The 65715-nt window shown below is 33.5% G+C and overlaps 9 protein-coding genes and 2 non-coding genes across 11 annotated transcripts; 6 read left to right on the top strand and 5 right to left on the bottom strand.

Moving 5' to 3' along the window:
• The first annotated feature begins 3238 nt into the window (after nucleotides 1-3238).
• Nucleotides 3239-4590, top strand: LOC7495192 (short-chain dehydrogenase reductase 3b). The gene is made up of 2 exons (XM_024585049.2): nucleotides 3239-3406; nucleotides 3590-4590. The coding sequence occupies exons 1-2, from the start codon at nucleotides 3393-3395 to the stop codon at nucleotides 4362-4364; spliced, it is 789 nt and encodes a 262-aa protein (XP_024440817.1). The 5' UTR covers nucleotides 3239-3392; the 3' UTR covers nucleotides 4365-4590.
• A 2930-nt stretch (nucleotides 4591-7520) lies between these two features.
• On the top strand, nucleotides 7521-13795 carry LOC7495190 (uncharacterized). Its single transcript, XM_024585048.2, has 8 exons — nucleotides 7521-8133; nucleotides 10803-10836; nucleotides 11128-11367; nucleotides 11714-11803; nucleotides 12043-12108; nucleotides 13151-13242; nucleotides 13362-13409; nucleotides 13501-13795. The coding sequence occupies exons 1-8, from the start codon at nucleotides 7784-7786 to the stop codon at nucleotides 13616-13618; spliced, it is 1038 nt and encodes a 345-aa protein (XP_024440816.1). The 5' UTR covers nucleotides 7521-7783; the 3' UTR covers nucleotides 13619-13795.
• A 1267-nt stretch (nucleotides 13796-15062) lies between these two features.
• Nucleotides 15063-15795, top strand: LOC7455401 (ubiquitin-40S ribosomal protein S27a). The gene has a single exon (XM_002320914.4). The coding sequence runs from the start codon at nucleotides 15194-15196 to the stop codon at nucleotides 15662-15664; it is 471 nt and encodes a 156-aa protein (XP_002320950.1). The 5' UTR covers nucleotides 15063-15193; the 3' UTR covers nucleotides 15665-15795.
• A 2439-nt stretch (nucleotides 15796-18234) lies between these two features.
• Nucleotides 18235-19850, bottom strand: LOC7455400 (probable xyloglucan endotransglucosylase/hydrolase protein 33). Its single transcript, XM_002320232.4, has 4 exons — nucleotides 19394-19850; nucleotides 19188-19288; nucleotides 18825-19033; nucleotides 18235-18724 (listed from the first exon to the last, which is right to left on the bottom strand). The coding sequence occupies exons 1-4, from the start codon at nucleotides 19623-19625 to the stop codon at nucleotides 18328-18330; spliced, it is 939 nt and encodes a 312-aa protein (XP_002320268.3). The 5' UTR covers nucleotides 19626-19850; the 3' UTR covers nucleotides 18235-18327.
• Nucleotides 19851-24244: 4394 nt separating this feature from the next.
• Nucleotides 24245-24317, bottom strand: TRNAA-UGC (transfer RNA alanine (anticodon UGC)). Its single transcript has one exon. It is a non-coding gene; the product is annotated as a tRNA-Ala (tRNA).
• A 2022-nt stretch (nucleotides 24318-26339) lies between these two features.
• On the bottom strand, nucleotides 26340-31281 carry LOC7455399 (uncharacterized). The gene is made up of 7 exons (XM_002320231.4): nucleotides 30841-31281; nucleotides 29579-29875; nucleotides 29067-29275; nucleotides 28928-28976; nucleotides 28712-28801; nucleotides 28469-28531; nucleotides 26340-28195 (listed from the first exon to the last, which is right to left on the bottom strand). The coding sequence occupies exons 1-7, from the start codon at nucleotides 31006-31008 to the stop codon at nucleotides 26633-26635; spliced, it is 2439 nt and encodes an 812-aa protein (XP_002320267.3). The 5' UTR covers nucleotides 31009-31281; the 3' UTR covers nucleotides 26340-26632.
• Nucleotides 31282-35056: 3775 nt separating this feature from the next.
• On the top strand, nucleotides 35057-35129 carry TRNAF-GAA (transfer RNA phenylalanine (anticodon GAA)). The gene has a single exon. It is a non-coding gene; the product is annotated as a tRNA-Phe (tRNA).
• An 11004-nt stretch (nucleotides 35130-46133) lies between these two features.
• Nucleotides 46134-48969, top strand: LOC7495188 (S-adenosylmethionine synthase 1-like). The gene is made up of 2 exons (XM_002320913.4): nucleotides 46134-46322; nucleotides 47411-48969. Exon 2 carries the CDS (start codon nucleotides 47420-47422, stop codon nucleotides 48596-48598), a length of 1179 nt encoding a protein of 392 aa, XP_002320949.1. The 5' UTR covers nucleotides 46134-46322; nucleotides 47411-47419; the 3' UTR covers nucleotides 48599-48969.
• Nucleotides 48970-50502: 1533 nt separating this feature from the next.
• LOC7495187 (major pollen allergen Ole e 10) lies at nucleotides 50503-52190 on the bottom strand. The gene is made up of 4 exons (XM_002320229.4): nucleotides 51338-52190; nucleotides 51200-51243; nucleotides 50825-51080; nucleotides 50503-50706 (listed from the first exon to the last, which is right to left on the bottom strand). Exons 1-4 carry the CDS (start codon nucleotides 51411-51413, stop codon nucleotides 50678-50680), a joined length of 405 nt encoding a protein of 134 aa, XP_002320265.1. The 5' UTR covers nucleotides 51414-52190; the 3' UTR covers nucleotides 50503-50677.
• A 2920-nt stretch (nucleotides 52191-55110) lies between these two features.
• Nucleotides 55111-57547, top strand: LOC7455397 (aspartic proteinase CDR1). Its single transcript, XM_002320911.3, has one exon. The coding sequence runs from the start codon at nucleotides 55729-55731 to the stop codon at nucleotides 57049-57051; it is 1323 nt and encodes a 440-aa protein (XP_002320947.1). The 5' UTR covers nucleotides 55111-55728; the 3' UTR covers nucleotides 57052-57547.
• Nucleotides 57548-57553: 6 nt separating this feature from the next.
• LOC7455396 (squamosa promoter-binding-like protein 1) lies at nucleotides 57554-63678 on the bottom strand. The gene is made up of 10 exons (XM_002320228.4): nucleotides 62371-63678; nucleotides 62017-62198; nucleotides 61234-61811; nucleotides 60880-60954; nucleotides 60686-60793; nucleotides 60479-60596; nucleotides 60238-60379; nucleotides 59948-60098; nucleotides 58868-59491; nucleotides 57554-58172 (listed from the first exon to the last, which is right to left on the bottom strand). Exons 1-10 carry the CDS (start codon nucleotides 62958-62960, stop codon nucleotides 57726-57728), a joined length of 3015 nt encoding a protein of 1004 aa, XP_002320264.3. The 5' UTR covers nucleotides 62961-63678; the 3' UTR covers nucleotides 57554-57725.
• Nucleotides 63679-65715: the final 2037 nt, after the last annotated feature.

The raw sequence follows: 65715 nt of genomic DNA, 5'->3' as shown, positions 1-65715 counted from the left end.
GAGACACAAATTAAATTAATAAAATAAAATAAAAGGAGAAAAAAATAATACAAGGCTGCACATATTAGAAATATTATCTGAAAAATATTTTTTTTATTTTCAAAAATTAAGTTCATCTATAAAAAAAAATTAAAAAAAATATAAATGAATTAGAAAAACTCTTCAAATTTAAATGTATAACTAAAAAAATAATTATTATTTAAAAAAGATTCTCCAAGCAAAATGAAAGAAAAAAAAGATACTAATTTAAATATAAATTAAAAAATAGAGAAAAAAACTATAAAAAATCATTAATTTAAAAATATAATTAGAAAAAAACTTTGAAAAAAAATGAAGCATGGGCCAGGTGTTGCTTGGCCTGACAAGCCAGACTAGCCCCCCTGGATAATTTTGTTAGGGTAGATGATGTTTGCCCTAATTTTTTTGAAAAAATCAGATGACATGTTGTTTGATTTGTCTAGATTACAACTATTGTGGTGGTTGGAAAATCAGGGCTTAAGTTTTTTATCCAAAAAACTGTTTTTTAACCAATTTTGACCCAAAAACACATAAAACACCGTTGGAATCGTGATAAATTTATTTATGGCCTAAAAAAACACAAAAAACCTCCACAAAAATCGAAATCAACCAAAATCCAAAAATCAACCCGAGTCCAAATATGTTTTTTCACGAACTTTAAAAGTAAAAAAACATCTAATACGAACTCCCCTCTTCATTAAAATGGAACCATTTGACAAAAATATCATCTGTTTTGGTGGTCTAAATCGGTGTCAACTACACTTTTCTCTTTCTACCGCTAGAATCCAGTAACCTTTCTCTCTCATCTCTCAAGTCTCAACCAGTGACAAAAAAATAACAAAAATAAATTTTTGTATCAAAATTGAATTGAAAAAATATTAAGATACTAAAATTGTATAATTTGAGTGATTTTTAAAGTTTAAGAACCAAAGTGTATTTTTTGCAAAACTTATAACATGTCACCTATATTTGATACTTTTTTTCATTTTGATCTTTTTTTTTTAATTTTATCTTTTTATAAAAAATAAAATTAATTAGTCTTTATAAAATTTAGTATTAAATTACGTAATAATGAGTCAATTTTTGAAAAATAATTCTCATTAGTATTAAATGATAATATGCTATTTTAAGGCTATATAACATGTGAAGTCATCTAACACTCTCCATTCAACTTAGAGGACTTAAAAGATTATCAAGCTTTCAATTATCTAGAATTTACAAGTATAATATTTTTATATAGCATACTTGCATTCATTGTAACTCCCAATCTACAACTCCAGTTTAGGCAAATAAGTCAAAGAACTCATGGTATACGGATTGTTTTAGAACCCGGACTAAAACTTGGCTACTTCAAGGCTTGAACCAGCTATCATATGATTTTTTCACAATAATTTATTAAGCACTACTATATTATTATTATATTAATGAGAAATAAATATTTTTTTGGGCATCTTGGTATTGTTGTTAGTTTATTTTTTGTTATTTTTAGGTTTGTTAAAGAATAGTTTTTTAATTTAAAAAATATAAATATTATTTAAAAAAAGTTGATGACACGTGCATTACGGGTTTCAACATGTGGGCGGCCCCATGCTTTTTGGATAGTATGTGCAGGGATGTCCAGTGACCAAACATTGCTTTCTATGGCTGCGTTTGAAACATTTCAGTGTTTTCTATGTGATGAGACGGCATGTGTGCTTGTTTGGTTTGGCTTTGACGATTTTTTTTTCATTTTCTATTCAATTCTCTCTCCTTGATTTCTATGCATGTCCCTTTAAAATTTCAAAGCAACCTTTTAATTTGTTATTCTTTCATATTTAGTTTTTGTTCTTTTTATTACTATTTATCTTATTTAGAATAATTTATAAACTTGGAATTCTTTCTCAATTTCATCCTTATTTAATTTTTTCATCTTTTAAATTTAATTCTTATTCTTTTGATTGCTATTTGTTTTATTTGAGATAATTTTTAAAACATTTTTTTTTTTTGCAGTTTCATCATCTTTAAGTTTTTTTCCTATCAAATTTGATCTTTATTATTTTGATTGCTATTTTTTTTCTATTTGGTATTTTTTAAAAAAATTAATTTTTTTATTTAATCATTTAACATTAAATTAGTTAGAAATTAAGCTTTTTAATTAAGCTCGGGTTTAGGATTTCAGAAGTTGCGAGTTTTAAAGATTAACATGGGTGTAGGAGGTTTGCCCGAATTTGCCTAATTGTTCTTATTCTTTTTTTAAGCTCATGTTTGTTTTAGTTTCTCCCTTCAACATTTATTAAATTGAAGATTAAGCTCAGCTAACTTTTATATTTGTTTTTTATAGGATTTTCATTGTTTTTGAAAATAACATGGGCTGTTTTGGATCCTTTTTTTTTTAAATTTAACTTTTTAAAAAGATATTTTGTTTTTTAATTTAATTAAATTAATTGATTAGATATAAGAATCCAATGCTCATTTCATGATATTTTGTTACCTCATATTTTTAGATTTTATCTTTCAACATTTATTTAATTGGAGATTGTACCGTGTTAATGTTTTTTTATTTGCTTCTTATAGTATTCTTCAATATTGATTTTGATTGTTCTTAATTAAATTTAGTTTTTTTTAAGAATATTTTATTTTTAACTAAATTAAATTAATTAATTAAATATAGACATGGAATGTGTACTTCATATTTACTTTTAACTTTAGTCATAAATATTTCACAATAACTTTTTTTTTCTTGTCTGGCTTTCACAACTTGCATGTACTGTGCATTGGTTTCAATTATCAGATCCACAAAACTTGCAGTGGAATTACAAATGGATCAATGGATGGATTATATGGAGTCCTTTTCGCTCGACATGCATGAATAGGATAGCTTTGACTTTCGTAGAACTAATTCATCGATCTGATGTGTGTGTATATATATATATATATATATATATATATATAAAACTATATTTGTTTAACATATATGTGATGGAGTATATATCTTCAAATTAATATATACGAAAGAGGTATATTCTACTCATTAAAAAAAAAAAGGTAAATCATGACTTAATTATGTGATCCCATTTTAGAAGAAGAATTTGAGAATTCTCAGGAACAGTTGACTTTAATATTTTGACAAATTTTATTTTGGTTACCATATTGTCATAATAAATGATTGATTTCAAAAATAAAAATAAAGAATAAAAATAATAATTCATCATAGTCAATATATACCTATTATATTTATAACCCGAAGCACGGCACTTGTGCATTTTCTACGAGTCATTGTCTCGAGCTCTGCAGCTTAATAAACCTAAAACCATTATAAACAGCAGATCCAAGAGTCTTATTATTTAGAAGTTTGAGCAAAGTCGTTTATCAAGAGGAACAAGAGACTTTCACCAATGTCTAAGCCAAGGTAAGCCCTTTTCTTTCTTAATTTAACCCTCGTAGATCTGCCAGAGAGCACATCATGAACATTTTTATTTATTTCCATCTCTTGTAAGGCTTACGAGTAAGCATTTACAGATACATAAATGCCCATTTGTTACTTACAAGTGGTTATATACACATGTATTCAATTGTGCATTTGATCTTTCAGGTTGGAAGGCAAGGTTGCACTGATTACTGGTGCAGCTAGCGGGATCGGCGAGGAGGCAGTGAAGTTATTTGTTGAGAATGGAGGTTTTGTTGTTGCTGCAGATGTCCAGGATGATTTAGGGCATCAAGTAGTAGCATCGATAGGGGCTGATAGAGCTACTTACCGCCACTGCGATGTAAGAGATGAGAAGCAAGTTGAGGAAACAGTGAAATACATCATGGATAAATATGGGAAGCTTGATGTTTTATTCAGCAATGCTGGCATCATTGGCCCATTAACAGGGATCCTAGAACTTGACATTGAAGGTTTTGACAACACCATGGCTACAAATGTACGGGGTGTTGCAGCAACAATTAAGCACGCAGCCCGTGCCATGGTGTCTAAAAACATTCGGGGATCTATTATATGCACGACTAGCGTTGCGTCCTCGCTTGCTGGAACAGGACCCCATGCTTATACCACTTCGAAGCACGCTCTGGTTGGTCTAGTCAGGGCGGCTTGCAGTGAGCTAGGGGCTTATGGGATTAGAGTCAATTGCATTTCTCCTTATGGGGTTGCGACACCACTTTCTTGTAGAGCTTATAATTTGCAACCTAGTGAAGTTGAAGCTAATAGCTGTGCCTTGGCCAACTTGAAGGGTATTGTATTGAAGGCTAGGCATATAGCCGAAGCTGCTTTGTTTCTCGCTTCCGATGAATCAGCTTACATAAGTGGACACAACTTGGCCGTTGACGGAGGATTCACGGTTGTTAATCACAGTTTTTCAGCCATCTGAAAATGTGGGATAGCTTGTCACTTTTTCTTTGTTTTTTTTTCCCCATCAAAGAGAGCTAGCCAACATTTTTACGCGTGATTGCTTGGCTTTTTTTCCTTTTCTTTTTCTCTTCTATGTAAAATTGAATATTACATTTCCTATTTAAGTCAAACCTTGTTACTAGCACTTCCCATGTGCTTTTCCTTGTAATCTGCGAGATATGTTCTTTATTTATTTCTTTTCTCGATCCCACTCTCCACATTTCCTTCGGTCTTGTCTGCCCATTTTGAAGACCTCTTGATTAAAGGTTCAAGACATTTCTGTAGAAACGGCGAATTCATAAAAACAATCTGGGTATTTGATCGGGGTAGGCATCGACAAAAGAAAACACAAGGGATAATCATGCACACTGTTAGTTATAGCTAGGTAATAAATTATCTTTATCAATTCACCCTTTCTACAGAAATATCTTGCACCTTTAATTAATTAATTAATATATATATATATGTCTTCAAAACGGGCAGGCAAAACCGAAGGGGATTTGGAGAGTTGGATTTTTTTTTAAAAGTGTTTTTAAAATTATTTTATTTAAAAAAATATTAAATTAATATTTTTTTGTTATAATGTACTCGTATAAAAATCAAATAATTTTTTTTTAAAAAAAATTAAAAAATACTTTTAAAAAACATCATGAACTATATTACTAAACATAAAATAAATAACATATCTAGCTAGCCTATTACAAGAAATTAAACTCAAAGGAAAATCCTCGACTCACTCAAGTAATTTAAATACCCTGATCAACCTTTGGGTTAATTTTCTTTTGTTAATGATCAGGGTATTTGATCATAAATTAATCTCTGTTAATTAAAACTTAAAACTGAAAAATAGAAAATCTTATTATTTTTTTTTATTATAGTAAATGAAGCAAATGCAGGGGTATGAATACAATCAATATTTGAACCAAAATGCAAAAAGGCCTAAATTTCTCCTAAAAATTTAATATATTTTTATAGAAACAGAATTTACTTTAAATGCTGACAAGGCAAGGTAGCTCAATATCTACTACACATCTACAAGCTAACGTCCCCAAGGGCCTTAAAAGAAGATTCCAAGAGTCTACGTCTAGTGGGCCCTTTCTGGCCGAAAAAAGATTGGCACTTAAAAAGGATATTGTTTGACCTAATATTTGTTTTTTTCGTTAAGTTAGTTGGATGACACGTTCTTCACCTAATTTTTTTTTTTTTTAATATCACACAGCGCATTACTTCTGGTTCAAATTCTTGGATAAAATAATTCATATCAACTATCTTTTATTATCTAAAAATACTTAAAAAATACTATAGAAATCTTGATCATTCATGATCTTAAATTAGTCAAAAACTGGTTTCAAAATAAATAAAAATTAAATTAAAAAAAAGTTATGAGTTTCGATTTATTTTTCCAAGTAAGATAAAAGCCAAAAAACATCTTAATTAAACTTTTTTTTTATTGGAAGAAGCCTATTACTATAAATATTGGCTATTTTCTCATCAAAATTGGGCAAACCAACAGCTCTCTCCTTCTCTTGTTTTCATGTAATTTTCGCTTTCATATCTTGAATTCATGGTTTAAAAAAATAAACAAAACAAGATTTTAGATGAATTTTAAAAACTAAGGAGATTGCAAAGGAATTAAAAAAAAAATAGTTGAATTAAAGATGATTGTTTCATGCCAATTTGTAATTGGCCACTAGATTTCCCTTGTGTTTTAGTATGGTTTTTTATTTATTTATCTTTTTATAATAAATTAGAAGAAATTTGCCATCAATTTGATCACAAAATTAAAGATGTAATTATTAAAAAGAATAAAATAATAATAATAATAAAATATGAGAGGGTGAGTGGTGCATGCATGTACAATTTATTATTTTTTTACAATTATAATTATAATAATTATTTAATGCAGTCGGAGTTAAAGGGAGCAGCCCGTACGTACGTCTACTGATCAATAATTATTTGTTATAGCTGGGTAAAGAGGAACATTTAAGAAGAAAATAAATAAAATTCCATATTTATTTGTAGCTACTTGTTCTGCCTTTAATCAGGAAAGGTTTAATTTACTCGTACAAATTACTTACTGCACAGTTTAACAACTTCATAGTTTCTTGTACTAATATACCAAATATTGGTTGTTTATGTGAATTCACGCTATGATTCGCAAGTATGTCATCTTTAGTGTAACAATATATATGTTATAATTATACTAAGAATATTGAAATTTAACCTTGAGGGGTGTAGACGTGTAATTTAACTGGTCATGCTCTAAATTTGTTCTCTAGAGATCACCAGTTCGAGTCTCACAAACCTCAGAGCCACTGTAGGCTTACATGGTTGTTACTTCAGGGTCCGTAAGATTAGTCGAGATGCACACAAGCTGGGCCGAACATCCACGTTAATAATAAAAAAAAAATATGAAAATTGAAGATGTAACCGGAATTTATGCGTCTAATGTTTTTCCTTATAGATATTTTTAGAACCTTGAAGATGTAACCGGAATTTATGTTAGGTGGGTAACAATTTGGTGGTGGTAGAATTGCAAACAATTTGTCATTTTGAGCTGATGTAAAATCAATCACATAATTAAGGGACTCATTTGTAGATAACAGTTTCTGTATGTTTCGTGTATCTCCACACTGGATTGACACTCACAGTGATGGTGTCGTGGCGGGGATTTGCTGGCCGTTGATTTATTGAGGAGTCAACCTCTTTTGGAAAGGGTTTGTAATTACCGAGCCTCATCTTAGGCAACCGACAAAGGACGACACCGTTTCGATTGCTTTCCGCATTGTGGAGTTGGCATTGCCTTATTGGGCGATGTTATTTATGTACGTGGACCCATCCAAAAATTTCCCTCTCTTGTCGTCGTCGTCGTCGTCGGTGTGGAATGAAAAAATATATTTTACTTGTTGTTGAAACTCGGATTTAAAAAAAAAAATAAAATTGTTATCAAAGATTTAACTCTTAATTTTCCCTTGAGACTTGATTGTCGGTAAATAATATTCTTGTAAACAGTCTCACATAATTCCAAAAATTTTACTTCTAAATCGCATATCCTTTCAAACTTTGCGAATCAAACAAACTGATCACTTGATTTTCTCTCTATATATGACAGATTTAAGAACATGTAGCTCTAGAAATAAAAAGCAAGTGGAAAACGACTATAAAGGACTCCACAAGAATGCAAAAACTGTATTACAAAAACATGTCGGTACAGAATTTTCCAACCAAACAGTCAAACCTAACATTCTCTTATCAAAACCTTCCAGCTTAATTTAGATCTCCTCCAGTTAAACAAGTTCTTAACTAGATGCAGTCAATGGTGCTGAGATTATTCAGTTCTTACCTCGAACATTTCGATCTCCAAGTTCTAAATTGTGGGAACAGTGGGTGTGGCTATAAATGGCACTAGTGGTATACTGGTATGATTTCGTTTGCTTTGGCATTGTTGCTGCGGCTCTTCTTGTGTCCTTATGGATGCTATGGAGGAGGGAACTTGCCTCGACAAGTGAAGATAATATCATGTATCAGAGCCTCCTCGTGGCTCGGCCGGATACTTATGATCGGACCGTGCAAGCAATTGCAATACCAAGAAACCATGTTGGTTCTGCGCAACTATGGACCAGTTGTTGGAAAGGGGTGCACCCCGGGTGGCTCCTAGCTACTCGTTTCATCTCCTTCCTGGTCATGGCTGGATTCTTGTTGGCGGATTTCTTGAAATGGGATGCCACCATATTTGTTTACTACACCGAGTAAGTTGTTCTTGATTATAAATTTCATTAATTTCTCGCTAATATGGATTTTTATTACTCCATATATACATCTTAATTAGTTGATTTCATTGATCATATAAGTTCATATATAACAAGGCTTGGTAAGTAAGCGTTTTACTCATTGCTTAGTGGTTCATTTGGTTTTTGCTACCCAGATAACTAGGTTAATTAGATGAAATTCGTCACACAGTGGGCTAAAAGGCACGTTCATGGCAAGAAATTCAAAAGGAAAAGAAGAACTGTTAACCCCTGTATAAAGGGAATCCTCGATACATAAGAAATTATAATTTTATAATTTTGAAAAATATCTCTTTCTCTTATTATCTTTAAAGAGAACCTAACAACAACTCAAGTTTAAATTATTATTACATATTCAGGGTTTAGAGTTACACATCTAGAAAAGATCATAGTTATTCTAACATGTTTTTTTTTTAGAATGAGAAATTGTCTTGTTATTGTTGGGGTTTTGGCAAATTATGTGTTAAATTTTAAAGATAATTTTGATAGATATTTTTGGAATAATATTTTTTTATTTAGAATTATCGTTGCAAATTAGATGGGTTTTTTTTATTTTTTATGATTTGAATTCTATTTGAAATTCAAATTAATATTTTTAAAAAAATTTTGAACATGAAAATTAATTTAATTTTTAAAATTATAAATAATTGAAATTTTTTTAAGAAGGAAACGTTTGGACTGAAGTTATTATCAAAAGCCCAAACTCCATGTAGAAATGACATAGAGATTTTAATTTTAAGTGTTTGATAGTGTGAATAAAATAATATTTATTTAAAATTGAATTTTTTTTAATTAAAATTAATATTTTTAGTGTTTTTATATCGTTTTAATATACTAATGTTAAAAATAAATTTTAAAAAATAAAATAATATTATTTTAATATATTTCTAAAAAAAATACTTTAAAATAAATCTTCATTAAATATTCTAACAGGTCATAAATCAATGTGTATACACCAATATTAATAATAAAATAAGCTAGGATCATATCTCAATTTTTAACCAAGTCTACTAAAATGTGTTTGTGGCACTAGCATAATAATAATAATAATAATAAATAAATGATGTAAGAAAATAAATAAAAATAATGTTAATAATAGCAAAAATAATAGATCATGAAAAGTCATGTCATTGGAACAAAGTTGATATCAGATGCTAAACATAGACACCTAGATCGATATAACGACTGTTAATCATATAATTATTTAATTTGTAAGCAAATCAAGCATGTAAATATCATAGATCACATAAACATGATTATATATGAAAACTAAAATAGTCAATGGAAGCTCCCCATGGTCCTTAGCATGCATATAATTATTAGCATGTTTTAATTTCATACACAAAAAGTGGGCTAGTCTATTAATTGTTAGATTTATGTTGACCAATTATCTGTATTTGGTTAGTTTTCTATAATAAAATAGAGAAATATAGAAGAGAGATAAATATATTTAATTAAAAAGATAAATATGTAAATTTATGTGAGATGATTTTGAAGTTAATTTTATGCTTTCAAAAGAAGAAGTATAAGAAGACATGTTCATTTTATCTTTGTTGTTTTTATCTATTTTATTTCAAGACAATAAAAAAATAAAAATTCTTTATCAAAAAAATAAAAATACTATATAATATATCTATCACTCGTACCCCAATCATTAATAAATTAAAACTAATAATAATATTAGCAAAAACAATAACAATAAACACTAAAATACTACATTTTCAATATCCCAATAATATCAAAGATTTTAGGCACACAAAGATTAAGAAATCCAAATCCAAAGTCTTTTTAAATATGTGAAATAAAATAAAAAATCCCAAATTAACTTATTTTCAATTAAGCTCAACTCAAGTCATTTAAACTTAATAAATCATTCAAATTTCGTTTTAAACACATAAAATATTTAAAAAATGAAATCATCAAGAAACATACAAAATTTGGATGAGAATTAAACATACAAAATAAGGGATTTATACACAACAATCAATAAAATAGGGATTCTATCTCTTCCGGCGTGTGTGTTAGCGTGTGTCAGAGGGCGAGTGGATAACGCTTAGGTAAGCCAGACACGTGACTTGGCTTGAATGTGTGGCCCATCTCGCCTGGACATGCTCCAGCGGTCCAGCCCTTTGGGCTTTTTTTCCTTTATCTTTTAATATTAAGTAGATAGTAAAAAGAAATAACAAGAATTGTACGAGTCTTTTCATCTTTAATTTAAATGAATAAAATATAATATTAGCAACAGTAAACTAAAAATATCGATATTATTTTTTTTAAAAACTAATAATAGTAATATTAGAAACTGCATCGTGGGAAGCTACTCTTTATAAGCAAGATTTTTTTTTTCTTTTTGAGAAGAAAGCAATTATCCCTTCAACTTATTTAGAGAGATTTCCTATCATTTAATCTAAAAATTAAAGAGAATATATATAGTTTTATTGAGTTTTCGCTTTTCTTTGCTCGTCTCCCATGCTTTATAAGACTGTCTACTAAGATGTTGCTTTTTCCCTGTACTTCTAAACTCAGTCAGATCAAAACCCAAAAAGCCAAAACGTTTCCTCTCTTGATCTTGAAATACAGCAATGTCATTGTGAATCGGTTTCTGATTTTGCATTACAATTTATCTGCAGGTGGACATTTACGTTGGCTTTGGTATATTTCGCGGTATGTCAAACACTGTAACTGATATAAGTGAGTTTGACACTGGAATTGAAAAGTATTTTAAAAAAGTTTAAATTTTTTTTATTTTTATATTTTATTTCACTTTAAATTAATATATTTTTGATGATTTCGGATGTAATATGAAAAATAATTTTTAAAAATAAAAAATATTATTTTAATGTATTTTAAAATAAAAAACACTTTGAAAAGCAATTTCATTTTCTCTATTTTACCAACTGTTAAAGTAGGGGACTAAGACTTGTTCATTCGCTTGGCAACCTTATTCTCTTGTAGCTTGGCACTGTGATATCTGCGTATGGGTGTTTTGTGTCTTTAAAGAAACCAGCTGCCTCTGGAAAGGGCGAAAATCCTGTGTTCTTGGAAGGGGACGTGGAAGAGACTGGAACGGCTACCTCTATAACTTACAAGGAAAAGGAAAGTAGGAGTACAGTCAGGTTGCAAAGTCACCGTGCTGAGGAGGCAATTCAAGAAAGAGCAGGATTTTGGGGATACCTTATGCAAATTATATACCAAGTTAGCCATCAAGATTTGCTTACTTCTTATGTGCATGTGTTATGTATTTATAAAAGTAGGGATGTATTATGGCCTTCTTTCCTTGCAATAATTCCTCAGTGCTTTTGCCTTGATTTACACTTAAAACAAGTTTTCTACTGGCAGCACTGTGGAGCAAAATTCACAAATAAAGCCTGCAGTTCTCACAGTCCCATAATCCTCTTGAATAGACAATAATGGTGTACATCATGAGTTTACACACAAAATTGCTTGTCGTTGAGGCCTTTCAGTAGAGCTTTATTGATGCTTAGAAATGCCTTTCTTCTGGTTGAGCGATCTTATTTATATTTCTCTTCTTTTTTAACAGACTTGTGCAGGTGCTATCGTCCTAACAGACATTGTATTTTGGTGTGTTATAGTCCCTTTTTTATCAAATACGCACCTCGGCCTCAATGTGGTGAGAATCCAGTGATAAACTGGTTATTAGCTCATTTTGGTGCTTGAGATCTTTAATTCATTCAAAGTTTTCTTGGGTTTATTTCTCTATACGTTACCTTCCAGAATTCCAAAATCAATTACATTGTTCACACTGCTTAGATCATATGATCTCTGGGAAATACTTGGAGCAAAAATTGTACCTGCTGCAATTCCCTGGTGGAATTCTTACTGACTTTCTAATGCTCTTGTGCTTTGCAGTTGATGGGTTGCATGCATTCCCTGAATGCTTTTTTTCTATTGCTAGATACTGTTCTCAATAGCCTTGTAAGTATTTCCCACATAGAAGTGGAAGTCCTTTTCTAGAAATAAGCGATAGCTATTTCATATAGTTGAATATAGAGACTTCAAATGGGTTTTATAGCATCAATTTACATCGAAGCCATCATTGTTTTTTCTTTTCATTGGAAGAAATTTCATCAGTCTCTGAGTATCTAGGTACAATAGATAGCACAGTTCCCTCAGAGGACATTGAATCCAATCAGGAGAACTTAAAAGAGAGTACGGAAGCTTTAGCTAACCCCTCTGCAACTCCATTAGCATTTCTACCAACGAGCTCATAACACAGTTAGAAAGCCTGGAAACCATTTGCTTGATATCATTCACATTTGAAGCAACTTCCCAGTCTGGATTATGTCCGTTTGGGAAAATTGTGGCTGTGGTTTCTCAAAAGCTACAAATTGTAACTTCTGACAATAACAAATTGTAGCATTTGAAAATAACTGTAAAGTCATGTGTGGAAGGGGTTTCAATATTAGCTTTTAAGTATTGATAAACACTTTGGAATTCTGCTTTTGAATGAAAAGACATGGAAACGAAAAAAAAAGAAGCCAAAGCTGGTAATTCCCAAACGGGTTCGAAATTGCATTTACAGCTTGTGAGTGGTCTGATTTTATGTCAAAAGAGGCCACAATATATCTGTGTGATAATTTCTCTGCTTATTTGATTGCTAAAACCTTCATCTGCAAAGTAGAGCTGAAGCTACACTTACAAACTCTGCATATCTCATAATTCCTTGGAAATCCTACTATTTATCTCCATACCTGATGAACCCCCTCCCTATAAGGGAAACAACATAGTTCAATTTGAAACAATAGAGCTCAGGGGAATTCACCTGAAAATAAGAATTTCTTCTATGCCCCACATGAAATTTCTCATTTTTGCAAGGAAAAAATAGTTGCTTTGATTGAAAGAAGATTGTAATGACTTGATGGCTTTGTCACCCAATAAGGCTTGGCTTAGTTTTTGCCTAGAAGATGACATCTTTAGGTTTCCTGTGTAGTAATTTCTCCTTTTGTCCTGGTTTCAGCCATTTCCATGGTTCCGCATTGCATATTTTGTGCTGTGGAGCTGCCTCTATGTCATTTTCCAGTGGATTATTCACGCATGTGGTTTTTCGTGGTAAGCATAATGTTTCTTTTTTGTTTTCTTTTTCAATCAGTGGATAAGAAGACATGGTTTGTATTTTTTTTTATGCTGGCTGAAGAACTAGTAACCTTTTTTTTTTCCATCTCTCTCAGGTGGCCATACCCATTCCTCGAGCTTGACACGCCCTGGTCTCCCTTATGGTATATTGTTCATCTCACTTTCATCTGTTTTATTTTGACTTTGAATTGCATCACATATCACTAAAAACTAATGGATTTACAAATGCTACAGGTATTTTTTGGTGGCTCTAATGCACATTCCTTGTTATGGGATATATGCACTGATATTTAAAGCAAAAAATGCTATTTTCCCCCGGTTGTTCCCTCGTGCTTTTGTGAGATCCTTCTAGTTTTTCGTTTTTTACAACCAACTTCTGTATAAGGCGATCTCAATTCTGGTTGTTTGTTTATGTTTATGCATGTAAAGAGGGAACAGTCATCCATTCCCTCGAAAGTGTGTTTTACAGACATCTTACAGATGAGAATCTGAGTGTTCATGTTCTGAATCGAAGCTCTACCTGCTACCATTCACTGGCCTTTTTTTTACATCATTGCTTGGATTATGAATCTCAAGGAAAAAGAAGATGAATTATATTCCTATTCCGTAATTAATTTTCACAGGCCTTATTTTCTGATTTAACGATATCAATCTTAGAAGATTGTTTTTTAAAATATATTTTACTAATAATTACTTCAAATAATATTATTTTTTTATTTTTTTTAAAATATTTTTAATATCCACACTTCAAAACAATTGAATATATATATATATATATATATATATATATATATATATATATATATATATTTTACAAACATAATTCCAAATAGGTACTTAACTTATCTTAAATCTAAGTTAATTTCATGTAATATGGACTATGGAGCACACAGCTATAGCAAACTAAAGCTTTTCTTTTCTCAGAGGAACTCCAATGCACGAGCTAATGGAATAGTCAAAATACAAAAAACTGATTTTTACTTATTATTTTTAGTTTTAACAACTCCAACAGAATAATTATATAAATAGCTAAAATATCTTTTTTTACTTTAAAATGTAATTCTATACTTATGTGTAGAACAACTAAAAGCAAGAAAAAGTATATTTATATGTTGGCTAATGTCTCTTTCCTTTGTTTTTCTCTTTAAAAATAAATAAATAAATCTGCAAATCTCAAAGTCTTATACTTTAAAAAATAAGAAGTGGTTGTTCTCCAATTAATTAATAATATCAATTGTGTCCCTGCTCTGTTAAAAATTTTAAATTTAAACTTAAAATTATACTTGTTAACTTTCATATTACTTCATTAATTTTATATATTACTTATATAATTAATAACATCATAATTATATTATATAAAAAATAACTAAATTAGTTATATAATTATATTAAAATTATTTTAATAATGTATCCGGGGAGATATCTCATAAAAAAAATACTTCTAGTACTACAGTATTTGTAAGCGTAGTGATTATTTAAATTCTCTTATATCTTGCATTACCTGTTATTTTCTCAAAAAATATTTTAATTTTTATCTGAATTTTATAGAAAATAATTTTTCTTACTTCCAAGTATTAATAATTATGTAAAGTATTTAAGATAATAAAAATTGTGGTTATGAAGAAAAAAAAACTATTGTGAATTTGCAAAGATAATAGACCTTTAAAATAGTTTGTGGATTTGCAAGGGTTACGATTCTTACCTAGTTCAGCCCAACAAAAGGGCCCAATATCCACATCCCAATTCCCAAGTTAGCCCCCGTAAACAACAAACAGCCCCATGGCTAAATCCGTACTTTCACGCCCTCACCCAAAACAAACCCTAATATTCCCCTCCTCGAGCACCCCTCTCTTATACAAAACACCGTCAGCCGAAACCTACTCTTCCCTATCCGCTCTGCATCTCCAAAAACCCCCAAGAAGCGAAGATGCAGATCTTCGTGAAGACCTTGACGGGAAAGACCATAACCCTCGAGGTTGAGTCATCAGACACAATCGACAATGTCAAAGCCAAGATTCAGGACAAGGAGGGCATCCCTCCAGACCAACAGCGTCTCATTTTCGCTGGGAAACAACTCGAGGACGGTCGCACCCTCGCTGACTACAACATCCAGAAGGAGTCCACTCTCCACTTGGTGCTTCGCCTGAGGGGTGGAGCCAAGAAGAGAAAGAAGAAGACCTACACCAAGCCCAAGAAGATCAAGCACAAGAAGAAGAAGGTCAAGCTCGCTGTGCTCCAGTTCTATAAGGTTGATGATAGCGGCAAAGTCCAGAGGTTGAGGAAGGAGTGCCCTAATGCTGAGTGCGGTGCTGGGACTTTCATGGCTAATCATTTTGATAGGCACTACTGTGGTAAGTGTGGGCTTACCTATGTTTACCAGACGGCTGGTGGTGATTAAGCTCATTTGAATGGCTTTTTTTCCTAAGTATGGAACAAGGATTATCTTTATTTAGAACATGGTCGCTGTTGAACTTATAGTTATGTTTTATTTGCATGGCTAATTTTGAGTTTAATTATATTTTTGTTTTATATTGTCTGCCTTTGTGCTTGATGTGGGCTTTGTTAGATGTGTTTCTTGTTATATGTTTGATCTGATGCTGGATTGTTCGTTTGTTTAGTTTGATAAAAGGCTGCATCTCCTGGCTTTAATATTAGATTGAGGAAATCTTTTGTTCGGATTTAAAATTCAAGGGGAAAAGATTTTATCTAAGAAGGGCATCTTTTCGAGTTCTTTCCAATTTCGGGTTTTTGAATGGCCTTTCTGAGCCATGTTTCACTCTGAAAACGGGGAAAAAAGAAGCTAAAGTGTTTGCAGTTCGATGGTGAATTTATCGTGATTGCTTATCACTATAATGGTTTCTGTTAGGTTACTTCCCTTATTCATGCTATGATTCTTCTTTGTTGGAAATTTGGGATATGTTAGGTCACGAGTAATAGAATAGAGCAGGTATCGTTGCCCAATAGCAATCCCTCTGGCTATATTCTGAAAGCATATAAATGTATGGATCCCAGAAAAGCTTCCTCCATACTTATTCTTCTTGGTTTCCTCCATGCTGACTTTTTACACCCTATGTATTAGTGAGGTAAGCATGGTTCCGTGTTGGAATCACAGTTTCTTTGCTGTATTGCTTTGATATCTGAAGGCCCCTCTGTAATCGGCATGCTTTTTGTTGCAAATACGAGTGTGGTGTGTGTAAAAGATTAACGACTGATCTACACTTGTGAGGTTAGTCGGTTGAATTAGCCTTTGTGGCTATGATCTTGTTTCTCGTGAAGAATGGAGCAACATATCTGCTGCAAGCGGGTTTTGATCTGCTAGCGGGTTTTGATCTGTTGACGATATATATTGCTCCCCACTTCAAATTAAATTAACCTCTTGGGAAGGCTATTGATCGATAATCCTCAGGCCTGACTAGGAAAATCCTCAGGCCTGAGTATCTTGAGGGCGTAGTAGTTCGTTAACTCTGGAATAAGGTTGGAGGCAAAGGTTTAAACCCAATTTGGGGGTTAACTGCTCACAACCATTTCTCAGAAACCCCGGTAGAGATGGGTGAGTTGAGATTCAAGGCATTTGAGATTTCACGATTTAAGAATCTTAGGGTTTCAAGCTTTGATTTTGAGTGTTTTGTCGAGAGATGTCGCTACGTACTACAAGAAGAGGAGACGGTTGTTTTGTTTGCTAGTGTGTAAAACTGAATTAACATGGTCCCTTGTGCTTTGATATTGTAAAAGTGAAACTGTTTTTATTTAATCACAAGGAGTCCTGTTCAAAAATTATTTTTATTTAATTTTGTGATAATTTAAATAAAATTTTATAATGATTCAAATGGATTATATTGTCAAGTAAAAAATGTGTTTTTCAAGCTAAGTTCTTTTCTATTCATGTAATTCTTTCTGTTTTCACAAAACATATTTTTATTAGAATTAAGGCTTTTAAATAAGAATTATCATTGTTTTAATAAAAACAAAAAATAATCATGTCTCGATATTCTTTATTATGAAAAAAAAAGATTAATTTGAGAAGATAATATAAAAAAGTAAGAATTAACAAAAGTAAAATAAATATTTTATTGAGAAAATTACCTCGATTAGTCTTGCTTTTATATTTTTTGGGAAATCATGGTTTAATATAGGGTCAAAGCAATTTATAAAGTTATATAATATTTTATATCTTCAAAAAAAAAAAATCAACAAAATAGTTTAAATTATTTATAAAATTATTATTATATTCCAGTTGATGACTAATAAGCCCTTGAGTGTTAAAATTTACAGATTTAGAAAATTGTCATCCCTTCTCTCTTACCCCCCATTAGTTCCTGCCTAGAAATGAAGATTTCACTAAGGATTGGAGACGTGAATCTCAAACATTAGGAACAAAATATATTTTATATATCATTTTATTAAATTCTTAATTATATAATTAGATTATCTGATATCGTTCACTTTTTCCTTTATTTTCAATGAGATCACAGAAATGATTTAAAAAAAATAAATAAAAAATATTCTTTTTGTTTGATTATTTAAGTTGTCTTTTGATTAATCAAGTTAACTAATAAGATACGACCAGGTAAGTAAGAAGTTGAGTCAGAAAATATTTTTATTTCAATTTTATCTTTTATTTTTTAATTTTATCATCATAATTTGTTTACTAATTAGCTAGTTTGTCTATAAACCCGTCAAATCAACTTGTTTATATTAGGATAATTTTTATATAATTTAATTTTAAATACAAGCTAAAAAAAGAGTTAGATGGAATGATTTCAAAATTTCCCTGCTACATCAAATTTAATAAAAGTACAAAATAATTCCTTACATTATATTTTTTTTGTCAAGTTGAAAAATAATATTGATTACACCAACTACAATAAAAGTGCTAGTAAGATATCTGATTTGGGATTATTTAAAAAGTTTACACATTAAATTTTGTCTTGGAGCAAACATTGGTTTCTGTTTCTAACCTCAAAGGCGTAAGGTAAATAATGTTAATATATTTTGTTTCCTTCCATGAAGGAAAAGTAATACAATTTGAGGTGATTATGAACAAATAAAAATAAGATAAAATTATTTGCACTCAGGTGGCATGGCCTTGAACCTGGATCTATCGTTACAGTAAGAGTAGAACATGAGCTTCCTTCTTGCCCAGTCCATTGCCACACTCTGTTCGTTTGACAGCCTAACAAACTCCGGTCCGTCAACAGGGTCCAAGCTCGAAGGATTAGCCTTAGAACATGAAGTAACGAGGGCAGTTTGGTTGAAAATGCAACCAGTCATTTCCATCTCTGCAAAGGAAACCACAAATGGAGCATATTTGTAGTTAACTGGGTATTTTCCTCCATGGGTTGCCCACTGAGAACCATCCCATATTGTTGCATAAAGAGACATAGGCTTTGATGGATACACAGAAGGGTAAGAACTGCTGTGGGCGAACTCTCTTACTGGTACGTTGTCCACTAGAAACCTGCATTAGTTTTGTAACTGTCTAATCCCCGTATAACACTAAGTAAAGGAAAATCAAAATTCCAAGGCCAATAATTGTGCTGTGTAGGTGATTTTCTTACACAATGTGATGACTGTTCCAAATGATGCTGTAATGATGGTGCTGCTCTGTGGGATCAAACCAAAGATAGAATTTCTCTTCTCTTCCGGTGCCGGTACTTCCATTTGCGTAGACATTGGTTTGAAGGACCCAATCGTTTCTCATATCATGACCAAGAAGTTCAATGTCAATCTCATCATGGTTGTGCGGGTAATTATCTGCATTAGACAGCTGAAGTTTTTGGCCGCTACGTGTTAGACACCAGTGTCTGTGCTCAATGTGCAGCAGCACGCAATTGAAAATTCAACCATGCTTTCCCATTAATTTGTGGCATTAGAGTGAACAAAACAAAACAAAAAAAGTGAAAAACGAAGAGCTAGCTTACATAGAAGGCTACTACAACTCCAGGTGACAGACCAGACGGCAACTTTATGGCAGCACTAAAGAATCCATAGTAATATTTGTTCCGCGAGGCCAATCCCGAGCCTGCAAATTAAAGAACACAGAAAATAAAAGGTGAAAGTTACTTCATTAGCTCAGAAAGATCAAACACCATTTACCAAGGCACAAGTGATCTGGCTGTATACGAACCTGAGGATTTGTCAAGAGCAAGATTAGCAGAAGACCCGTTATTTAGCAGCTTAGTATTTGAGCCTCCAAAAAAAGTATAATATTCTTGACCGATTGAGACATGACTAAAAGCATCAGTTAATCGCATAACATTAGGAGGCGTGTAACGCGAATGCCTGCTATGTGAAGAAACCGCTGCAGTCATGCACAGGACTAGAAGACCCAAAACTACGATTTCTTGCAGAAATGCCATTGACACTTGACGTGAGGTAGAATGACGAGCAAGCACACATGGCCTGTTAAGTTATAAATACTGGGGGGAAAGCCCAGCAATCTTCTGCTTAGTTGTTACTAGCTGGCCACCACCACCTACCTAATCTGCAGCTGTTATGGATCTTATTAGAATGTGATATAAAAGTCATGTGAAATGGTTTTAGGATCCATGGCAGAGCTCGTGGGGCTGCCTGTTAGTAAGGACCATGATAATTTTGACATTTACATGAAGTTAGGTGGATTCTCTTACACTACTATTAAATATGATGAACTGATTCAAGTGGTCACCATGGAACCAAGTTTGAAAAGTTTGTGATGCTCTTTTTTTTCTTTTTTTTTTTCTTTTTTTTTGCTTTTTGAAAAGTTTGGACATAATTAAATATGTTTTTGTACGGGGTCAGATTTTAAAGAAATTATCATAATATTCATAAGAAATTTCTTTGTCATGATCTTTTATTGAATTTAAATCCAAGATAAAATGTGGATTAGTAAATACACTCGTGGCAATTCTTATCAATTTTTTACTGGTTGTTTTTGAATCGATCAAGTTGACCAAATTATATTGAGATAATTTTCACGTGATTTAATTTTAAATATAAAATAAGTAAGGAGTCAGATTGATAGATTTTTTCTATTAATTTTATCTTTTTTTCTTAATTTATCTTGAGAGTCTTTTTACTAGTTAACCAAGTTGTTTTTGAACCATACAAATCAACTTAAGTCACGTTAGTACAACTCTTACATGGTTTGATTTTAAATTTAAATTAAAAAAGAAGTTGGATCGAGAGGTTTTTTATGTCAATTTTATCCTCAGATTTTTTTTAGCCTGTTGACTAGGATATCTTTGGACCGGTCAAGTCGATTAGGTCACATCGAGACAACTCCTACATGATTTAATTTTAAACTTGAACTAGATAAGAAGTTAGATAATAAGGTTTCAAGATTGATACGCTGAACTAGATTTTTTTTATAAAAAAAATATCAAATAATTCTTTACAGTTTTGATTTTTTTTGTTATATTTTTAAAAAATATTCCGACCTGAAATATAGCACAAACTTTAAACTAAAAGACTATTTAAGAACACATCAAAAAATTTGTTCCCAAAAAATAAAATTCAGAAGCATCAAAAGCATGCTTTCTTTACTTTTTTTTATTTTTAATTAAATCGCAATCCCAAACCATCACTAAATGATGAAGCAAACTAATAAATAATCCAATGGGACATTAAAGGAATCAATTATCTCCTGCTATCGAAATGATTCAATTCCTCCAATTAGTCAGAATGTTAGGATCTAATTAGGCCTTGCAGATGAGAGACAGTATGTGAAATGATCCTGTGAAGGAGAAGACGATTAATCTTCTTTCCACGAATACAAAGGTAATTCCCAAATTAGCAGATTAATGAATATTCCTCCATGCTTTGATCGATATGATGTTTTTCTTACCCTGGATTTGATTAAATTCCCACAATTAGGTCACATGTTAAGATCTGATGAGGCCTTGCAGTTGAGAGACAATTACACATGGGATGGTCCAACGATTTAGACTAGGCCAATCTTATATGTGTTGAAATTAAGAGAAAAGTAGTGATTAATTAGAGATCTTTGTCTCTTTTTCTTCTTCTTTTTTAATGTAAAACGACTTAATTTGTCATTTGCCAGAGATGTTTTAGCTGGCGTTGTGTTTTACACATGATATGACCATTAACAACAACAGCACTGATGTGGAGTTGATTACTGTATACATAGCCAGAAAAAAAATGACAATTTTTTTAAAAAAGAAGAGCAAAAAACAAAATAATTAGCATAAATGTGTGATTTTCAAATATTAGGAGGCTCTCTATGTAAGATCGATGGCAACACCATCTTTTCTTCCACACAGCAAAGAGAACCATGAGTTTCTTGTTCTCTCTATCCTTTTTCTAGTATCGTGAAGCTGCTTTCACAAATAATTACAACAGCTACAGTGCTAAGAAATAAACCCTAGTTTCTTTTTTTTTTAAAGGTTGTAATAGGAATTTAATAGGCTTTTTTATTTTATTTTTCTTTGGGTTTCTTCATCCCTTTGTCTCCAAGTTTAAATTCAAATTCCTCAAAAAATAATTTTTAACTTGTATATTTGCAAATTCCTCTTAAATTTTCAAAACTCATATTTTGCTTCTTGTTCCTTTGCTTGCAAGCTTCACTTTTATATTTATGTGTGTGTGTGAATCACAATAAAAGAATCACAATATCCGATATTTCTATGGAAATATTTTACTTTAAAAATATCTATAATTCCATACTTTATCTAATTGATATTAATCATGTTTTTATATGTTATTTCAATTTTCTTGAATTAAATAAAATATAATTAAATCTCATGTGATTACCAATCGGTACACATAACTCAATCAGTATACATAATATTAATATATAATTATCAATAAAAAGAAATATAACTCAATTTAAGTAGATAAAGTAAGAAGTGGAGGGTAAAGATATTTCTAAATTTTTATAACTATAACCTACGTACAAATGTTTTATTTAATTTCATGCAATCTTACTTCTCCTTCCCTTGCTATCGAAGAGACCCACAGAAAATTAATAGCATCACAATATCCCATGATTAATCTTGCTTTACATCTTCCTTTGTTTCCAAGACTATTAATAGACATGTTTTTTATTCCAATTAATAGCGGCACAATACCTCATATTTGTATAACTATCTTCCGCAACTATTTAATTATCATACTTCATATTACCAAAAACACATGCATTTTACCTTGTCCTGCCCATAATTATTAAACCTGGTATTGGGATTTACCCAACTAAAATACTAGGTAATCTAGTGACAATATTTATAGCTGAGAGATTTAATTAAAGAGATTTTTAATGGATTTTTTCAAGATACATGAACTAATATAAACTTCAAAAAGATATTAAATAATAATTAAAGTACAAGTCTGGATTAAATTAATTTATATTCAAGAAAGGTGTATAGATGAGCATTCAGATATTACATAAAGGTTGAAATAAAAAGATTTAAATTTGTTAATTTTAACATTTCGCTATTGTTTTAGTCATAACTGGAGCTATAGAAGAAATTTTAATGTGATTCTAATTACTTTAAAAAGTAGATATTCATTTTTTTTCAATAATATATAAGGTCATGTAGGTTAACTTGAGTCCATTTAAAAAAAATAAAAAAATAATATGTTTGAAATTTTAATATCGGATATTAAAAGATTTGGTAGTTTAAGGGGCTTGAGCTGCTCCCTTTCTGCACTCCAAGTTGCTGTTAAACAAGGTCTTACAGTTTCAGGCATTCTTTTGTTCTACATATTATATCAAGCCACAACTTCAACAACTCCGCGCCACAGCAATAACTTTTCTACACCCTCGTAGTAAAGTATTTCTCTCAACTTCATATACAGGAGTCAGCTTATTCAATTTTAAATGCATTTCCTCTTAATTTTGGGTGATATCAACAGTCTTGAGTAGTAACAGCATAATGTTTATGTTCATACAAGATTTCTTTACTTGTTCACCTTGTACTCTTCAGTTTCATGGCACATTTGCTCCTCAGATGGTATGAGTGGGAATTTGGTATTAGCACTACCTTCCTTCTGATCTCTGCTAGGAAAAAGCTCTGCAACCCTTTGAGTTCTGACTTAAACTTGAATGCTGTTGAGCGTTCAAGGGGCGTCCCTTATTTGGCCATTGGTAAACATCTCTGTGGGCCTGCAACTGGTGAGCGATATGTTTTAAAATTTCCTTTTCCCAAACATTAAATAGGACTGAAAAGTAATGTTTTTTTTTTTTGAATTTTATATCATTTTTTCCTCATTTTTGGTAGAGATTTGTTCCATTAAACTTCTTCCTCTGTCATGTTGTTTTAATATTTGTGCTGCAGATTTGACACTAAGATGTTGCCTGTCTGAGCAATGGAGTCAAGATGGCATGCAAGATTGCAGGAGCAATTGTAACCTTAAAGGCCTTGCAATAGCAACATGCTGCCATCATCTTTGTCAGTGGAAACATTACACAAGTAATCAACATACCTTACCCTGCATGCTCTTACATGCAATTTAAGCATACATGTGCATTTTTCTATTCATGAGCTTTAAATTTAACTTTTGTCGCCTTGCAGACAGAAAGTTCATGTCCGAGTCGGGGATAACCAAGGAACAATTTCATGCAATGACATGGTTCACTAGCTGGGCAGTAGATGCTGATCATGGTTCAGATCTTTCTGATATTATTGATTGCAGATTGCATTCACAATCCAAGTAATCTCTTTGAACATTTTGATGCTCCTGGTATCCTGATTCTCTTCCCGTAAATGGTTCTTTCTTCCCACTCTTCTGTAAAGTATTTCAGTAGCAACCTGTGAGGATCCACAACATTTGATTGACCAGCAACCAAATCCAGAGTGGATCACATTATGAAGAGTGACAAACACCCCCTAAGCTTGAGAATGTTGTGACTTTGATAAAACCAGTGCAGGATTTTAATTCCTAAGTTATCAGTGTTGCTTTAAGTAAGTTGGAAAAGAAAAGGAATTAAAAAAAAGAGAGAGATAAAGCATTGAATTCACATAATTGAAAAAGTGGTATGTGGAGATGCGGGGGATCGAACCCCGTGCCTCTCGCATGCAAAGCGAGCGCTCTACCATTTGAGCTACATCCCCGTTTGTCCTTGCTTCCAATATGATGTTATGAGTAATAATACATAAGCTGATTTTCCTCAAGGGCAAGTGCGGTCGAAAAGGGAGGTAGGAAACCCACCCCATTCACCCCTTCATTTCTTCCTCGCATTATCTTCTTCAAACTCGCGGCTTTCCATATATAAAACAGTATGCACAGGTAATACAATACACCGGGGTGGGGTTCGCCGCCGCTTATCTCAACCACTCCACTTCTCCTCCCTTTTCTGTTTCCCACTTCACTCTGCTCTCATTTATAATGAATCCAATCCAGAGACACCATTACCATCATCACCACCACTACCTCATTACGACATTTTCTCCTCCCTCAAACTTAACCAACCATCACTCCCTCCAGATGACTAACATTCCATACCCACTTCCATCAACGTCCAACGATCAATTCACCAACCTACCCATGTCATCTCATCGTTTTTATCTCCAAACCATCCGCTTCCCCAAGAATTTACCAAACCCGCCCCCATCAATATTCCATTCCCTTTTCCAGATCTTTAGAAAATGGAGAGTTTGATGAAAAGAATGAGAGTTCTGGTGTATAAGTGCAAGAAGCTGAGAATTATATGGATGGTGAACCAAAAAAAGAAGAGGAGGGTGATATTGAGAAAGTTGACGAGAAAAAGGAGACTGAATCCAAGAAAATGAAGATTAAGGAGGGTTTTCATGTGTTGTAATTCCTTAACAAACATAAGCATATCTGGTTGTGCAAGCTTGAGAAGATCACCAAGGAGTAGTACTTTGTACAAGAGCTTGACCATTGTTTGGGAGGGTTATTTAATTGTTAAGAACTTTTCTCGTAAGGGTAATCTGAAGTTCAAGGATATTCTTTTTGTGCCAAAAAAGAACTCCATTTGATGGCAATAGTCAATATCAACTTTTCCATAATATTTTGATATCTACAGAAATGAGGTTTCCACAAGGTGCAGCATTAGAGAAGTTGCATCCAAACTATGTGGATATGTATTATGCTGAAACCTGTTGAATGATTATGATAAAGACATCAGATCCACGCTACAAACTACACGAGTATATGAACGGAGACGACATAGAATGACCTAACCTGTTACTTTTTGGTTGGGAGACTAAGCTCATTTGAGTCTATCTCATTGTTATTTTATTTAGTCCATTTAGACCTGTCTCATTGTTATTTTATTTATTTGAAATTATTTATGTTAAACAGTTTGATTTAATGGACCGAGCTTAATAGCGAGATGTTCAAGGGTTTACTATTTATATGTTTCTCTGTCATTTTATGAGACAATTTTGATGATTAATGAAAATATTGCAAACTTTGCATATCTCCAATCTCTTTTTTTCTCTTTCTTTACTCTCTCTTCTCAGCTTTTTCTCTAAAAATTTCTTTCTTTTCTTGCTTTAATTCTTATTATTTACTGTCTCGCATCAGATTAGCATTCAAGGAGTTCTTCGATCATAGGTTTTTTTGGGGAGCCAAGACCATTGGTGGATGCTAAATCCCCTCCACTTCCACAAATGAAATTAGTAGTTTGATATGTCTGCTTATGATAAAAGGTCTCAATTGGAGCATTGCTTGCACCCAGCTACCAAAAATGCAATATTAACTGGCTCATATGAGCATGACAACTTAACAGTGTTAACAAAGGTTCATGATAGTACATCCATAAATTACAGTGTTCATAGATTATGCCTAGTATGGTGCATGATAGGATGTGGAGATCTGTGGGTGGTAGCCAATCTTCATTGGATAAACTTTGAGTTGTTGATTTAATGGAGTTTGTCTTAACTCAATTTTAACCCTCATCTTTGTATAATCCATCTTCATTGGATCCTTTCTTAGCCAAATTAAACCATTTTCAAAATTTCCTCTTCAACTGAAACTGATCATGGCAAAAAAAAAATTCTCAAACTCAATTTTTTTACTACTATCGCTGCTGCAGGAAGTTTGCACATCTCCTTCCTCCAATTAAGTCATCATTGAAAGTAAATTTTACCACTCAATCATAAACACAATTTCACAAACTCCACTTTACTTATTACTTCATCCGAACAATTAAAATTATATCTGCTTTCTTCATTCGTGATGTCTATGAACAATTTCTGGTATCAACCGTGAGAGATGGACAAACCCATCTCAATTACATTAACGGTAACAAAAGCTGATCACCTAATTGGTGAAGTGAATTCAAAAATGGCATCACGTTGCAAAACCACAGCAACCAAAGGAGTTTGCTGGAATCCATTCCATCTCTAGTTGTGCGTTTGTTTAATACCCGTCTCTCTTATTTACTATACTGAAATACTGTTCATGAAAATAGCTTTTGTCCCCCACCTTTTCGCCAGACTCCACGCACAGGTCCTGAATTACCATTATCATCTATCCTGTTTTCCCCTGTGTTGTGAGGATCAGGATCAGAGCTTTGGAGATCCAAAAGGGCTGCCATAGAACCATCACCTAGCCTCACTCTATGAAACTTGGAGGTTTTCTTCCGTTGCTTCTCATTACCCCCATCTTTTATATTTTTACTAGATAAAGAATCATTTTGGATTCTTGGTTCCATTTGCAACTCATTATGAATGACATTTGACTTGCCTTTGGCAGTCCGATACCCATCCTTCGATAGCTGCACCTCTTCTTCCACAGGCTTGTAATTTGACTGCAGAGCCCGAACAGAGTTAATAAAGCTATCCGCCAACCTATCCTTTGAACTGCTATCTTCAACGGCTATTCCCTTGCCTTTCTTAGTAGATCCATTAGTAGTGCCTTTTAAATGGGTACTACCACGACCCCAACCATTCTCTTTCTTCCCATTGCTTCTCAAACTAGCATTGTAGGTGTCAACAAGCTCTTTCTGCTTCTGAGCATCAGGACAAAGTCTAGCCAACTCAGGAATTAAATGTGACAGGCCAAATTGCTGCACATAATCCAGGTACTCTCCTGTGCCAATTGAACCCTGACGATACTGTCCAGATATATCTTTAAAAAGAGCATATCTATCCTCGTCATTTTCAAGAGCAGCACGTATCCTTTCCACCAATGACTTGTTTGCAGTTTGAACATCTTCCACATTCAGCACACCCTGGTTACTGGAGGGCATCTTGTGCATCTGCACTGCAGAAACTGGAGGAAAATCTGAAATAGAGGGTTTCAATGATCCAGTCTCGGCAAGATTTGGGGCTGATGAAGAGTGGCTCATCCTACCTGTGCTGCCTGAGCTCCCCAACAAACCAGCTGGGAGATGCCCACGAACCACTAAGGGTCGGGCCTGAGACTGAGCCTGAATTGAACTTGCATAACTAGAGAGACCAGGTCCACCAGCAGAACTTCTTGAACTCAAAGGCAATGCATTTAACGTAGGCCTATATAGTGCTGAACTACTTGATACATGCCCATGGCTTGCTGTCGGCCATTGCTGAGGTGAATTGATTAAAGTTACATTTCTGTTGGCCTGGCGCCGGAGATGCGCTGCCATCGTATTATTAGGCAAACCTTCTGATTCATCTTTGGAGCTTTGTTGACCACTGGTAGGAATAGTAAAGAGAGGAGGAAAGGAAGATTCTTGCAAAGTTGCATTACTAGAAGAGTGTCCCAAGGCTTGAAGATATCTCGATGTTGTTTCAGGATCTGTAGCAGTTAATGATTCAAAAGGCTGAACTATTGCATCAATATCATTTGAGTCCACATGATCAGAGATCACTTGCGCCCTAGCTGATCGATCACGAGATGTGCTTTCAGAATGTGCTGTCTCCAAGCTAGCTTGAATGACTATGGAGAGTTGGTTATCAGATTGATCACGACAGAATGTCCGTCCCCTTCCACGACGATTATCTTGTTCATTACTTCGACGATATCGAAAGCTAGTTGGAATCTGATTCATGGAAATCAGCAAATGAATAACAAGAGAAACAAACTGAGACATCCAAATAACTACAAAAGGTGCTCCTAAATGAGTGAACCAAAAAAGAACAAATGCTGGTCCGATATCATCAAATGAATAACAAGACAAACAGAGACATCCAAAATAACTACAAAAGGTGCCCATAAATGAGTGAAACATAAAGGAAGAAATGAGGCGGTCAGATATCATCTAGAAAGAACCACATCCTTAAGGATGGGTTCTAAAAGTAAAAATAACATGTACCTGGAGAGCAGCATTTCGCTGAGAACGAGACATATGTCCAGCATGTTCGATTGTATTATGTCTCTGAAATATAAAAACAATATTAAATGACTTGAACTGGTCCAGTAAGCAGTAAGAGAGATCTAAATCAACAAAGACCCCCAACCCCAACCCCAACCCTGCCCCTGTGATCACACGAACAAAGAAATTTTAGATTGAACAGTATACATAAAGAAACTAAGTCAGCAGAGCTTTCTCAATCACCTTCAACTCTGCTTCAGTTTGAAAGACAATAAACTTTTTGGCAAGACATTCCTCATCATCACATAGAAAATGGTCTCGACAGAAATGAATCTGTGACAGAAATTCAGTTGTTTAGATAAATATTCTTAGTTAAAGAGCACTTAAAAAAAAATGTCAGCATGTTAATCTCAAACATTGAAATATATATATAAAAATAAATGTAAAGACCAATCTTACCTCTAGATCATCATAATTCTTGTAATATTCATATTGTCCTGGATGCTGCCTGCATTGAACATTATAGAAAGTTATTTGAGATTATCTAAAAATGCATGCACCTTATGATATCATGTGTACAAACCATAGCATCTATTACCTCAGGCATAGATGACAGGTATAGTGTTCGGTTGACATATGTGTGTACAACTCATTATCTCCATAGAATGGTTTTTTACAGAATTCACACATGGGATGTCCCATAAAGCCACCTCTTTCACTCTCACTCCCATCAACCTCGGAATCACCTGTGCTTATATGCTGATTCAATTGTGCTCTAGCGTATAGTTTTTGCTCACAAAGAAAAACCTGTTAAATCCAAAAGTTGTTACAGAGCCAAAAAAATAATGTAAATTGGTTTTAAGATAACATTATTAAAACTATCCAGGATAAATTAGTTAGAGCCTCATGTAAATCAATTTGAAAATTACATTAGATAAGATGCCCAAATAATAAGAAAAAATGCCAATAATAGCATTACAAAAAAAAAAAAACACGTGCACAAATTCTAAGCAATCTCAACTTGATTATACCTGAGAATAACTTTCAATGTCCAATCAATTCAAATAAGAAAACATATGTCATACATGATAACAATCACTAAGATTTTACCTTTCGTCCTTCCAAACATAGACTACACATATGCAATTTATGTTGATGAAATAAATGACCCTTCAGCTGATTAATATTCCTAAACTTCCCCCGGCGCTTGGATCCATCATTTGATTCCTCCTTGTCACATAAACTACATGACAGTTTGCACATGGCCTTTATCATTTTGTAATGGTCAACATCATCAAAAAATGCCTGTGTGTCCTCATGGTACCAGTAAGATCCTATTCGACCCTCCTTTGGTTCAGATGGCAAGACTGAAAAGTCATTAATCAACCTTGTATAATCTCCTAAAGCCTGCAAGAACAGCAAAATATAAAGCGCTTTGTGTCATTTATCAATAAAAAATATGAACAAAAGCAGTGAGGCAAATTGAAAAACCAAGTAGACAACTACAAGTGGATATTACTTCTCAATACCACACCTTAAATGTATTAGATTTTAAACTACAACAAAAAATAAAAGTGCAAAAGGAAACTAAAAATCAATATCATTCACATTAAGCCCAAAATACAACAAAAGCGTTCTTGACCATATATTATTTTCTGAAAGCAAACTCCATCTAACAAATTCTGAATGATGAGTCCTTTGTCTTCTACATTGGATCGCGGGGATGATTTGTGCCTAGTGAAATGATATTTGATATTGAATTTGACTATGAATCCGCTGACTCTACATTGCTTCAGCAATAATCCCTTTAAAAAAAAACTAAATGATGTATGCCCAAAATGCTTGTTTTCTACAAAATCTCCGGGGAAAACTACCTATGAGGTCCAGTCCCCTGGCAATAGCCTTTTACTTTCAAGGTGCATGGATGTTCTAGCTTCTATATACCACTCTACATTTTCTTTTGTCATTATTCTTAAGAGATAGCCTTCGCTGCCACATAGCAAAAATGCTTGAAACAGTCCTGAAACTAGTGGATTTTGTCATAAATTCTTCTTTAGTGATGGAAAAGACCCTTGAATGTTCAAAAAATAGCTGCTTCACTATTACTACTTCCTAAGAGGGTCTAAAAAAACAAAGAAGCTTCACATAGCTTGGTAAAGATTCAAAACCAGCAATCAATCAGGCCTCTATTTAAACCAACAGTTGCAAATTAGTCCTTTTTGAGGCAACAGATTGCGCACTTGCTTATTCAAAGCTGAAGAAAACAGCATAACTTCAGTGATTAGCAATTAACCACACCCATCATCAAACTCAAAACGAATTAGCAATCAAAACCAAACAAAAGAAAAGGAATTTGAAAAGGCAGGCTTAACCTTGGTGACAAAAACGACAGATGACTCGGTCTTGCAGATACAGCAGCGGCGATCGTCGCAGATGAAACGGAGCCGAGCCACGCACGTGGAGCAAACTTCACGATGGCCACACGCGCCGTAGGCAACCCATTCTAGAACCTCCGCGCACACTGCACAGCTATCGTCCATCTCCCTCTCTTTCAAAACTCACAAAAAACACCAGAAAAAAAGACAAATAAAAATCGATCGCCGGGAGAGAAACAGAGATTGGAGGTTACGAGGAGAGATCTAGGGTTGAGGGTGGTGAGTTCAGAAAAATAAAATAAAATTAGGTACCAAATTTTTGTATGTCCTTAGAAGAAGTGGTTTGGTTTTGAGGATTTTGGAGAATCCTGTGCAATTCAGGGCACCGCAGGAGTCCTGATCCAACGAGGGCAATCTTGTAACTTTACGTTTTTCTTTCTTGGTTTATTAAAAAAGGATGCCCTGCTATTATTACCATTGAAGGGAAGGCAAAACTTACTTCCCAAGTATTGGATTGGATTGGGTCTCAGTCCACGGGGCCCAGCAGCCACCTTTAGTACTTGTTCGGCACGCGATGATCCGGTTTCTTTCTACTTTCCTTTCCCCTTTAAAAGTGTGTTTGGTATTGCGGTAGCTGTTATGGTTGTGGTTTGAAAAAAATTGTTTTATAAAAAGTATTTTTAGTTGAGGTTGGTTTGAAAAAATAAGTGTTTGGTTAAAACTGTGGTTGAAATTGAGGTTGAAGAAAAAGTAGTTTAATGTGTTTGGTTAAAAGAATGCTTTTCAAATTGAGGTTATAAAATAATATATATTGATGGTTTTTAATTTAAATATTATAGATTTAACTACTGTTATTACATTATGAAATAAATAATATTGATATCAAATATTTTTTATTATTCCATTAAACTATGTGCAATTTCATCACGTACGAAATATATCCAACAAGGACTATATTTTCCATGGTTTCTTAAGTGCGCAACAACAAAAACTGCATTTTTTGTTACGTCATCAAACGATCTCCTTCTAATTTTTTGAATAAAACACAATTACAAATAAAAATAAAAACTGAATTTTTTTAACTGGGTCGGACCCGGCAAGAACATAATTGGGCTTGCGATCAAATTCTGTAAATGTTACGTCATCAATTGATCTCCCTTTTAATTTATGTAGTGTTACTAAATAATATTAAACACTAGTTTTTCGAGTAAAATATATTTTTAAAAAAAATATTTTTTTTTAAAGTAAGTAGATATTCACCTGGCACTGTTCACGTGAACAGTGCCAAGGTGACTTATATTTAACAGGACACCCAGGTGAATATAATTCACCTGCAGACGTGAGAAGCAGCTCCCAGCTGCTTCTCACGAAACAGTGTTTCACCAAAAATGTCCATGGGTCCCACATGAAAAGCAGGTTGAGTTTTTATGTTACCAAACGTAATGTTTACGCGGTGAGCTTTAAAAGCAGAAGCTACCGCGTAAACAAACACCCTCTAAAAAAGAAAACAAAAGGAAAGAAAATGGTGTTGCTGCTAAATTTGTGAAGTATATGCCACGTAAACAATAATTTCTTGGCCTTTTTTTTTTTTCCAGAAACATTTATAATCGGTTAAGCTTAAGAATTTTTACAAGGATTCGTGCCTTTGGAGGTCTATTATTTTGCACAATACATTTAGTCATAGTTTTGAAACCTGGACCGGCCCGGCAGGTCGACCGGGACCCAGTCAATCCGGGTCTAAGTAAAAAACTGCATGGAAGTTGGCCCGGCGAAACCCGGTCGACCCGGAACCTGGTGACCCGGGCATACCAGACTGAGACCCGGCCTCTTTTATTTTTATATATACATAGTCGTGAACGCTGCAGAATTGCAGAGCCAACAGTCAGACTGGAAACGGAGACAGATGAAAACGGAGGCAAATGTGGATGTAGGATTGCATGATAATGATCAAAATTCCCAATTTGCATGTAAAAATTTAAATATAACTCAAATTAAAGAAGATGGAGATGATCACTTGCAACTAGTGAAACGAGCTAGAGTTACAATGGGCAAACAATCATCTTTGGAGGAGAAACACAATAATTTTACTCGAGCTGAAGAACGAAGACCAAATGAAGTTGCCTTCAATGCAATGGAGGAAGATAATAGCTTTTTTCAACTTGAAGAAAGAACATCTTTTAAAGGTGGAGTTAATACATTGGAGCCGATTAGCTCCTCCTCAACTGAGTTTTATAGTTTGATGAGAAAAGAAGGTGTTATGCCTGTTTCTTCCATATTTACTGTTCTTTTTAAGGCTTGTTGTGCTAAAATGGATGTGGGTTTGGGGCGGCAAATTCATGGGCAAATGATTTTGGTTAGGGGGTTTGGTGAGGATTTGAATGGTGGGAATTCTATGATTGATATGTATATAAAATGTGGGTTTTTGGAGTGTGGGCGAAAAGTGTTTGATGAAATGCCCAATAGAAATGTGATATTTTGGACGGAGTTGATTTCTGCTTATGGAAAGAGTAGGAACATGGAGAGTGCAGGAGAGTTGTTTGATTATTGATGGGTTTTTTTATTTTTTATTTTTTTTTAGTTTGATTGTTCGTGGGAAGTGGTCAGGCTTTCTTAACGAATGGCAGAAGGCAAAACAAAGCGACGGGATCCAAGCAGCAAGATATGGTATGCCCTCCTTTGGGTTCCATCGGTTTCAAACCAAGGCTTTGGTTGGCAAAAGCAGCTTTTGCCTTCTATCCATCCCATCAATTGCAGTAAGAGTGGAAGACAAGTCTATTCTGCTATTCCAGGCGAGGCGGGTCGCTCATCCTTCATCTCTCAATCCGAGGAGGGCAAAGGCTGGTTGATCCGGATCAACCCATCTGATTCGTGACCCGATCATTAGACCGAGTCGGGTTTCAAAACTTTGCATTTAGTAGCTAACTAGGTCATGCGCCGGAAGTTGCATTAATTTTTTTTTAACATAAAACAATTATCCAATTGATAACATGTTTTTTAATAAAATAATTTTTAAATATAATACATAGTGGCAATTTTAAAATATCGATCCAATAATATAAAAAATATTGAAATTGTAATGTGTTAAATTAACTCAGGTCAATCTATCAAATCTATAACTCGGATAATGAAATCGTAATAATAAAAAACAAATTAAAATAAATTATAAAAACCAATTTCTAATCAACCCTTTGTCAAAAGATAAAATTGAAAAAAAAACTAAATTAAAAAAAAAAAGAAAAAAACTACTCGAGCAAACCCATCAAACTCGTAATTTGGGTCATGAGTTCAGGATTTCCCCATAAAAGACAAATAAAAAAATTATGATGTCTAATTTCCAACTAAATCCAACTAAATGTTAAAGGATAAATAGAAAAATAAAATTAATTTTAAAAAAATAATTTAACTGAGATAACTTTATAAAAAATAAATATAAAATATAAAAATTTTATTTTTAATAAATTCAATTTTAAAAATTAAAATTAAGAGAAAGAAAATTCTTGCGAGTGAAAAAGTACTACGTGTAAGCACCATTTATAAGCACACACAAAAACTCAATAACATGGAAAACACATATTCAGTGAGATTCTGCAAAGGCTACAGTTGCCCAGATAGGATTGACTCCATGGTGATTTCATATAAGAGACTATTCGTCTATAAACATGCAGCGATCAGTCACAACAGATTCTTTCAAATTAGATTTCTCCCTTGAATCACCGCAATGATACTTAATCACAGGACTGATAAAACCCTTCTGCGCAGTGCTCATTACAATAAAGAGGTTTCTTCAATTTAACCCATTCATCTCCTCTTGCCCCTTTGGCCCCCCTCCAAAAACACATCACCCCTTCTGGAGAAGCAACACGGAGAAAGATATTCTCAGAGGCAAGGCAGAAAACTGAAAACCTATCTCATCAAGCCATCATCCTTGAAAGACTTTCTCATTATTGAAAGGATGGAATCATAATAATAATAAGATGGAAACAAACGAACCGAAAGTGAACTCATCCTTGAAAGACTTTCCCATTATTGTTGTTTTGTTTTTCACTCGATTACAGAGAGAGATGAAAGATGATGACGATAAAGCAGCTAGGATGATAACATATGTTATACGGCCCGAGAGAAGACCCAGAAAGAAACAGTCAATGCTAATTGTTAAGAAATACTACTTATTTTAACAGAATAAGATAACAAATATAACTAAAACAGACAACTAGCGGGGATAGCTCAGTTGGGAGAGCGTCAGACTGAAGATCTGAAGGTCGCGTGTTCGATCCACGCTCACCGCATGTTCTTCTAACCGGAGTATTTTTCAAATACTTTTCATCTCAGAAAATTAATGTTTTGTTTTTTAATTTTAATATAAAAAAAGATTCTAAAAAAAAACCCGGCCCACAGGCCACAACACCCTCAACTTTTTTTATAATTAAAATAAGTCAGTTTACGGTTTGTGCACAGGCACAAGCACAGCAGCAGTCATGGAAGAGCAGCAGAAACAGAGCAAGTGGAAACTAGAGAGAGGACGATACCTAGGCGAAGTATCAGCTCTCTCTGTCCTCCTCGCCGTTATTTTCTTTGTTTTTTCTTTTTCCTTTTTGACTCAGCTCTCTCTCCTTCACTTCATTATAGTCTCAATTCTGTGTATTTGTAACATTGTTTCTTCTGTGAATTTAAAACAGGCACAGGATCGCAGGTCCTGTGATATAATATAGAATCAGGAAAAATAATAGAATCCTTTCAAGATTTTGATGGAATTCGTATCCATGGACTTACTTGTAGCTTCAACGAAGAAGAATCAACGCCTTTTCCTTCTTCAACTGTTTCTTTCAAAATCGCTGTCTTCGGTGAAAAAAGAGTCAAAATTCTCAACTTACACATTCAAACTCATTCACAAGTGAATGCTGATTTAGCTTTAATTCATTGCTTACAAAAGTTCACTATAACAATTTTTTTGTAGTGATTTTCTCTCTCATTTCTCAACATTTAAGGGATTGAAATATAAAAAAAATAATTTTTTTTAATATTTAAATGATGATATATTAGATTAATTTGAGTTTCATGGCTTAACTCACCAAATCTGCAACTTGGATCATGAACTTCGTTTGATTTAACAATTTTTTTAAAAAAGTTATATTTTACTTAATTATACTATAACAAAAGTATCATTTTTAATCATGTTTTACTTAATTATATGATAATAAGAGGATAACAAAAATAATATTTCATAAAATTAAGTATAAATCAAATATTAAGATGATTGTTTAAAAATAAATTATAAAAATATATTTAAAATAAAAAAATACTGAAAAATGATATATACTGAAAGAAGAAAAAGAGGGAAAAAAAATTGTCAACTCGGGGAGGAGTTTAACAGGGTACGCAATCACACCTTTTTTATATATAAAAATAATAATAAAAGCGATTATGCAATTACACTTTTAAAGGCCTTAAATCTGGATAATGTTCGCATAATTCCTCCTCTGATAGGATGTCATCTTCTCTTAGAGGGTTCCATTCCATACCACCAGCACACTCTGCATGAAAACGTCGACAGAATATTAGGAGAAAAATGAACCGAAAGCATAATTTACAAAACAAAAAGAATATTAGGAGGAAAATGAACAGAAAGCATAATTTACAATAGAAAAAAAGAGAGAGTATATTTGTTAGTACCAGAATCTTTTCAGATGGGAAGGACTGCAAGTTTTGCAAGGCTTCCTTCAAGATCATGAATGCTTTTGATAGAGCGTACGTAGTTTTCATTCCCGGATAATTACTATTATCAAAATGATCATCTGCTCATAGAAATTTATATTTTAAAGAGAGAAAAAAATAGCTCAGCCTATCAATATATTACGTGGTTGCCTCCAACAACTGATCTCTTCTCTGTACGTTTATTTAATTTATTTTATCTTCGAAATATTCTAAAATATCTAATGAGTCCATCTATTGAAAAGCAAGATTCGTTTGGTCAGGACGCATTTTTTTAATATTAAGATTAATTTATAATATTAATATAAGCAAAGAACACCATCCAATAATCATCAAGAGATCAATCTAAACGCAATCTAATGAAGGCTAGCTCTAATCTTTCATTCAAATTAACTTTCTAAAAAATGTTTTGCGTGGAAAGTATTGTAATTAAAAAGCTAGGGTTTGCATAAATGTAAACAAAGAGTATTTAATTGTAATATCAAACGTATATTTTCCTCTTTTCAAACGCATTAGCTATTTTCTTAAGAAACGAGCTTAAATTTTTTTTTTTTGTTATTGTGAGTTATTTTACTAAGTTAGTCATGTTAAAGAATAATATAAATTATATCTTGGGATATTATTTAAAAATTTAAACTATTAAATTAAAATAATTTTTTGATAAGTCAAAATATATATGTGTGAAAAAAATTGTCAGGGATATTAATAGTTTCTTGTAAATAAATCTAGCCTAACTTTTAATGAAGCAGAACAATGCCAAAGTGTAATATATATAGATACATGGGGAAAACGGTTTCATCTTGAAATATAAGAGTTATGTCCAATCTATTTCTAAATATTTAAGAGCATGTAATGTCTTTAAGTAAAAAGCTCCTCTATTTTCACTAATTATCATTTTGTTAGATTTTTTCTAGAATTCAAACTAACAAAGTTATATGATATGTGACTTACATACAATGAATTTAAGTTTTTATATATATTTAAAATACTCCAGATCTTGAATTTACTAAAATAAATTGATGTGAATTTGTTTTTTTTTTTATCAAAATTTGCTGCTAAGATTTCACCTGCGACGTTTACAAAAAAAAAGAATATTAAAAATGAGAATTGAGACTCAAATATTTTGCATATTTTCTTGATTACTCGAGAAACAAACTCTATTAATAACCTTAAAACTTTTATTAGAGAATTAAGATGTGTTTCAATACTCACTTGTTGAATTGGAGCTGTTCATTTGGAATTTCTTGTTACTTTTTTTTTTTCCATGCGTTTATATATAACTTAATCAACCACCAGAAACACTAGTGGAGTCAAGTTTTAGTTCTGTAGAATGCTAAACTTACTGGTTTGGGGTCATAAAGTTTTGATTTTGAATTTTTTTTCTTTTCAAATATGCTGGCATGTTCAAGTACTTAGATCTGGTCAACTGAAGTACAGAAAGTGCTTGCTGCTTAGTTACTGGACATGGCGATAAATATTGCAATAGAATATTAGCTAGAAGCCTACAGTTCAATCTTTTTCTTGGGACATTAAATTTAAAGTTTGGGACTCTGTGATTTTCACTAAACTAATACATGTTATCTGAGATACCATCAATGTCCTGTCCATAGTTTTCCTACTAGTAGTCTGGGATAGTTGACTGTTACAATCCATTTAATTTCTAGCTCCGAATTTATTATCCTTTTGCTTTTATTTTGCCTTCAATGATTTAGAGAAGTGTACTGATTCCAGTTTTGGATGGTGGAGATCTCATTACCCTTGCAAATACTTGGACTGGGAAGACAATAGCCATTGGCATTCCGAGTATTAAACGTCTTAGCTAAATGTCTGAATTAAGAGTTTCACAAAGGTACCTGCTCACTATACCACGCATGCCCTTTCCCTCTAATAATTCTGTGAATTCATGAGTTCAATGTCTTTCCTTTAGTTTTTTTCCGGGCGAGCTGGTACGCATACTGGAGTTTAGCTCTTAGCACCTGCTCGGAAGTTAGCAAAGAAAGTAGAGAAAGAAATTAACGAGTCTGCACCTTATTTGAATACTATTTGTGACTATGGAGGGGTTTCTTCTGTCACACTGCAAAATGCTCTTTCTCGTGGGGTTGATTTTGTGGTCGGAACTCCAGGTCGAACCAATGACCTGCTAAAAGTTAACAGCCTCAAACTGGGAGGGTTGTATATTTGGTCCTTGATAAAGCTAATCATGTGCTTTCGGTTGTATTTGAAGAGGGTTTTGGAAGTTATTTTAGGAACTCTCCATTCGAGCGGCAGAGCATGCTTTTCTCTGCAACAATGCCTACCTGGGTTAAAAAAATGGCAAGGAAATATTCGGACAATCCTTTGCAGATTGATTTGGAATAATCCCGTTTCTTTTCTTTTATTCTTGTTCCTTTTCCTTTTATCATGCTCATGAGTCATGCCTATGTTGATTCTTGTTATTGCAAGTGTCTGCTGTTACAGTGTTACTGGATAATTGAAGACTTCACTAGCACGCAATAAATTTCCGGAGATAGCCACGGGAAAAAGAAAAGAAGAGAAGAGAAAGTTATAGTTAGTTGTTACTTTTAGAGGGTGGTTAAGAAGGTCATTAAGTTTATCTGATTTACCTTGGTGACGGATTTAAACCTAAGAATCTGTTCCTTCTTTTGCAGGTTCCTGACGAAGAAGAAAAGCTGGCAGAAGGAATCAAACTTTATGTAATATCAGCCAAAGCAATTTAAAACCGGACCATTCTTTTTAGTGATCTTGTAACGGTATGAATTGGCAGGCCCTGTCATTCAAAATCTATCTAAGGATGCCTGAGCCTGCATGACGATTGTCTTTCACTCGAACCAGACAAGATTCCGATGAAGTCCCTTTGGCGTTAGCAAACAGTATTGTTTCTGGGTCATGATCAGGGCTAAAAAATTAGCAACCAAATATTTGGACAATTCCTGTCATTAATTCAAAACCGGACGATTCTTCTTCTTCTTTTGGTTTATTGAGAGATTCATTAATTTCAGGCTATACAAAATAATCCGAATCGCCACAAATTAACCTCATCCATCCATTTTTAAAATTTGATATTAAAATATCCTTCATTTAAAAAATCTGCATTTAGATATAAAACACTTGCAAGGAAGCTGGAACATATGTTAAATAAAAAATTATTAATCGTAAATCAAAATGGCATATGAATCCGGGACTACCCATGCAGAAGGCAAACTCAAAAAACTAATAAAGTAAATTCTCAATAAGAAAAATATTAAGGCAGAAATTGAAAAAAAAATGAAGCAGCAAAAAAATTAACATTTCGAGTCAACTTCATGTTAATATGTTAACCCTGCAACTATAAGCATAGGATTTGGATAATCCTATAGCAAAAAAAAAAATTAACGAAGACCAATTTCATAGAAATCAAATATTGAATGATGAAATTGAAAAAATATATAAAAAAACCTAAAAAATATTAAAATCATCCCGTGTTACCTTCGAAACCCATGACTCAAAAAACAATTCCAAGGAAGAAATTGGAAAAAAATGTAATAAAATTTTTTTGAAACAAAATAAACATTAGTAAAAAAGAATGGATGTCAAATTCGATATGAAAAAAAATAAAATCAAATGATGATAAATGAAATTGAAACAAAATTTAATTAGTGAGAGGATTGAAAAATATCAAAAGAATAAAGACTAAATTTCATATAAAAATCAAATGAAACTTGATGATAAGATATGAAATTGAAGAAGAAAAAATAAATCAAAAGAAGATAAAAAACAAAATAAATATTAATAAAAAATAAGGACTAAATTGGATATGAAATATAAATAGTATGACAATCTCATACTTTTTGGCCAACCACTTTTTCTTTTTATTAATTTTTTATATTTTTGAAAAAAAAAAATTCATAAATCAACTTGATAACAATAAAAAAAACCAGAATGCAAAAACAAAAGAAAACCCCGAAGCTTTATTTTTATTTCTTCCTAGGGTAATTTACTAATTTAATTATGCTAAGAAAAGAAAAACATCTAAAAACCCCTGGATACAAGTTAATGTTTTTTTAGTTATAAGGCTAGTTAAGTTATTGAATTGTTCATAAAGAAGCAAGAAGTCAATTTTACCCCTAATCAATGACTATCGCGCCCTTATAAAAATATTAAATTACACCTTAATTTATAGGTTAATGGCTTTTTTTTTTGTAGGGACAAAGTGGAGAAAGTACTATTTATAGCTTAGCTTTATTAATATATATAAAAAAAAAACTAACACTTAGGGTTAAAATTGAAGAAAAAAATCAATAAAAAAATTAAATACTAATAAAAAATTAAATACTAAATTGAATATAAAATATAAATGGCAGTACACTTGCATACTTTCGTATACTTTGAAGAACTACTTTTCCTTGTTATTAATAATTTACATTTTATTAATATTAACATGAGACTCCCACCCACCGAAGGACCTAATCCGCCATGGGGATGGAGACATCTAGTAATTGCCTTCTTGGCTTTGCTAGTAGAAAAGTCAGTGCTTTGATTTTTCCATCATTGATTAGTACATGGAATATAAAAAGATCTAAAAAATTTTAATTTCTAGCTAGTCACGGAAAAGAAGCAATATATTCTTATTGTATGTTTGATATTGTTTTAAAATAATTTTCATTTGAAAATATTTAAAAATAATTTTTTTTAGATTTTTTTATTTTTTTAATAGTAACACATTAAAACTATAAAAATACTAAAAAAATCAATTTGATATTTCAAAATACTTTAAAAAACAACAAAGAACATGACAAAAAAAAAAACATGCACTTGGCACCTTTGTGTCACACGAATTTACTAATATAATAAAAGCTTTAAATATAAATTTGGTTGTTTGGATATTAGCTCTATTTATTTTTGTATTTTAAAAGCGTTTTAAAAAAAATAAATTTTTTTGTATTTTTATTTACTTTAAATTAATATTTTTTTAGTATTTTCTGATATTTTTGATATACTAATGTCAAAAATAATTTGTAAAAAATAAAAAAAATATTTCTTTTAGGAGTAGGTAGACATTTTGTCCTTAATACACTATGGCCTATGGGTGCAATGGACACATCAATTAAAGTGTTAAAATAATGATACATTATTGCGGAAAGGATGTTTAGGAATAATTAGAGTGACTAATCAATTGAATCCACTCTCTAATTAAAGACAACAAAAAGCAAGAGACATCCACGAACACGTCATCATCATCATGTTTTCCAACTAGCTTAATCTTTCCCACGTCATTGCATAATGCTTCTTCTTTTTTATTATTATTATTTTTTCACTCTTTGATTAATGGGTTTCATCTAATGCTTCTTTTTTCTCTACCAACCCCCTTGAATTTTTGGAATTTTTAAAAATTAACATATTTAAAAATAAAATGAGAAAACTAGCACGGATAGTTTTTTTTTTTAATAGCAAAACAAAAAAAAATACCGAAACCATAGTTAGGAACTCTGGCATTTCCCTAAATATACCATCTTTAAAAAATATTTTTTTTTCTGAAAGCTGCTACATTTGTTTATATTTCATAGTGTAGTATGGATTATATTTTATTCTATTTATATATTTGAAAGTATTTGGTTAATTAATATATTGGATTGATTAATAAATAAGTTTCATGATTTATGTTATTTGTTTTTTATTATGTTATTTTAACCTCATAAGTTATTTTAACCTCATGACTTAAAAACAGTGCTTAACGGATTAATATGAGTTGACTTGAATTATTTTTATATATTTTTTAATTGAAGAAGGGTTTTTACCTTTTACTACACACCTCTTCACAAACTCTTTATAAAATACTATTCATTATACTCGTGTTTTGTTTTTTTTTATTTGATTTTTTTCAATTAATGTTTTTTTTTAATTTCATCATTTAATACTAGATTTGTTTTTTTTATTTGGTTATCTCACTTTCATGACAGATCACGGGTTTAACAGATTAACCCGATTGACTCGGGTTTTTTCTTAGTTAATTTTTATTTTTTAATTTCATCCTTCAATATCGAGTTGATTGTGAATTAGGTTACATGATTTGTTTTGTTTGCTTTATATTAGGTTATTACAACCTCATAACCCGGATATAATATTTAACGTGTTAATCTGAGTTGACTTGAGTCATTTTTTGTTTTTTTTTAATTTCATCATTTAATATTGGATCAGTTAGAAATTAAACTTCGTAATGTGTTTTGATTTGCTTTTCATTAGAATATATTGACCTCATGATTAAGATCGCGGGGTTTGGCATTTTAACGCCGATTAAATTAGGTCGTTTTTTATTTTATTTTTAAAAGATTTTTTAGTCTCATGACCCGAGTCATAAATCCTTCAACATTGGATTTGCTTTATATTAAGTTGTTATCATCTCATGATCCAAGTTGCAAGTTTGGCAAGTTAATACAATTTACTTGTTTTTTTTTTTGTTTTTTTTTTCAATTTCATCATTTAATATCGTGTTTGATTGGAATTAGATTTCATGATTTATTTTAGTTTGCCTTTTACTGGGTTATCCCGGCCTCATGACCCAAGAATTATGCTTAATGAGTTAATTAACCCACATTGACTTGACTTATTTTTTTCTCATTTTTTAATTGAAATTCTTACAAATTTCATTGTCCAATATTAGGTCCGACAAGGTCAATTGAGAATTGAACTTCATAATTTATTTTGATTTGCTCTTTATGGGTTTAACAGATTGAATCGGTTTGTTTTTTATATTCTTTTCTTAATTGATTTTTTTTTTAATCTTATCCTTCAACACTACATTGAATGAGAATTACACTTCATAATTTATTTTGATTTGCTTTCTATGGTGTTATCTCGGTCTAATGAACCGGGTCGCGGTTTGACAGGTTAACTTGGGTCTCTTTTTTAGTTCTCTTTTGTGATTGATTTTTTTCTTCAATTTTATCACTCAACATTGAGTTTATTGAGAATTAAGTTTTATAATTTGTTTTGATTTGTTTTTTATAGGGTCTTCATAGTCTGAAAACCTGAGTCGTGGATTTGATATGTTGACCCAAGCCAGTCCACTATATTATTATCTTAATATTAAAAAAAAATCATCTTAATTTTTTTTAGTCAAAATTATATTTTTAAAGTTTATCCAGATTGTTTTTTCATCCATAAATTCAACTAGATGATATAAAGTTAAACTTTACATGGTTTTAAATTTTTTTTTATTAAAAAATATTAATAATATTTAAATATTTTTTTATCTTAAAAAAATTAATCCGACTTCCAGTAATAATACAATTAAATAATATAGTGTAAAGTATAATCCCAAATCTGCCAAAATGCCAAACTTGTAATTGGAAAGGAAAAGCACCCGCATTCTTGCCATGTTCTACGTCTTCGAACTTCGAAGGGTCTCTGTCACCTGACAAGTCAGCTCACCGTACCGAAGACAGGCAATATCCGGTAATCGGTGAGCCCAACCTTTTTGGGAATTCCATGTAAATGCCTTTTCTAGGTGTGAACCGCACCTCGCTTAGCCCCTAAAAAATCCCTACTGCCCCACTTTGTGTACTTGCCACTTTGCCTAGTTGTTGCCACCTCAATTTTTAAGGCTAAAATCCCATTCGGCTTGAGCCCAACTGGCTTGAGCTCCTTCTTCTTGTTTTTTATTCTTATAATCATAATGTAGAAATAATAAAAGCAAGTGGCTCGCTATTTGGTTGGTGACCAAACTCCATCCACAGCCAGACTTGAAAAAGGAGCTCAGGTTTCTGATTTTTTCCTCGTTTAGTGTTGCATTTTAAAAAATAAAGGATAATATTTATTTTTTTATCTAAAAATATTTTTTATATTTTTAGATTTTTTTGATGCACAATTATTTTTAAAAATAAAAATATTATTTTAATATATTTTATAATAAAAATCACTTTAAAAAACAACCACTATCTTATTTTCAAACAAAATCATAATAATATCAAAGTTGGTGACGCTTACCAACCCCCGACCGATTCTAACTTTTTTTCTTAATATTATTTTAAGCTTATTTTGAAAATTGAGTCGTTGTAGGTGTCAATTATCATATTGTTCTTGTTGAGTGCACACATGTTATTTATATATAGTATTTGTACGGTTGGCACGTGAACTTTCCTAATTTATGTGCATCATTTATTGGGATACATAGGAATTCTCATTGATCCAATGAGGGAATGGAAAAATAAATAAATAAAGAAAACTAAATTATAATAAATAAATTTAATTTTTAAAAAAAAACCTCCTTACAACCACCAAAATAAACGGGCAATGTCTTTCGATCATAGTGGTAAGAGTTTGGCATCAAGATATTTGCTATTTCTGTGGTCTCAGGTTCGAGCCCTGTGGTTGCTAATATGATGACCACTGGAAGCTTACATGGTCGTTAACTTCAGGACCCGTGGGATTAGTTGAGGTGCGCGCAAGCTGATCCGGATACCCACATTAAACTAATTAAAAAAAAAACTTCGCTGATGAACGAGGACCACCAGCAATAAACCTCCATGCTGATGCAGTAACGCGTCATGCTGCGCGTGGGATTAACCATTCACATCGTTATCAGTTACCTGAATCTAAAGAGCCAAGCTCATGACTCAAGGTCACTGAGCCGGCTACCGGCTAAGGTTGGTGAGTAACTAGTCATTCCGGTTATTTCAATCAATAAACAAAACAAATCATTAGCAGTAACCAGCCAAGGCGGGTCTGACTATAGTGTTTTTTTTTTTTTTCATTTTCAAAGACAGTATTTCTTAAAGAATAATGTTAAATATTAAAAAACAATAAAAGAAATTTAAAAATACACTCGACCCTTGAATTAGTGAAATTCATAATTGAATATCCCCTTAGAATCACGATCAAATAACCTATTATATTCTTTGATTTTTTTATTTAATATTTAGTAAATTAAATTGTATGATATATAATTAGATTCTACCAAACTATCAGTTTTTATGAAATTCAGTCCATAATCTAAAATGTTTAAGATTTCATATTGAATCTGGAACGAAAAATCTGGTAAAAAAAAGCATCATATAGTTTTTCAAATGTAATCAAGGAAAACTGCCACAGTTTTCAACACCTTGAAAAATGAATTTAATTTCTCACTCTACGTGGGAGTGTTTCCGTAAATTATCATATTTTTTTAAAAATAATACAGAAAAAAAAATTAAGAAATTGTAAATTATATTTATGACACTTGTTTCACTAATAGAGATGATGATAACAATCTATTAAACTTTTTGTTAAAAATATAATTCACACAATCATAAATAATCAATTCTCCACTATTAAAATACAATTCACATAAATAACACATAATATATTTAATTATAAATAATAAATATACACTAATAATCAAAACAACATAGCATCTTATTAAAAATAAAACTAACTATAATATCCAAACTAGTTTACTAATTATATTTTAAAATATATTACTTTTTTTTTATGACGATGAAAAAAAAATAAAAATACCCAACCTATCTCCCACCAACCCAGCCCCCAAATTCTGACATCCAACGGCTATGTTTTGCCCTTTAAGTAATTAGCACCACAAGATACAGATTCCTCCGTAGATTTAAAAGAATCCAAACCACCTAATCCGGTAACCAGTTGGTAGGGTAGTTGGTCTATAAATACAGAGTAACTAAAGCCGTTTTATTGTACCACACCACCACCGCCTAAGAAATCTTGAGGTCTGGTTAGGAACACAAACACAGGCCGACAAAGTCTTGAGGTTTTCTTTAGATCTGTACGGGTTACTCTAGTCTAAGGTATTATCTCGTTGCACTTTCTCATCTATATTTAGCCTTCATGCTCTCTCTTTATGGCTTTTGTTTATCAACTCTAGAAAAATGAATGTTAATGTTGGTTTTCAAATTCAAAATAGTGGTCTTTAGTTTTTGAGCTAACTTGGTTCAGACAGTTTCAGATCTGGGTACTTGCTGGTCTTTTAATCTATTAGTTCAATCAGTTTGGTTTACTCTGCTCTCTTCTTGTCGCGTGACTTTAAAGATTTCGTTTTGAATGTCAGTGGGTGCGGTACATGATGTCTGGAAGATTAAACTTGTCATGTGTTTCACTTACAACATTGCAGTAGAGTGCAGAAGATCTGGTTTTTATTTACAATTTGATAGTTTTCTTAGGGGTAAAAGTGTTTAGAAATATATCCAGCAGAGTCGAAAAATGTTTTTATATAATTGGAATGGACCATTTATGGTCGCAATCATAATCGTCTCAGTGTGAGTAGCTTAGATCTGGTGTTTCTTATCCATTTCTATCGTACAATTGGATCAACAAGTTATGCCAAGAAAAAGCTAACTTTGCACTTCTGCAAGTAATTGAGGCACGTTTGGTGTCTCTACTTTTGATTAATGGTAGAAAAGAAACTGTTGTAAACTGTGCGAAGCACCCCTGAATTTCACTCTGTGCGTGAAGCTAATATTTTTGTTTGCCGTTCGGTACTTTCACTATAGCTTGTTAATACCTGAGTTTTACTGTCGGTAGATCTGTTGTTGGGTTGTCGATTTATTTTAACTTCTGTTTTTGACAAGCGTGATTAATTCTATAGGAGTTTATCTCATTCCAGTGCTAAAGGAATCTATTTCTTCTTTGTTCCTTTTTTATTGCTCTCTTTCAAGAGTACAGACTTTTGAGATTGTCATTTCTTGTACTTGGATTATGCCCTTATTAACTTGTTTTGTAAAGTACGAAGAATCTAAATCAATCTTGAGGATATTTTTGGCTCTTTCTTCCCCATATTCCTACGCGTAGATGGAATGTTGCCTGCCATAGTAATTAAGCACACAGTTGCCACATGTCACCATATTAAGAGGTCTTTTGTGAATTTTGTGATCTGCAGCTTGAGAAAATGGAAACCTTTCTATTCACATCCGAGTCAGTGAACGAGGGCCACCCCGACAAACTATGCGACCAGATCTCTGATGCGGTGCTCGATGCTTGCCTTGAGCAGGACCCAGACAGCAAGGTTGCTTGCGAGACATGTACAAAGACCAACATGGTCATGGTCTTTGGAGAGATCACGACCAAGGGCAAGATAGACTATGAAAAGATTGTTCGTGACACATGCCGTAACATTGGATTTATTTCTGATGATGTTGGTCTTGATGCTGACAAGTGCAAAGTCTTGGTTAACATTGAGCAGCAGAGCCCTGATATTGCCCAGGGTGTCCACGGTCACTTTACCAAGCGGCCAGAGGAGATTGGTGCTGGTGACCAGGGCCATATGTTTGGTTATGCCACCGATGAGACCCCTGAGTATATGCCTTTGAGCCATGTACTTGCCACCAAGCTCGGGGCTCGCCTCACTGAAGTTAGGAAGAATGGCACCTGCCCTTGGCTAAGACCTGATGGCAAGACGCAGGTTACTGTTGAATACTACAATGACAACGGTGCAATGGTCCCTGTCCGTGTCCACACTGTTCTCATCTCCACTCAGCATGATGAGACTGTCACAAATGATGAAATTGCTGCTGATCTAAAGGAGCATGTCATTAAGCCTGTCATCCCTGAGAAGTACCTTGATGAGAAAACTATCTTCCACCTAAACCCATCTGGCCGTTTTGTTATTGGTGGCCCTCATGGTGATGCAGGTCTCACTGGACGCAAGATCATTATTGACACCTACGGTGGCTGGGGAGCCCATGGTGGTGGTGCTTTCTCAGGGAAGGACCCAACTAAGGTGGATAGAAGTGGTGCTTACATTGTTAGGCAGGCTGCCAAGAGCATCGTAGCAAATGGTCTTGCTCGTAGGTGCATTGTGCAAGTCTCCTATGCTATTGGTGTACCCGAGCCTTTGTCTGTCTTTGTGGACACCTATGGCACTGGAAAAATTCCTGACAAGGAGATCCTTAAGATTGTGAAGGAGAACTTTGACTTTAGGCCTGGAATGATGACCATCAACCTGGATCTCAAGAGGGGTGGCAATAGGTTCTTGAAGACAGCCGCATACGGACATTTTGGAAGGGATGACCCAGACTTCACCTGGGAGGTTGTCAAGCCCCTCAAATGGGAGAAGCCCCAAGCTTGAGTGATTTATAATATCCCTTTAGTTCGATGCCTGTTTTATTGGTCCTTGATGAATAATTTGACTTGTTTTCTTGCTGCTGGTCTATAATCAATAGCAATCTGCCATGGTCTACACTACGATACCCTCCCTATTCATTTTCCTTTCTTTTACTATTTGGGTTTTTTTTTCCGTCTTTTTTTTCCCCAGTGTCGGTGGTGTGAAAAAGTGTGATAATTTTGGTTGAATTTACGGCAATGGAAGTAACAAATGCCTGTTAAGCTTGCACGAGGTAGCTGTAGAGCAGCAGCAAAAATGTAGTAATGTGTTCTTGGACGAAACAAACTGTTGTACTCTCTCTGTTTTCAATACCGTGCAGTACTGCATTGCAATTTGATTGCCATGGCTTTCCTTTCAGTTTTCAGCATGATATGACAGGCTGATGTGAAGTTTCTCTCTCTGTGATGACACGTAATGTATATCAGCTGGATCATGTCATCAGCTTTTAATGGGGAAGCCTTAAAGAAGGAATGCCCATATTGTTCCGGTGGCTTCCCTAAAATTCCTAAACTGGCGTCTACGATTATGAACACAATGAAAGTTATGTTCGATGCCCGTACCAATCCTCAGTCATATTACAAGGAGATCAGTGTGATGAATTTCATGATCTCCTTGGAGTTATCAACCATCAAACAACTGAAACTCGCATTGTGTAAAAGACAATGGCAATGGGTATACGTTTGCATTATTCATCCTTGAACTCAAATTTTAAATTATTATCCATACTTAATCTGAAACTTGACTGGTATAGGTTTTTAATATCCGATCATGACCTGATTGAGTTTCAAGTATTCGGGTATTCATAACCCGACTTCAACCCTCTGCACAAAATCAATAAAAAACAACAAATTTCTTATCATACCATATCCTGCTTCAGTTGTTGGATGCACGAGTTTTAATATGTTGCAGAATATCTGTCACTTAATTTGTTATAATGTCTCTTCAACGGTGCTCGTTAAGCTGCGTGAGATTGCTGAGGCTTATCTTGGCAGCCCTGTGAAGAATGCAGTGGTCACTGTCTCTGCTTCACAAAGGATGCTTGTTTGAATGTCGTGTATTATCAATGAGCCCACTGCCGCTACCATTGCTTATGGTTTGGACAAGAAGGTAAAAAAGATGTGTCTTCCTATCATTTTTAAATTTATTTCAACATTGAATTTTTAAAGATTATGATTAATGATTTTAATTTATTTTTTATAGAGTTATTATAATTTTATTTTTGATTCGTATATTTGACAATTAACTTGGCCGATTTAATATATTATAATTTTGATATTTTTAAAAAAATATCTTTCAATATATTATCGTATTAATATTTTTTAAAAATATCATTTAATATGCATCATATTTTAAGTTTATAATTAAATTAAAAAAACACATTATCAATTTTTTTTATCCATCTATCGCTAATGATCTGGTATTTAATGAATCGTGTGATTAACACGTTCGGGAACGCGGTTGAAACCGCGTTCCCTCAAAATTAAATTTTTTTTTTATGTTTTAGATCGTTTTAATGTGCTAATCTTAAAAATAATTTTTAAAAAATAAAAAAAATATTATTTTGAAGTATTTCATAACTGCTACTGTAATTTCAAACATATCCTTAAAGTTGTTTTCCAAGTACACATGCTCATCACACCTTTCTACTTGCTAGCAAAAGATGGGCCAATCAACTGAGATGCAATAATAAAATTTTTGGACCCCTGTCTATCATTTTCATCATTTTGAAATGTAATCGGTGGAGAAAACTTCTGTGCTTTAAGCTTTACGAAAAATGTTGTCTTCGACCTGAACAGATCCGAGCAGTCTATGTTTTTCAGTTTCCAAAAGGAGAAAAAAACTGCACTTTAAAAATATAAACAAGAAGATAGTCGAAGTCAAAGGAATGCATTGACACCATTCATCGTCGTTTCACAAAACGAGATTGTCTCTCTTTTACCCATTACAAGATGGGAAATCATAATTTTGGATCCTTTAATGAAAAATTATTCAAACTACTAATAAACATGAAGACCCTTCTTGTCTCGAGCTGATCTCTTAGCATTACAGGGGATAGGTGCAGGTACCAAAGGCTGCAAAAGACATGAAGATTCATCCTTATATTGGTTAGTTGTTGCTCAATGACAAGGACAAATTAAATATCGTTATTTGAAAAATGCCCAGGTACAAGAATCTCAGTAGGTGACTTACATGGGTCCTGAGTAACAACAATGCCAGTACCATTGAAATGGCAATCCCATGGGTGCTTTCCTGCAGCCTTGAAGAAGAGATTCATAGCGTAGGAGGCATGTCCAAAGGCAGTGTCTGGACGAAAGCAGCCACCACCTGGTTGAATTTGCCCGCAGTCCACTCCATTTTGCCCACAGCTATAATCTATGTTGCGCAAAAGCTCAAAATTATATGCCGATGGTTTAGCAATGCACCACCTGCTCTGAACATCATCTGCCTGCAAATTAAGTATAAAGCATTTTATTGATTTATTAGGACCTATGAGAGGGGAAATAAATAAATAAAGGGGTGGTGTAATGCCATGGCCCAATCACAGATACACTATATGTCCTTTACCCTGATCTGGTCCTGGTTTCCTCCATGGCCATAGGATTGTGACTCTGCATGGTGGGAGACATACAATTTAGAAGTTTGTAATACGTTAAACTTGAAATTAAAAGAAAACATATAACATGAGATGCAAAACTTGCTGACCTGTAGAAACAGCAAGACAAAGAAGTAAAGCAAAGGCCAGAGGAAGGCAGACCGAGGGATACTTCGCAATAACCATCTTAGTTAGATTGTTAGAGTAGCCAAGAAGTTTTGAGAGTGAATGAGTTAGTGGGCGTTGATGGGGAGAGTGTATTTTATACCGGTAAGATTAGAAAACGCGATACAGATGATTAAAATGTCAGTAAGGCCATTGTGACAGGAGTGCCATGTTCCAAAGGGATTGCCTAGCTAGCAAGGAAAAGAGGGAAAAAGGAGCAGATAAAACAGCTTTGAAAAAGTCCAAAAGGGTACTGACAAAAGCAGAATCAATGCACTGTGCTCTGGTGGAAAGGAAGTCCTGTTGGGTGACTAGGGGTCTCGTAACTGAACAGAAATGGTCAAGCGTCTGTAAACAGGCTGTGGTTTATGCGTTGTCATTCATGCAGCTTTTCAATTCTGATTTTGGACACTGTCTCGTTCCTAAGGTCTCCACTCTCATGCACCACCGTTTCTGTCTCTGTTTATGGTTCAATCCTCTCATTTGCCCCACAAAATTACTCAATCTCCAGCATTCATGCTCTTGATCTCTCACATTTATGCAAAGACTTGCAATTAATTTTCATGAATTTATTTCAAGTAAGCATGTAAATGTGATCAAGACCCATGGTTTATATTCCTAATTGTGATTCCTTAACCACAGTTCATTGTTCTTCGTTTCCTTTTGTTTTCTGGCAATGATAAATATTGCTAGGGGTCCAAAGGGAACCTCCACTGATGCATACGGACATCAAATGTTCTAATAAGGAAGGAAAGAATGTTTAGCTATTGAGTGGATAGATGAAATGTTTTGCTCACGTATTCATTCTTTTGCAAGCTGTTTTTATTCAACTTTTCTTACGAACTAATTTCTTGAAATGTGTTTCGCATATGTTTATTATCTAACAAATTTATGATTTTTTTTAATTTTTTTTTTATAAATTGCTTAGAGTTATTTATAAAATGAATGCTTTTGAATATTTATTAAATAAACATGTTTGATTTTCAAATAACTTTACATGGATTTTTATAATTGTAATTAAAATACTTTGTTTAGTCTTTGAACCATACAGAATTGTTTTTAATGGATTTAAGTAAATATTAGGAACATAAATTGAATTACCTTTTGAAATTTAAATGTACTTCACTCTTAAAAATAGTAACTACTAGAACATTTTCACTTAATATGATATTATTATGAACCTTTTTTATTTTAAATATATTTTTCAATTATATGAGATGTGAATTAAATTAACATTATTACATACATGAAAAAAAATAATTAGAACATCTTATGATTCTATTTAGAACCGTTGTAAATAATATAATTTAATATTATTTCAAAAGTTATTTCAAAAGATGAAATACAATATCTTTTTATTTTTATGTTGAAATATTTAAATCTAATAGGTTTTTAAATTTATATTAAAAAAACAAGATATTTTTTTAATATTTATACAACGAACTATATATGATAGGGAGTAATAATCAACTAAAAAATATGATGGACTGCACACATAAAATTGAGTTGAGTAAAAGGAACCACAAACTGAAACCGTGGTTTTTGAAGCTCCTCCAATTTATTTTTCTTTTCCCAACAATTATTTTATTTTTTTTAACATTTATTTTTCTAACAACTATACTTTAAAGGCTAGCTCCACTCTATTAATTCTGTTTGAATTCTTTATTTAATTTTTTCATGGATGTTACAAATCTTAGACCTGTATATAAACACCCGTAATTTTTGAAGATAAATATATAATTTATTTGAGGTTGCTTGACTTTTTTATTTTACTTCGTCTTCCCTTAATTCCAGTGGAGGAACTGTTGAATCCGGAATAGCTTTTGATAGAGAAAATATTTTTAAAAACAATACTGTAACACGCCTCCATTGTTTCTTAACCAGCAACAAGTGTCCTCTATCCAATTCCGTGTGCAATGTATGGCACACGCTGTGTATCGAGCCACCAGAAAATATTAATATATGAAAAATTCAAAAGAAATATTTAAAAAAAAATCGTAAAATCATGTGCTAAAAAACACCCATTATTCCTTAAAATATCACTCGGGGGTCTTTATTACGTGGTCATTCGGTGGTTGCTCGAATCATTTGGGAGTCGAGACTTGAAAGCATAGATGTTGATTCGGATTCGGACTCCCCGAAAGCAGACCATTCGAATGAACAAGCTGTAAAGTTACAGCTTTTTTTATTTCCCTTTTTCAAACTTAATTTAGTACTGATCATAATTGCTGCAGCCCAAGAAGAATAAGAACCTGTGCAGCATGGATTTGATGGAATTTTGCAAAAATGGAGAGATTTCTTAATTTATTTGAGGGATGTCGGTTAGGGCTTGTTTGGGGTTCTGAGAATATAAGGCAAAGATTGGCCACACCAATCGAAATGGATGGATCCCTTGTTATATATTACGAACCACATTTTGTTGACAAGATTTATATATATTATCATAACCCCTGTTAATTTATATATATATATATATATATATATATTATTCTTTGAGAATTAATATCTATATATGTTTTCCTTAAATCTTTATATTTCTACACAATTTACTCGTTTGTTAGTTTACGTACATAAATGGTCACATCTTCACTTTTTATTTTATTCTTGGATCTTAATGTTAAGAATATTTTAGAATAAGCTTTGATATATATATATATATATATATATATATATAGTGATTAAATTCGTTCTTGGTAAGAAACTTAGATCCTAAGCAGGTTATCTATATCTAGGTGGTGCACATGTTCACGATTAATTATCTTTTTTATCCCTTTAGAAGTTCACCCCTTTAATTCTTATGATGAATTATTAAATTATATATCCCAATAATATATATAAAAGATCAACTTACCAGTTGAGGCGTGCAAATTCACTCTCTTGAAAAGTAGATCGCGCTCCTCAGAGATTATTTTTTATAAAGATTTTAGAGAAAAAATCTCTTTTATAATTAATAATCCATTTTCAAGAAATAATTTTGTTATAATATTCTTGAAAGGTGGGTTATATCATATTAATTTATAGTATAAAATATAACCAGTTTAATATAGTTATTGTGACTTAAAACCCCAAATAAATCTGCAATTAAAATTTGATTAATAAATATATAACTATTAATAAATCTGCAATATTACTTGATTCCTTGCAAGCTTTTCTTCCAATTCTTCCTTTTCTTTCCAAAATCCTTTGTTTCTGGCTCTCTCTAAGTTATAACCTCTTTCTGTGCTTGGTTATATAAACTAATATGCCACACATCGTCATCTTATAGCCATGTCAGCAACTATAAAAAAATCACCAGTTATCTTCGTCTTTTTGTATTTTCTTCTCTGAAAAATCTAATTCCTAAAGAAATCACATCCCACCAAAACCCTAACCCTCCACCGCCATCTCTTTAACCACTGTAAATGTTCGCTGCTCTAGCCACCATCCAACTCTTTTGGTTTTGTTCTCATATACGGGCAATTGCCAGCGAAAATTCAAACCAGATAATTTTTTAGAAATAAAATAGTAAAAGAAAATAGGATGGATAGATAGGATGGAGGAAGGGTGGTGTACGGGGCTGGAAGGTGATATATTTTTTGAGGAAAAAAATAACGATATAATTAAGAAAAATAAATGTGATTAACAAAATATATTCAGTGGAAAGAAAATCACTACGTTTATAGTTTTAATTATACAATTCACCTTCCCAAAAAAAAGAAAGTCATCAAATTAAGAAACAGTCTTCAATTATGGATCAGTAAAAGATTTGCATTTTGCTTTCTTTCTTTGAACTTGACAGAATATATGTGCAGTTAATGAGCATGAATCTGGCTAAATCAACAATCTATTAATGTTAAATTGGTTTTAGCCGATGGTTAATTACTCCTCTCGAAAAGGGGGGAGGCTATGTTCAGAAATTAATCAAATTAACCAGATATATAGTACATTAATGGTGAAGAGATTCTTACATTAATTAGACCTCAGAAAGAAAATGGTCCAAATTCAAGCAAAAGGTGGTTATTACCATGTATATAAATTAATGTTAATTATACTGAAATACGATTCACCTAAAGATTTTCTTAACCAAGTGAAAGGATTTAAAAGGAAAATCCATGCCAGCCGAAGATCAGTACTAGATGAGAATCGATGTACATTGAATGGAAATACGAATATGCATCGAATCCATTCAAGATACGAAGATACGAACTCCAAAAATACTCCTTGCATGCATCCGAATAAATATAGTAAGGCAATAATTACTCTCAAAATCTGTAGATATTTATACAGCCCAATCCCACCTTGAATCCATCAAGCAAACATCCTCGACGTCTCTATAGCTAGGCTGAATATTCCTATAATGGCAGCTTTTCGATCTCCTCTCTCTTTTGCTCTAGCAATTGCACTTCTGTGTGTTTCTGGCTTTGGCTGCATCTATGCCCGCAAAGTTGGCTTCACTGTGGACCTAATCCACCGTGATTCACCACTGTCCCCTTTCTACAACTCTGAAGAGACTGACCTCCAGCGTATCAACAATGCTTTGCGTCGATCCATTAGTCGTGTCCACCACTTCGATCCAATTGCTGCTGCTTCGGTCTCTCCTAAAGCGGCTGAATCTGATGTTACATCCAACAGAGGTGAATACCTCATGAGTTTATCCTTGGGCACACCGCCTTTTAAGATTATGGGTATAGCAGATACAGGAAGTGATCTGATATGGACACAGTGCAAGCCATGCGAGAGATGTTACAAACAAGTGGATCCTCTTTTTGATCCAAAGTCTTCCAAAACTTATAGAGATTTTTCTTGTGACGCAAGGCAATGTAGCTTGCTGGATCAAAGTACTTGCTCTGGTAATATTTGCCAATACCAATATTCTTATGGTGATCGATCGTACACCATGGGAAATGTTGCTTCTGATACTATCACTTTGGATTCCACAACAGGCAGTCCAGTGTCTTTCCCTAAAACTGTCATTGGTTGTGGACACGAAAATGATGGAACCTTCAGTGACAAAGGTTCAGGTATCGTTGGCCTTGGAGCCGGTCCACTGTCCCTTATTTCTCAAATGGGTTCTTCAGTCGGTGGCAAATTCTCCTACTGTTTGGTGCCACTTTCCTCCCGAGCTGGAAACTCGAGCAAACTAAACTTTGGTAGCAACGCTGTTGTTTCAGGTCCTGGAGTTCAATCTACCCCATTATTATCTTCAGAAACCATGTCCAGCTTCTACTTTCTAACTCTAGAAGCCATGAGTGTTGGAAATGAGAGAATAAAATTCGGTGATTCTTCTTTGGGAACCGGTGAGGGAAACATCATCATTGATTCAGGTACAACTTTGACAATTGTTCCAGATGATTTCTTCTCCAATCTTTCAACAGCGGTAGGCAATCAAGTTGAGGGACGGCGTGCTGAGGACCCAAGTGGATTTCTGAGTGTTTGTTATAGCGCTACTTCTGATCTCAAGGTTCCTGCAATCACTGCACATTTCACTGGTGCGGATGTGAAACTTAAACCCATTAACACCTTCGTTCAAGTTTCAGACGATGTTGTGTGCTTGGCCTTCGCCTCTACTACATCAGGAATTTCAATCTACGGAAACGTTGCACAAATGAACTTCTTGGTAGAATATAACATTCAAGGGAAGTCCCTGTCTTTTAAGCCAACAGATTGCACCAAAAAGTAATTCGGTAGCCATATGATAAATTTACGTTTTATTGCTTTGCGCACGTGTTAACAATATATCCACATTTGTATTGCTGGCCTCTGTTCTGAGATCAAAATCTAAACCAGTATTTTTTTTTTTCCGTATCCTTTATCTGTGTGTTATATTTTGCCTTTCATCCACAGAGTTGAGTGCATGGATTGTAGGGAATGAGGGGAGAACAAAGGAAATTTATAGGGACGAAATTTAATCTCTTTTATTAGGGTATTAAAATGAGGAAATGAAGGAGATTATTAAAGCTTTTTGGATTGTAATAGTAGTTATAGTTAAAAATATTTTTTTATTTATAAATATATTAAAATAATATTTTTTATTTTTAAAAAATTATTTTTCACATCATATTAAAATAATCTAAAAATATATTAAAAATTTTATTTTTAACAAAAAAAAAAAAAAATCATTTGCATACAAACAAGCACTAAAATTCATATAATGCCACCCGCCACGCCCACAACGGTTATAATTACTGCTGCAAGTTGACGGTGATGGTATAAATATGTCAATAACATAACTGAATCTTAACTGTGCATGTCCAAGTCGATGGTTATACAGGAAATCTCAACTTTACAGTCTAAATGCATACAAAATAATACAGACACCTATTCATATGTCATTACAATGGGCATTAATGGGTCTCAACTTGTTCCGTAGTCTAACAATTCCCACCTGAATGGACGGAACACATACAGTACCTCAGGACAACTCTTGAATAAAAGAGCCACACAGACACAAACCGCAGCAATTGCCACCATTGAGAACATTGCAGGCCTGTACAGCTGAGACCTGCTGGCTGTTCCATAAACCACCTTCTGACTGCAAAGCTTGCAGTTGCGCTGAATGGGTCTCAATTCTGTATGTCCAATCTCAAAGCCACTGGTCAACCCTTCATTTTGCTTCTCGTTAATGGCAATGTTACTGTTTGAAAGATTGCTAGGGATGTCAAGCACCACATGCCCAACAACTTGTCTCTTACTTTTCTTTTGTACCAGATGGATGTATGAGTAGTGACCACGCAAGCGAGCATAATCTTCAGGCGAGAAGCCTGTGCTGTCACGGGCATTCTTCCATGCTACAATACCCACCTGAAATATAACATACAAGTGAAGTCTTATATAAAACGAAGACAAACTAAAAATCCCCGCCAGATATGTAACAGTGATTGAGAAGCAGTCTTGGGTTCAATTTCCAAGATGTAATTCAATGACTGCTGATAAAAAAAATTTGCTTCCTGTCCAGACATGATTTTTTTTTTAAAAAAAAAAAAAAACAAATGAAAGCACCACGAGGAATGGAAAACCATCCACTGGCTATGCAAAATAAAGACAAGTAATATAAACCTTGAGAAGTGGAATGAAAACAAAACAAGGCCGCTATATTAAAGGCCAGAATATAAAACAATCAAATGAAGCTAGATTTCACTTCAAGACATCGTCTATCATCACTAAATTGAATTAAAAAGAGAACTCCAGGAACAATATAAAATGAGGGGAACATATAGCTAAATCAACACCCTCCTGATTAACTTCTCGATCTAAAGCGATCCTGCTCATCAAATTAGGTTTGCAAATCAAGCAATCAAAAAAGATTAGATTATATTTCAATTACTATCACTGATTATTGCTGTGACAACATAAGTATGAACACAGTGATCCAGATTGAAGAGGCGCAGAAAATACAACTGGTGGTGGTAAATATTCATGCCAGAGTACAAATGCAAAATTTATGAGAAAGCTCTCCTCAGAAGGTCCAGAAATTAGTTTATTAGAAAAAGAATTACCATTCCAGGATCTTCAGTTAATGCATCCAGTACATCTTCAGAACCATCTTTACCAGCTGCAATGTGAAGAGGTGTCAAACCAGCAGGGCCTATGACATCTGGCCTAAACAAAATGCTCTCATGGCTTCCACCATCCAGTGCCTTGTCTTTGGATCCAAATTTATCAGGAACATATCTTAATAGGAGCTCCACAAGAGACCTAGAATTCCTCCTCACAGCTCTGTGAAGAAGACCCATTTCTGATAATGCTTCATTCAGAGACAACTGGTCTCCAGTACAAACAATTCCGTTGTGCAGTATGTTCAAGAGTTTTCTTACAACAGCACACCATTCATGGTCCATGGAGAACTCCATGAGCCAATTGAATCTTCTTAAAGGGAAGAGATCCATGCTAGGATTCAAGTGGCCCAATCTGGACTTTAGCTGGCTTCTGTGAAGAAGCCAGCCCATTTCATGAACGAAGTCCGTCGCTTGATTTTTGGCTTCCATTTTTTCAGTTTCCCCAAAATCTGCATCTGTTTCAGTAAACTCCAATGCACCCTCAAGCATGCGAATCTCTGAACATACATCTTCCTCTGCAACTAAAAAGGGAAAGAAGCTGCTGCTAAAGCCATGATCTTCGATCTGGATAGAAAAAAGATTGAACTTAGCATACAGAGAGGCACACTCAAAAAAGTACAAGTATTCTACGAAAGCAAATTTGCAAATGCTTGAAAATACTAAAGAATCGAGATGACTCAACATAGGGGTTAGTTTAAAATACAGTTTCAAGAAAAGAATTATCCTTGAGAGAGTAATGAATTTCGCTCCAGACAAGCGTAGATACATCTAGTTCATAATCTCCTTGAGATAGTAATGAAGTTATCCCCAAATCAACCTAGATATATCTAATTCACAAAGCCACATTCAAAGTACTTCAATAGTCAATCTGTTCACTTATTAAGTTCCACTTTAATAAACACACGTATTCAGTGGAAATAAGAAAAAAAAAATCTTAGATTCGAAACTAGCATATATCCAATGCTGAATAAGTAAGGATAAGAAAAGAACAGGGTTGAGATGAGAAGCAGAAGGCAACACCTCAATGAATCCTCTTCCAGTCAATGTGGGGATAGAGCAAGATAAGTTCACACATTGGACCTCATCATGACCTTTGAAGCTACCAACATCATCCATCAACTCCTGAGCATTATCTTGAACCATATAGTTCCCTTCTACCGCACAGAGTAATCTGAAAAACAGGAGGAAAGCACAAAGGTAGCTTAGTGGCACATTAAACCAACACAATAAAAAAGAGACTGCACAAAATATAGGAAGCCAAAGCTTCTTCTTAAACAATTCTATGTCATATGAAAACCAGCAATCATCACCTTGTGGCAGGCCGAGACAAGTTGATGCCCTTAATACAAAATTTAGCTTTCTCAGATGCAGATATGGCAATTGGCTTGACACTCAAAATTTTGCTATAGTTGTTGCTTCTGAGAGGTAAGGATGTATCAACAACAACCTGACCTGCAACACAAAATTCACAATATTTCATTCATAAGTCTTGTTATTACTAAACCATTCTTCTAGATTTCTAAATTACTTGGACAATCAAAGGCAACAGACCATTATAAACAAATGCTATCTGATTTTGCACCCTAATGTAGACCCATCCAGTTCTCCAGAAAGTGTTGTCCGATACATCCAGAAGCCTGCTCAAACTGGAGCCAAGATCACAGCAAAGCTATACACAGGAAAAGTAAATTGTAAGGCCACAAATGTTGTCTGGAGAAGTTTGGATCAATAACAATGATCAGAGCGCATGAAGCTTACTTCCGCCCATGCAGCCTCAGCCTGACGAAGATAAATGGTCAGAATGATACAGCCAGGCCTAATGTAGCTTTCAATATCAGTGGGACTATGAGATAGCCAGTCCAGAATCTGAAAACCCAAACATTTCAGAGAATCATATTTTGTAAGGAAAGAAACATCAAACAGCAGCACTGAACAAATTAAATTTTGAGTACCTGGGAACGCAGGACAAAAGGAAAATCATTTGGTTCTTTCCCAAATAATTTAAAAACTATTCGATCTGTGCGGCTCTGAATGGTAGAAAAGGGAAAAAGTTTACTGATGAAAGTCAAAAGACAGAACAGATGCTTCATCTGCATAATGAAATATAAATCTAGGGACAAATACAAGAAATCAACATTTCACCAAGTCTCAGCTGAAAGGTGAGATGTTCTTCTAAAAAGAAATGCCTTACTATTTAAAATGGAAAATCTTGGGACAATTGTGCTACTATAGAATGATATAACATCGTAGTGCTAAAATATTACTTTCAATGGGACTATAGGAATATATTCTTGGTGCCAGCATACCTGAGCTTCTCCACTGGAACTAGAAGGTGACTGTGCGGAAGCTGAATCTGAATTTCCACTTGTCTGAGGAGGACTCGACTGACGGGAGTCTTGTTGTACCCATGAAGGGCAATCAAGGGAGCTAGTCATTGCATTCACAGGAGCAGGTGATCTCTCTATATCTTCAATGCCATCATCTGAGTCAATATAAATGTCATTCAAATCAAAGTTGTTCATCTTGACCTGTCCTGCTGTACTCTCTCGAACTTCTGAATACGTTGCAAAGTTGTTTGGGATGCTAGGTTTCAAGGAAGATGCGGTCTGTATGTTTGCACCATTAGCATCATGCAAATGCTTAACTTGTTGCGGCATACCAGACATAGGTACTGTCAGGTGCTGTTTTAAAGGCTTTGAGGGTCCTTCACCATTTGAGAGTAAAGTTGAATCTACCGCTGAGTTTCCAAATGATGTGCTCAAATCTCGAGGTTCCTGCAATTGTCCAAAGATGTTTCCTCCTCTATGTTCAACGTCATGGCTTGCAAGGCTCCTTAAAAGATGAGATAACAGATCCTGATCAGTTGTCTGGTCTGACCTGTTGGCTGCAGTTCAAAAGGGACAGAATTATTAAATATCAAATACACGTTACTCATCCAACAAGATAATACAGGGTGACCCAGGTTTAGAGGGAGCAAATGAAGCCCACAACACGAAACAGCAAATCAAGGTAATATCAATGGACAAAGTGGGAATCCTCGAGGAATTAATTCTGATAAGTTCTAATAGGAGAAGCATGGAGTTCCTTACAATGCATGTTTGAGAGTATCCTCAAGAGACTTATCAACAGATAGCCACTGGTCTGATCATCATTCATCGAACTTCCATTGCCAACAGTATCAGGATTTGTCTTCCTCCTCCTTTTATTATGGCCAGCCAGACGTCTACGACAACTTCTCTTTCCTTCATCGAACTCTTGAAGGACATGAAACCTGCAAAAAAGTTGACACGGCATCGGTTAAAAGAATTTTTTCGGAGGAATATAAGGTACTGCAAACCATAATATGTATAAGATATCACTATTTATGTTCAAAATATGTACCCGTTCTAATATAGCAGTAAATAACCAATAAAGATCAGAGCATCGAGCATTTAAACACATACCTACTGCACTGCTGACAGAAACGCTGCATAGCATTTCCCACGAGAGCTTTGCTAGCCTTGGAATGCATCTCGCAAACCTTATGCCTCCTGTGATAATCCTTGGCATTGCTCAGATCAACCCCACAATCCTCCACCTGACAAACTGCACGGCTCAAGCCACTCCCAACTAATTTCGTCTTCTTTCCGATGCTTCCCTCCCAATTCCCTGCATCCCTTTCACCACCAAGCTTCAAACTAAGGCCACCAGTTTCTCGATCATTCAAATTGTCATCATCAATGACAACAACCCTTCTCCTTTTCTCCAATTCCCTCTTTCCTTTCTCAGCTCCCAGATTCACTTCATCGGAGCATGAGGATGAACTGTTGGACGAATTACCGGTGGCCAGAATTCCTGTCCCGACCCCATGAGAGGAAAACTGCCTACTGATACCGGTTGATGGTACCGGATTCAAAGGGCTTGCAATAAAAAGATCGCCATCCCATTTCCAATCATTCAAATCCCATTCTAAACCTCTCTTCCCTACTGTCCGCATATCGGAGGGGGGCGTAGCATAGAAATGATGAGCTTCACCTCCAAATCTAGCCTCCATAACGAGTACCCAAAAGATCCAAAATTTCACAAACTGAACCAACACTGAGAACTAAAAAGAAAAACAGCAAAACCCCAGATAAACTAAACCAAAAAAGACGAAAGATTTAAATGAAAATCACACCTAATCAGCGTCGCTTCTTCCCCAAAAGTACAAAAAAACCACACCCACACACCCATGATTCCAGTTAACCGCAACCCACATACCAGATTACCCTTTAATCAAACTACCTATCCCTCCAAAACCCACTTAACAAAAAACCAAAAACCCTTACCCGACTTCCAGCTCTAGAATTTCCTCAATTGAATCAATCATAGAAAGAAAAGTAAGCAAAAAAAGACTTCACTTGCCAGGAAGTAATTTAATAATCCTGTCTAAAGAGAAGGAAAAGAGATCGGACTTGTTGCCGGAAAGTGATGTCAAGTGAGCGAAAAGGTGGTGTAATGATGACGATGATGATGTAGAAGAGATGTGGAAATGGTAAGGTGAGAGGTATAGTACATAGAAAGATGGAAGCAATCAACAATCTTTAGTGCTTTTATTTACCTAGACATGAAAGTAAAAAAAAAAAGTAATGTGGAATGAGAGGGGGGGAGAGAGACAACAACAGTACCATCCAACAACACCAAAATGGTGGGTCCCTTCTCACACCGCGTGTCTCTCTCGCCCTTCCCGGAACCAAAACTCACAAAAAGAAAAAGATGCCTTCTTCCCCCACTTTTTTTTTCTTCTTTCTTCTGTTATTTTCCTCTCATCTCATTCATGTTGTCGTAGCTGTTGTTGTTGCGTGGACTGCTACTAAGCAATGAAAAACAGTGTTGATACGATGGTAGTTTTGATAACACCCCATATTTCTTAGTTTTGAAAGTTTTTTTGACCAGCAATGAAATGAAGTTTTGGAAAAGTGTTTTCGAGACTTGTTTGTAACAGTTTCAATCATGCCAAAAGACAGCTCTAACAAGCGAAAGCTATCTTGGTTTTACCAGTTTGAGATCATTTGATACGATGGTAGTTTTTGTAGTGTACAGGTATATATATATATATATATATATATATATATATATTGCATTGTTTCTTTGTAAAAATTAAAATAATCTATCAAAAGACATGTTACTTTTTTTTCAAGATCTGTTGTATCGTGAAATATTTTTTTCTGAAAACAGAAAGTTAAGCTTTTTTTCATATCTAAGAAAGAGTGTTTGCTAAAAAAAAGCTGAGGTAGGGAAGCATATGCATATTCAAGATTGTGATAGCAATGATGATTTAAGGTATTTTTTATTTAGAAATATATTAAAATATAATTTTTTTTAATTTTAAAATATTATTTTTGACATTAAAACAATCTGAAAATATAAAAAAAATTATTTTAAGTAAAAAAATAAATTTAAATTTTTTAAAAATACGATGCAATTCAAAACACAGACAAAGTCTTAGCTATAAAATACAAACATGTCTTATAGATCAATCTAAAATCTAGTTGATTCAAGTTTAGACTAAACTGGATTAAAAATAATATAAAACGAAATTTACTTGATGGAATCAAGATTAACACATGAACTACGTGAAATGGACAAAAATCCATTAATTTTTCTAGTCTAAACATATTATTTTAATTTTTTTAAAATTAACTTCAATTAACCTTTTCTTAACCTTCTCAACTCAACTCAACTCATGAATCAAGTCTTACACAGGTTGGGTTTTAAGCTGCCAAGTACAAACATTAGTCACACGATCCATCTACAGTTACAGTGAAGATTAGAGTCGATGCAATAAATTTCTTGGAGCACTTCCATAAAAATTAAAAAAACACGACCATTCTCTTTCTTCCTCTCTGCCCCATACTCTTCAATGTTTAATTACAGAGTTTCTTCTTTCAATCTAACTACAGTAAAGATATCCATGGCTTTGATATTTTTTCTGTTGCTTGGCCTCTTTTTACTTGATGACACAGTAATCTCTAAATATGCTTTCTTGGGGTATACATATTATAATCACTGTCCAAGATGAGAAATGATTAGACGGAAAATCTTGAAATAAACACAGTAGGTGGACGATATGGAAGGTTCTTGATGGATTGCTACTTTTCTGATACAACACACATGTATATCCCACGCCACGAATATAAATTAAAAGAAAAGCTAAAAGGTATAGTATTTTTATAGTGGATTTGCTTTTGTTTATTGTGGATTTTAATAGTAGAATAATGATTTTATCCTTCAAAAAAACACTCTAGATTGCTATATTTTTAGGAGTAAAATAGTATTTTTATTTGATTTAATTGTTATTTGAGAATTATTCAGGGATTTTATTATTATTTTCTCATACTAATGCACGGCAAATGACATTAATACACTTAAAAGTAAAAAATCATTCATCTCGTAACAAAGGTTTTTCAAGTATTTAACCTTTTGATTTATAGTTAAATTATAAATTTACCCTTCGTGTAAAAAACATTAAGTCATTGACACAAGGGTAATTCTATCTCTTCACTTAAGGGTTTTTTTTTTTGTGATTATTGGGTTGGTCAGGAGTAATAATGTAATTTATCATTTAAATATTAATTTTTAACTTGAAAAAGTTATTGGCGCGTGCGGCTCATCCCGGTAGTTAAAAATATGATTTTGTCATGTAGTTTTGTTCGTCTCCATGTTGTCTTCCTATAGAGGTGGCGTGTGTCACTCAGAAATGGTTGGTTTATCTCCGGTGACCCTTTCTATTTCCTCCTCGTACAGTAAAAAAATAGTTTAAGAGAAAA

This window comes from Populus trichocarpa, chromosome 14, assembly GCF_000002775.5.
Source record: "Populus trichocarpa isolate Nisqually-1 chromosome 14, P.trichocarpa_v4.1, whole genome shotgun sequence".
NCBI lineage: Eukaryota > Viridiplantae > Streptophyta > Magnoliopsida > Malpighiales > Salicaceae > Populus > Populus trichocarpa.
Note: the sequence above shows the minus strand (reverse complement) of the source record. Positions and strands in the feature narration are given on the sequence as shown.

Bases quoted from the DNA above. Each gene is read 5' to 3' on its own strand.
- LOC7495190 (XM_024585048.2), top strand. From the start codon at position 7,784: ATGGCACTAGTGGTATACTGGTATGATTTCGTTTGCTTTGGCATTGTT. The intron at 8,134-10,802 runs GTAAGTTGTTCT...ATTTATCTGCAG, and splicing joins ATATTTGTTTACTACACCGA to GTGGACATTTACGTTGGCTT. The intron at 11,804-12,042 runs GTGAGAATCCAG...TGTGCTTTGCAG, and splicing joins CGCACCTCGGCCTCAATGTG to TTGATGGGTTGCATGCATTC.
- LOC7455401 (XM_002320914.4), top strand. From the start codon at position 15,194: ATGCAGATCTTCGTGAAGACCTTGACGGGAAAGACCATAACCCTCGAG.
- LOC7455400 (XM_002320232.4), bottom strand. From the start codon at position 19,625: ATGGCATTTCTGCAAGAAATCGTAGTTTTGGGTCTTCTAGTCCTGTGC. The intron at 19,289-19,393 runs GTTCGTATACAG...TTTAATTTGCAG, and splicing joins TGCTCTTGACAAATCCTCAG to GCTCGGGATTGGCCTCGCGG. The intron at 19,034-19,187 runs GTAAGCTAGCTC...CAAAAACTTCAG, and splicing joins GAGTTGTAGTAGCCTTCTAT to CTGTCTAATGCAGATAATTA.
- LOC7455399 (XM_002320231.4), bottom strand. From the start codon at position 31,008: ATGGACGATAGCTGTGCAGTGTGCGCGGAGGTTCTAGAATGGGTTGCC. The intron at 28,802-28,927 runs GTAAGATTGGTC...TTTCTGTCACAG, and splicing joins AGAATTATGATGATCTAGAG to ATTCATTTCTGTCGAGACCA. The intron at 28,196-28,468 runs GTACATGTTATT...TCCATGAATCAG, and splicing joins AGCGAAATGCTGCTCTCCAG to ATTCCAACTAGCTTTCGATA.
- LOC7495188 (XM_002320913.4), top strand. From the start codon at position 47,420: ATGGAAACCTTTCTATTCACATCCGAGTCAGTGAACGAGGGCCACCCC.
- LOC7495187 (XM_002320229.4), bottom strand. From the start codon at position 51,413: ATGGTTATTGCGAAGTATCCCTCGGTCTGCCTTCCTCTGGCCTTTGCT. The intron at 51,244-51,337 runs GTCAGCAAGTTT...CCCACCATGCAG, and splicing joins TTGTCTTGCTGTTTCTACAG to AGTCACAATCCTATGGCCAT. The intron at 51,081-51,199 runs GTAAAGGACATA...CTTAATTTGCAG, and splicing joins GAAACCAGGACCAGATCAGG to GCAGATGATGTTCAGAGCAG.
- LOC7455397 (XM_002320911.3), top strand. From the start codon at position 55,729: ATGGCAGCTTTTCGATCTCCTCTCTCTTTTGCTCTAGCAATTGCACTT.
- LOC7455396 (XM_002320228.4), bottom strand. From the start codon at position 62,960: ATGGAGGCTAGATTTGGAGGTGAAGCTCATCATTTCTATGCTACGCCC. The intron at 60,955-61,233 runs GTATGCTGGCAC...TCTACCATTCAG, and splicing joins GTTCCAGTGGAGAAGCTCAG to AGCCGCACAGATCGAATAGT. The intron at 59,492-59,947 runs GTGTTGCCTTCT...TTTTCTATCCAG, and splicing joins CTGGAAGAGGATTCATTGAG to ATCGAAGATCATGGCTTTAG.